The sequence below is a fragment of the Nuphar pumila genome, chromosome 5, assembly GCF_984573655.1.
Source record: "Nuphar pumila chromosome 5, dmNupPumi1.hap1.1, whole genome shotgun sequence".
Lineage (NCBI taxonomy): Eukaryota > Viridiplantae > Streptophyta > Magnoliopsida > Nymphaeales > Nymphaeaceae > Nuphar > Nuphar pumila.
The window spans coordinates 3,926,928-3,986,620 of NC_143253.1; the positions used below are offsets into that span (position 1 = coordinate 3,926,928).

The 59,693-nt window shown below is 36.5% G+C and overlaps 3 protein-coding genes across 5 annotated transcripts in view; 1 reads left to right on the plus strand and 2 right to left on the minus strand.

Annotated features, from left to right (window-relative positions):
* The window catches only part of LOC149836519 (nascent polypeptide-associated complex subunit alpha-like protein 1), a 7,809-nt gene extending 2,013 nt beyond the window's left edge, over positions 1-5,796 (plus strand). Inside the window, exons 2-4 of the mRNA XM_090005407.1 lie at positions 2,136-2,220; positions 4,934-5,067; positions 5,308-5,796. Of these exons, the coding sequence (XP_089861533.1) occupies positions 2,136-2,220; positions 4,934-5,067; positions 5,308-5,640 (552 nt within the window). The 3' untranslated portion in view covers positions 5,641-5,796. The remainder of the gene's footprint in view (positions 1-2,135; positions 2,221-4,933; positions 5,068-5,307) is intronic.
* A 14,596-nt stretch (positions 5,797-20,392) lies between these two features.
* On the minus strand, positions 20,393-24,062 carry LOC149836520 (elongation factor 1-beta 2-like). Its single transcript, XM_090005408.1, has 6 exons — positions 23,935-24,062; positions 23,649-23,765; positions 21,595-21,670; positions 21,324-21,441; positions 20,907-21,020; positions 20,393-20,800 (listed from the first exon to the last, which is right to left on the minus strand). Exons 1-6 carry the CDS (start codon positions 24,018-24,020, stop codon positions 20,637-20,639), a joined length of 675 nt encoding a protein of 224 aa, XP_089861534.1. The 5' UTR covers positions 24,021-24,062; the 3' UTR covers positions 20,393-20,636.
* An 8,452-nt stretch (positions 24,063-32,514) lies between these two features.
* Positions 32,515-40,400, minus strand: LOC149836521 (pheophytinase, chloroplastic-like). 3 transcript variants are annotated; one of them, XM_090005391.1, is made up of 6 exons: positions 39,491-40,399; positions 36,763-36,989; positions 36,446-36,637; positions 36,157-36,313; positions 34,016-34,268; positions 32,515-32,932 (listed from the first exon to the last, which is right to left on the minus strand). In XM_090005391.1, the coding sequence occupies exons 1-5, from the start codon at positions 40,130-40,132 to the stop codon at positions 34,026-34,028; spliced, it is 1,461 nt and encodes a 486-aa protein (XP_089861517.1). In that variant the 5' UTR covers positions 40,133-40,399; the 3' UTR covers positions 32,515-32,932; positions 34,016-34,025. The 3 variants fall into 3 exon arrangements, with proteins under 3 accessions (XP_089861517.1, XP_089861518.1, XP_089861516.1); XM_090005392.1 differs by lacking the exon at positions 32,515-32,932 and adding an exon at positions 33,516-33,797 and having other exon boundaries at positions 39,491-40,400; XM_090005390.1 differs by lacking the exon at positions 32,515-32,932 and having other exon boundaries at positions 33,893-34,268.
* Between the last annotated feature and the right edge of the window lie 19,293 nt (positions 40,401-59,693).

Here is a 59,693-nt window from a genome sequence, read left to right on the forward strand (position 1 = left end):
TTCATCTTTTATTATTTATCTTTTTCTTTTCTTATATGTTGTAGGCTTCTAGTTACCATTTTGTGCAAAAGGATGGCATGTACTGTCTTTTTAGATCCTTGTAGTCTTGTAGATAAACCACTTGCTGATAGCTGTTTGGCTTTTCATGGAATCCCTGAGTGGTTTGAGTATTGCTCATGTAGCTCTTGGTATTGATAGATCTGATGGCGATTCAGGATTATTGGATAGTAGCTTATATAATTCTCGTTAATGTGTAAGCTTTTGGACTAGTAATAATTTGATATTCCTTGTTTTTGCAGTTAGTGACTTTAGGTTTTCAATGTCTTTGGGATTTTTAGTTGTTTTATGTTTCTTATTATGTTAGGTGCTCTGCTATTGATTAATTGTTACATTGCATTTGGTTTCTTTTTAAAAGAGTTATTTTATAATTTATGTGTGTGATATTTTGACTTTGCTGTATTTTAGGGAATTTACTATATTATGATTGTTTCCTGCATTCAATATTTCCTCACAATTTCTGAATTTTTTGTTGTTTTCCCTTTGCTTCTCCAAGTGTTTCAATTGTTCTTGACAACATTGTGCATGTGGATAGAAGTCACAAAGGTAGTCAAGTTTGTTTTAGACTTTTAGACTTGTAGTATCGCCCTAAGCATTAGTTCTTATTCTCGATTCTTCTAGAATTCACAGGCCAAATATGACAGTTGGTTCTTTTGCTACATCCTTTAGATTAGACCATCTATTTCTAACTTCTGGCATGTTCACTGCACTCAGAGCATGTAGTTTGTATTGTTCACAACTATGTAAAATGGCATCGTGCTATCCTGCATACTAGGTTGGGCCTTGTTGATTTTGTGCCACCTGCCATTACTGTAAGATCTGTCATTTTCTTTTTTTTTAGCATTTTTTCTGAACAGGGTGAAAAAAAAAATGATAAAAGCAACAAAAATTGATGCAATGCAACTTGTATCACTCATTGAATTGTCGATGTCCATTTGGATTGTCTGAAAAGGACAATTTTTACCTGGTGTTGGTAGTTTAAATCAGTGTCACCAATATCACTGATATTTTGAAAATATCACGATATTATCGGCCAATCCAAGTCAGCCGATAATATCGGCAAAATATCATGATATTTACAAAATATCTCCAGGAGCAAAAATATTGCTATAATATGGTGATATTAAAGTGATATTTTTGAAAAAAATCTTAATTCATATATTTTAAGTCCATTTTTTGGTTTCTTTTTGTATTTTAAGAGTTTTTTCAAAGTTATTTCCTTATGTTTTTCCAAGAATACCTATTATGTTCTTATACTTTTTTTATTATTTTTCATTTTTTATTTTTAAAACTTCCAAGATTTTGCCAATATTTTCCGACAAATACCCTCGCCGAGAAATACCCTTGCCGAGAAAATACCTTGAATGATATAGGTGGCCATGGTTTAAATCAGTTGGGAATTATCTATGAATGGTAGGAACCCAAAATTCTCTTCATGATATCATAGATAGTCAACCATCAATAGATGCTCTTGATGGATTGTGATCTCAGTGAGATTGAAAAGAAATGTTATGTGCTGAATTTTGACAATTGAGGGAGCAATTAAGGATGTATAGTTTCTATGTGCCAAGTTGTCCTCTGCCATTGTGTTTATTGACAAGTATTCTACTTCTAGTTGACTATATGCATTCTATCATCCCATCAGAATGAAGGGTCCTTATTAAAAGCGATGAGCAGGTTCATAGTTAGTCTGTTCCACGGTAAACTGTTTTCATGAGAAACATTTTTCCACCCTGTTTATTGGTGTTTTAGTCTGTTCAGTGGCTCTGTGCAGATTGCATGGTTTTTTGACTTGGCGCCGTCTGTATTGTGTTTGAACTTTGAAATCTTTGCCCAAGAGGGACACAGGTGGTTTTCTAGCTGTGTGATGTTCTACATTGGCTTGCTACAAGTTGATGAAAACTGATATGCCTTAATCTCAGCTGCCTGATGCTGTGGCTGAGCTGGTCGATTGTCTCTTCCTGTTATTGTGCATGTGTGTTTGTGAGTGTGTGTGCACCTGGTGATGCTGTGCATGTTGAGCTTTGACCAAGTTGTAGTTAGCAATAAGTATAACTGGTTTTGGGAAACTGTTACAGCCAGATGAGCCAGTTCTTGAAGATGAGGATGATGATGATGACGACGATGAAGATGAAGACGATGAAAAGGATGAACATGTTGAAGGTATTACTTTCATTTCATTCATTTGAATGGTCCTTGTATGCTTTTTTGAATTCATTGACACATCTCTTGATGCATGTCTGACAATTCTGAACCATGGACATAAGGACAACATGATTAAGAAATGTTGATCTATGCTAGGGCCACAACATGATTAAGAAATGTTGATCTATGCTAGGGCCGTGTGCTTTCATGCACGCATTGTGCTCAACAACCATATTGGTTCTACCATGTACATAAACAAAGACTGTCATTATATTTAGTTGGAATCAATGTTTTCAGTATCGGAATCAGACCTGTATCATTTGGTCAACACTTCAGGTGAATCAGCCAATACGATTCTCAAGTGAATCGTTCTGAATCGGCCAAAAAATAATTAAAAAATATTACGTGTCAATCACATGTTAAAGCCATTAAAATAGTATTAAAATAATAATAAAAATTATTAAAAATTAATTTTAAGCCTTTTTTACACTTATTAAAAGATAGCCGATTCAGTTCAGTATTGTATCGATTTTCTGCCGATATGATACACATCGGTAGCAAAGAAGGAAGCTAAAAAAGTAGTTCGGAACGCGAGGGATAAGGTATTCAAGGAGGTTTATGACAAGTTGGATACCAAAGAGGGTGAGAAGGATATTTATAGGCTTGCAAAGATGAGAGATAGGAAATCGAGGGATTTGAGTATGGTTAGATGTATCAAAGATGAAACGCAAAGGGTTTTACTCAAAGATGAGGAGATTAAGGAGAGATGGAAAGATTATTTTGATAAGCTATTTAATGAAAGTCATGCTCAGGATCTTGGAGACTTTTCATTTCCTTTTCATGAGATGAATCGTGACTTCATGCGCAAGATTCAAAAGAAAGAAATTGCAGAGGCTTTGAAGAAAATGAAATCAAGAAGGGCAGTTGGCCCAGATGGTATACCTATCGAGGCTTGGAAATGCTTGGGAGAGAAAGGTTTAGAATGGTTGACAAATCTTTTTAACAAGATTTGGCAGACAAATAAGATGCCTAATGAGTGGAGGAAGAGTGCTTTGGTGCCTCTATATAAGAATAATGGTGATATACAAGATTGCACAAACTATCGTGGTATAAAACTCATGAGTCATACTGTGAAACTTTGGGAGAGGGTGATTGAGTCTAGGTTGCGGAAGATTGTCATGATATTGGAGAATCAATTTGGTTTTATGCCTGGAAGATCAACTATGGAAGCTATATATCTTCTTAGACAACTTATTGAGAGAAATAAAGAGAGGAACAAAGATTTGCATATGGTTTTTATTGATTTGGAGAAGGCTTACGATAGAGTACCTAGGGACGTTCTCTGGTGGACAATGATGAAGAAATGTGTTTCTCTCAAGTACATTAGTATAATTAAAGATATGTATAAAGGAGTAGTAACCAATGTCCGCACTTGTGGAGGGGTGACAACCAATTTTCCTATAACGGTTGGGTTACATCAAGGATCTGCTTTAAGCCCTTTCCTATTTGCTATAGTGATGGATGAGCTTACGAGATCAATTCAAGAAAATGTGCCGTGGTGTATGTTGTTTGCTGATGATATTGTTTTGATTGATGAGTCTAGAGCTGGGGTTAATGCTAAGTTATAATTATGGAGACAGACATGGGAAGCAAGAGGTTTTAAGTTGAGTAAGAGTAAGACAGAATACATGGAATGTCGATTTAGTAAGCAACGAAGTAGTGATGGGAGTGTAGTGAAGCTTGGTGAGCACGAAATACCGGTGGATGATTCTTTCAAATATTTGGGATCTATCATTCAAAAGTATGGAGAAATTGATGGAGATGTAAATCATAGGATAAAGGTTGGGTGGATGAAATGGAAGAGTGCAACTGAAGTGTTGTGTGATCGTAGAATGCCATTGCGGTTGAAGGGAAAGTTTTATAGGACGACTATTAGGCCCGCTTTACTATATAGTACGGAATGTTGGGCTACCAAGAGACATCATATTCAAAAAATGAGTGTAGCTGAAATGCGTATGCTGAGATGGATGTGTGGAAATACAATAAAAGATAAGATTCAGAACGAGGAGATACGTAAGAAGGTAGGCGTTGCACCCATTGAAAATAAGATGAGAGAATCGTTTACGGTGGTTTGGACATATTCGACGAAGGCCTAATGATGCTCCAGTTAGAAGGATGGAGAAATGGGAAAATATATTAGTTAAAAGAGGTCGGGGTAGGCCTAGGAAGACATGGATGGAGGTGATAAGAAAGGATATGAATGCTTTGAACCTCACCGAGGACATGGCATTGGATAAAAATGAATGGAGGAGAAGGATTCATGTGGAAGACCCATAATGATTTTCTTTGTTGGTTCATATCGCCGACCCCAATTGTTTTGGGATGAAGGCGTAGTTGTTGTTGTTGTTTGTTGTTGTATGATACACATCGGTAGATTCAGGGCGATACGCACCAATACTGACAACACTGGTTGGAATACATCCTTCGGTGCTATATCCATTGGCTGGTGTCTTAAATGTATGTCAGTCCAAATGTGAGTATTGGCTCATAAATTGTCCGAGATAACTTGCTAACTTCCTTTCTGTTTAGTACTCTCCTGTTTGTCTCCATGTGCATATGGAACATTTTATCTGAGCTATCAAATTTCTACTTTTCTTTCTTGAGTTTGTTGCTGCATCTCTGCAACTCTAATGTGCATGCTTGAGGGTTAACTTCTTTTTTGTGTAAACAGGGCAACATGAAGGGGATGCGAGCAGCAGATCTAAACAAAGCAGAAGTGAAAAAAAGAGCCGCAAAGCTATGCTGAAGCTTGGCATGAGACCCATTCCTGGAGTTAGTCGCGTCACAATCAAGAAGAGCAAAAATGTTGGTTAACTCAATCCTCTAATCCTTTATTTCCGATTTTCTTCAATACTTGGATAAAATTTAGGCCTTTCCAAGTTCACTTGATTTAGTATGTTGTGTCTAGAATTAGTTATGCTTGCACATACTTTGATAGTCTGAGTTTTCTTTCTATGAATTTGGTCAAACCTATTCAACTTTTCACTTATTTCCTGTTTTTTTTTCAATATCCTAATTGCCTTCTTCCTTGGGTGAGCATTACAGATATTATTTGTTATTTCAAAACCTGATGTCTTCAAGAGCCCAGCTTCAGATACCTACGTTATATTTGGAGAGGCCAAAATAGAGGATTTGAGCTCCCAACTGCAAACACAAGCTGCTGAGCAATTCAAGGCTCCTGATCTCAGCCATGTCATCTCCAAGCCGGAAACTTCAGTGACAGCACAGGATGATGAAGATGTCGATGAAACTGGTGTTGAGCCCAAGGACATTGAGCTTGTGATGACACAGGCAGGGGTCTCAAGGGCCAAGGCTGTCAAAGCTCTCAAGGCAGCTGATGGCGACATTGTTACTGCCATTATGGAGTTGACAAACTAAGGAATGTAATGGCAGGTTCTCACTTTTTTCCAAAGAACTAGTTTTGTTTCTTCTCATCTGGTTTTCTCTTTCAGTTATAGATGGGCATTGGTCCATTGTTTTTAATATATTTTTGCAAGCTAAAGTTGATACCTTGTATGAGTGCTTTTTCTTTTTTTTTTTGTCATCTTGTTGGTAATGCTTTCTGGTTCTGTTGGTCAGGGTCATGAAGTTTTTAATGGAAGGCATAATGTTGGTCTTCTTTCACTTTTTCTTTTTCCCCAAGGGTTAGATTATCTATGGTGTCTTTTGTTATCTATTCTGTTTTCTGGTTTATGACTCTTTTATTGTCATGGTCTCTTGGAAGACCTGATTCTTTTTGGACTAAAGTGGTTATGTCCTGATTCACTAGGCTCCCCAATGAACTTGGGCAAATTTTCAATTTTTGTTGTCCATGATTTGCTTCTCCTGATTTGTTAGAGTTAGGTTTAGTTGGTTCATGTGTTCTTCTGATACATGGTTCCACTCTCCCATTTGCAAGTTTGGCTCCCTTTTGTTACTAAGATTACTCCTTTATAGGAATTGGAATGATTGAAATGAGAAGTTACCCAGTGTCTTAGCTAGAGTTTTGAGTGGAGCTGGATTTGTTCTGTTCCTAACAAAATACAGCCCTTTAAGACTCGTGTTCTAAGTCTACCTTACTACCATTTTTTTTCTTGAGAAGTGCAGTCCAAGAGGTGATGCATTTCTGCCCTCTGACTGGCTCTCATTATGAATCGTTCTATATTTGATTTGTATAGTAATAAAGCCCGTTTCATAATCCACATCTCCTAGGGCAGCCTGCTTGATGAGAACCCCAAACACCGTTTTCTTCAATGGCAAGCAAGCCTTAGAATTTTAGTCGTCGTTATGAGAGGTGTGAGTTTATTTTTCGGATTCATGGAGAATTCTTAAGATCTTTAGAATGAGATTCCAACTCAGTATCTTTTGTTTTGATAAGAGTTTTTTTTTTTGGGAGTACATTACTATAATAGTTGTAAGCTGGGTTTGTAGGTTGGTGTAATGGGGATTTTCATGAAATCAAGAATTTAGGTTTGACTTATGTTCTACGGAACATGAGAAAATATCATTCTCAAATAGGACACATTTGATCACCTTGGATCTTAGATCTAATGTGATCTTTGTTCGCAGATCCTTTTATTTTCTGAGTCTCAGGCACGGTTAAAATTCTGTGTTTGATGAGAGAGAGAGAGAGAGAGAGAGAGAGAGAGAGAGAGAGAGAGAGAGGTGAATCTGAGATTCTTGTATCTCTATCCTGATCTTCCTAATCTGAAGTTAATTTTGAACTTCAAATCCATGAACTCTATGTTTACAAAAAAAACCAAATGCGTGATTCGAAACAACGGATCTTAGATCTGTAAACATTCAATGGCTCCCTAATACCTCTACGGTAACCAGACAATTGACCCTTGGATTTTGTCCTGCATAACGGAATAACCTCAAAAATCCTTCGTGTATGAGACTCAGACCGCAAAGGCGGTGTTTGATTACCCGAGAGGATCCCTATGTTGGGCCCTGGCGGAGATCTGAGCAATATGAAATGAGAATCTCAAATCCTCATTTCTGGGATTTGGGATCCATTTTCTACGAGTAAACAGTTGAAAGGTGGGTGAACCTTTAAATCCTCTTGCCATCTTATTATCCAAGGCAATTGAACATGCCACAAGTGACAGCTTTTCAATGGTGGAAAGACTACTGTTCAAAACCCACGGGGAGCGTCTCTTGCTGCAAGGTAGAATGTACTCCCTAGCGGGTGGATTTTACCAAACTGAAGGTCTGCCAATGTGCGATCCACGACCTAGCCCCCAAAAAAAAAGTCTGGTCCGGCAAATTTTCATTTGTGGGGAATTCTTTAGCAGACTAAGGCTTCAGCCAAATATTTGTGTAGGCTGAACAGAAATTGCTCACGGAGAAATTAATAATAACAAAATATTATTAAGGCAATTTGCTTTTTTGGCATTTCATTGCCTGTTGAATTTTACTATGCTCAGTCAATTTAACTATGGTTAATAGTAAAACTGGCAGCGCAAACGGATTACATACAGGCTCTATCATACCAGATCCAAGCCTGAATTCAAAATGTATGCAGTGAATCCGAAGCCAAGTGCAGATCTGAGTGATATTTGATGTGGTAGGATGGAATTCAGATCCAAAATATAAGTGGGAGTACTTGGTCCAGCAAAAAAAAGACTGAAAATGAGTTCTTTTCATGAAGAAAAAGATCAGAATTGGAATTCAAGCATAGATTCAATATAAAAACTGATCCAAAATCCAAAAATAATCTATTTAAGCAGATCCGAATCTGATCTGAATATATACCCTAGTCAATATGAAAATGACGATCGGCATTAAGCTTGCAACTAGGAGGATCCCCATGAAGCCACAGATTTGGGTTATGACCAGCCAGGAATCCATAAACAATTTGATTGGGATTTTTCATTCTTTGATAGGAAAGGTGATTTTATGGTTTAATTTTGTAAACGTTTGATTTTTTTTTAAACTGCTGGATATTGAAATGATTGCTTGTACTAAGGTAAAAGTGGTCCCTCAGAGTGTGTAACAACTCGTTATTCACTCAGTCCTCCAGAATAATATCTGTAATATTTTAGGGCATTAACAATATGTTCCTAAAAAATAAAAAAATTAAACTTGAAAAATACAAATCAAGTTTGTAATGGTACAATCAAAGTGTGATCTCCATCATTTATAAAATGAGGGTAAAAGGAATCCACTCACAACATGTATTTACATTGCATTCATTCATTCTCATGACATTCAATTATACTCAACCATGACATTCATGAGTTCATTTATTAACATCTATGACATTCATTCACATAAATGAATAAGCATCCAAGCAATTCACATATACTTATGTAAAGTAAATAGGTTAAAATCCCATTTGATTGTGTCCATCATGAAACACACACACATATTTTTCAAACAAATTAGGACATCAGAGTCCTTCACAATCATAACATATTCATTTACAAATCGTATATGACAAACATGTCAAAATCTCATTTAACCATTCTTGCATATCTTATACACGCATGTTTTTAAAATAAATAAGACATCAATATATAACAAATGAAAGCATTAACATTCAAATTCACATAAAATATAAACATGTCAAACTCATGACTATAATATGCATTTTTTACTCATGTAAGATATCATAGTCGGTCTATAACAAATGAAAGCATTCATAGTCAAATTCACATAAAACATAAACATATCCACTCATGACTATGATATGCATTTCCATACTCATGTAATATATAGGTCCATCCATATAACCATCAGATGCCCTTTGACAAATATCAAATAGGAACGACTCCTTCATTCAACTCTTCCAGAATGTCACACACACAATGCACCACATGTGCATAGTGATCAAGTCTTCGACTTGACTCAAGTGGTCCATATCATGACCCATAATATGCCTTTTTCATTCACATGTATATGCTCATATGTAGACATTAGCAAACTATACATCTCTCTCTCTCTATATATATATATATATATGTTTATGTTTATGCACATGATATCAGTGATCATAAGAAAATCTCATGCATTGTTTCTCTTAATTATTCAGACCCATCTGATACAAAAAAGGGTATAGCCACTTAGAAACAATCACTAGAGTGTTTATTATTCTATATATATTTTTTATTTTGAAGTCTTAAGTAGCTCCATCCTGTGCAATTCAACCCTAAAATGCAGTGGTTGAGAGAATGACTCATGGTCCAAGTAATGGCCTACACCATACCAAATCGTTGAGCTAAGACACACATGCATCCTTAACTTTGCAGAACTGTGATACTATCACCTAGGACTCGTCGGTAAAACTGTCTCCTAACTTCCATGGGACGGGGACAAAAGGCACATCTAACCCTAAAAATATGCCTCACGAAACTTGTACCGCCTTCCCTCTCTAAGGAAGATAAAAGATAACCTGTGGTCCCAGGGTTATCTTTATTATTAAGTCATAGGTCACATCTCAGTGTCATTATCTCAATGATAACCCTCTCATGCATAACTATAGTTCATGCCCTCATGCATAACTAAACAGTCAATCCAGATGTGCACAACTCAAAAATAATATGCTCTATGCATGACTTATTCATACATGCTCTCATGAATGATTTATAATGACATGCTTTATACATGATCCCTTTATACATGCTTCCATGCATTATCCATTGACAACATGTTTTATGCATGAATTCAACCATACATACTTTTATGCATGACACATGTCACATATAACTCATTTTATCATGCATGATACATGTTACATCACAAATATGCTCATATGCAGAGTACATGTCACAACTCATTCATACTAACATGCATGATTCATTCATTACATACATGACATACTTCACAAAAATATCATTTCATACAAGCATCCATTTAAACCATGATTTCACGTCAATATGCAACATTCAATTCAATCATGCATGCTCAAATATGTACCTATAATAAACACACCTCATTTTCCGCTATCTACAATCATGACAAGCATGATTTTCTAAACCACAACAAAAAGAACACTTCTATTCTCATACATTTCAATCATGCTCAACATGATCTCCAAACTACAATCATAGTAGTCCTAGATATCCACAACTAAGTGATATATGTGCACCTAACATGCTCTCTACAAGTTCTCGTTTATGTGTGATGTTTTTGCATCATATACACTTACCACGAGTGTTTACCCAATTTGCACATTGTTTTGTATTTTATGTGCGTGACTTTTTAGCTGCATGCAATACTTAACATAAAGTATTATTTTTATTCCGAAACCTGCATGACAATTTTCATTTTTGCATGGTATACCTATTTAAGCATTTAATATAATTCTAACCGACTTGACATGTGATTATAAGCAATTTCTATTGCAAACATAAACAATGCATGAGAAAGTGTAAAATCGTAGCTACAATATTCATATTAACATGAGTAACTACACACATTTGCGCACATTCAAATGCATTTTTATTGAGAGCATGATAGAAAAGTGTATAAAACTCACTTCAAAACAAAGTTTTAAACATGCATGGTTAACTTTTGAAACCATCTTTGAAATTTGGTTCAAAACTGTATTTAAATATGAAATTTTATCTCTTTTAAGCATTTTACCGAACACTTAGCATGCAGCATAATTTCTAAGGCATAACTGAATTTTTAGATTTATAAATATGTATTACAGAATTAAATAAACTAATTAAACCATTCAGGTTACATGCTCAATACATTTAGCAACTTGCATTAAAATATAATAATCTAATTAAGCACTTCGAAACCTAATTCGCTAAATATGATATTACATTACATACTTAGGCAAACATAACACGTACAACATGCTGTGCTGGAGACCTACCTTAATAAATTCGATAATAGGTATAGTGAAACTAAAAAATTTAAGGGGTTTCTCGAACTCCACACCGAATTTCCTTTTTTGATAATTTAACGAACACTTGGTGTGCACGTGCCACACCAAGAAGAAAAACAACACTATACATGCTGCTGGGGCATCCTCTCGCTGCACAAATTATGAGAAAAAGTCAAAATGACAATATGCAAAAAAAAGAAAAACATAATACACAAAATCATCAAGTCAAATTCTTAAAAAAATTGAATCACATTGTACCAAAACAATAAACTGGGCTGAACAACTATGCTGGGTGTCTCCTCTGTTTTGCACATCTAAAATATCTTTGATGTGGCCACACGAATCCAGAGACACCTAAATCCAAAGAAAAATCAATTTTCTTAGGAAAATCAATCCGAAATGAGGGAAATCAAAGAATAAGGATCTCGCTTCGATTTGAGAATCGAGGGATTCAAATGCACCCATAGGATTTGGTCATAGGTGGGCTATTTTGATCTACACAGGTACACTATTCACTTACATACTTCAAATAATGGAAGATGGAGCAATTCCTCATGGCTGTAACGTACTCCTGGTTGCAAGTTAAGCTAGAAACCAAAGAGAGAGGATCACGTCAGAGCCAGTGCGGCTTTGATGTCGTTCATCTTAAAAATGAACGACGCTTATCAAAACAGTGAATAGGCTCATTGTGAGCCGTTCATTTTAAACCATTCAGAAGCCATCCATTCAAAAATACGACATAAAAAAAATTAGTGGAGTCCATCCAAGTGACGGGCGTCTAATCCGTACAGGTTTGGATGTCGTTCATCTTGAAATCATCGACATCCATAAGCGCTCACACTCTGACCTGATCCAATCTCGAAAGCAAAGCATAAGTAGGTATTATTCCCTATAATGATATATGTAGGCATTTGTTATGACGTTGACATTATATGTGCTACATGCAATGCATAATGGATATGATACTGACCTGATTCGTCTATTTTTTAATAAATATAAAATATAGCTGAAAATTAATTTTTTAATATTATTTTAATAGTTGTAACCCGTGTCACGTTCTGATTAACATGTAATATTTTTTAATTATTTTTCAGAACGATTCATTTGAGAATCGGTATCTACCGATCCACCTGAATCGTAGGCCAAAAGATACAGACCGGATTCCGATACTGACAACATTGCTTTTCGGTATATATATATATATATATATATATATATATATATATATATATATATATATATATATATATATTAAAAAATAGCATATTCAAGTTAGAATCATATCAATCTTTATCGATCTTTCGATGATACGATACGTATCACGGACAACATTGTTGAAAAGCATTACACGTGGCACTGAACATATTAGGCCCATTTTTCCTGTTTTGCCCCTGCTAGGCTCCATAGTTTGAAGTGCTCTATGATAGATCTGAATAGGATTTTGGATCACCAGAAAACCCTATATACAAGTCAGATTTGGGTGATCCAAAAGCCGGTTCTCACTAAACAAAACCTATAGATCATCTATCATATTAGATGTGAGAAAAAACACAAAACAACTATTATTTTTGAAAAACACGGGGCAGAACGAGAAAAAGGACAGCACCAACGCATTACTATATATATATATATATATATATATATATATATATAGAGAGAGAGAGAGAGAGAGAGAGAGAGAGAGAGAGAGAGAGAGAGATGGTGGGTGATCGACCCAGGTACTACTTTACAAAGTACTCGATTCATGCAAAATGCAAAAAATTGATAAAGCATTTTGTGATTTTTTTTTGTGTAAAACATAAATTTGCATAAAACACAAACAAAAAAATCCGTGCAGTGATTTTTTATGTTTTGTGTGATCCTAGTACTTTGCAAGGTTCTAGGGCACGATCACTGGGTCTGCTCTCATTCTCTCGTATGATTAATCAAAATTTCACTGCAATGCTATTGTTAAGAGGTGACACTTTATTACATAAATCTATCATTTGAGAATAAATTAGAGTATAATTATCTTGTTCACATGGCCACTATGAATGAAAATCGTCTTAAGACCTTGAATCCATAGTCATTAGACAATATTCAATATCTTCCAAAGGGTTTAGATTGGACCCAATTGGTAGTGATACCAATTTATATATTTGACTGGTTTACATATTTTAGTTAATCTGGATTATGGGAAACTGTAACATGTAAACTAACAAAATATGTAAATTTTTATGAACCAAGATTTTCATAGGTGTTTTTATAAATCTAACCCTGCAGATGCATTCGGTGTAGCCCATTTGCTTGGAATCAATTATTGGATCATCATAATCGGATAAAAAAATCAGATAAAAAAATATGATTTTTTATGCATGCATATTTATGAAAATTTTGAGCCATTGATTTTTAACCCTTAAAAGATCTTTCTTATACATCCTGATTGGATGATCTAAGAGTTTGTTTCTATAAAATCATGCATCTAGATCACATTCGTACAGTGAAATTTAAAAATAAAATAAAATAAACCTATTTTATTGCATATCGGTTTACATATTTTAGTTACCCTAGATCAAAGAAAACTGAAATATGTACAACAACAACAACAACAACTACGCCTTCATCCCAAAACAATTGGGGTCGGCGATATGAATCAAAAAAGAAAATCATTCCGGGTCTTCCACATGAAAACTGAAATATGTAAACTAACAAAATATGTAAACTGGTATGAACCGAGTTCATAGTTTTTTTTGCAAATCTAATCCTACAAATGCATTTGACGTAGTCAATTTGCTTGGAATCAACTATTGGATAATTATAATTGTATCAAGAAATATGATTTTTTATGCTTGCAAGTTTATAAAAATCATGTGCCCTTGATTTTCAAGCCTTAAAAAATCCTTCTTATACATCGTAATCGAATGATTCAAAAGTCTATTTCTATAAAATCATGCATCTAGATCTCATCCGTATAGTTAAATTTTAGAAAAAAATAAAAAAAAAACCTATGAAAATCTTGATGCTTACCATCATATTGACGACAATAATTATCAGCGTCAATATATTACAAATAATCAACATATTAAAGATGATAATTATCATCGTCAATAGATTACAAATAATGACATATTGATGATAATTATTGTAATCAATATGTTGATCATTTATAATCTATTGACAACACATTGACGACGATAATTATCGTCTTCTATGTTGATTATATATAATCTATTGATAACATATTGATGACGATAATTATTGTTATCAATAGATTACATACTCAGTATATTGACGATGATAATTATGGTAATTAATATGTTGATCAATAGATTACAAATGATCAATATATTGACGACAATAATTATGATCGTTAATATGTTAATTATTTATAATCTATTAACGACGATAATTAACATAATCAATATGCTAATTATTTGTAATCTATTGATGATGATAATTATCATCGTTAACATATTCAAATAGGAATACATGTGACGATAATTATTGTCGTCAATAGATTGCATACTAAGCATATTGACGACAATAATTATTGTCATCAATATGTTGATCATTTGTAATCTATTGACAACATACTGGTGAGGATAATTATCGTCGTTAATAGATTACAAATAATCGACATATTGACGGTGATAATATCATCATTAATATGCCAATTATTTATAATCTTTTAACAACGATAATTATTGTCACTAACATATTCAAATAAGAATATATATGATGATAATTATCATCGTCTATATTACAAAAAGTATAAAAGATAATAGGCAACAATTACTTATCGTCATATTTAAAAGGTGACGATAATATTGTCAGCAATATATAGTCTCGACCATCTTTTGCATGTTCCTATAATCCTATTCATATTATCAATGAGATAGGAGCGACGATATTATATTGTCGACTATAACAATTTTTACTGTGACATTGTTTATCATCGCGATTAATTTATTATTGACAATGATAATTTATTATTGCCATTTTTATGGTCGATAATGATGTGTTTTCTTGTTGTGTTAGTTTTGCAAAGCAAATTTAATCAAGTTGACGATGACCATAAACTATGAAAGAAGCAACTTTGATGTACTAGTTATCATGCTCATAGTAAATGCTGGTAGCCAAAATATGGAGCCACAAGATGCTTTGACCTGACTTGAACTTAATTTCCCGAGCATGGGCAAGGAAAGTGTTGACCTGAATAATATTCATAAGAAAACTAAGATTTTGGTGAATGGGGAGACAATCAAAAGGAAAATAGGATCTGGGTATCTCTGAGAGCCCCAAATTCAAGGATTTTCATAACCAAAGTGCCATGTTGTAAAATGACACAATGAAACCTTAAGAGAGAGAGAGAGAGAGAGAGAGAGAGAGAGAGAGAGAGAGAGAGAGAGAGAGAGAGAGAGAGAGAGAGAGAGAGACCAAGTTGTAAGCTGCGACCATGCAGCCTAATGGCTCAAGCTTGAGAGAGAGAGAGAGAGAGAGAGGCCACTCATCAGTTAGAACAGATGTGCATGAACTATCGCAAATGCCAAACCAGGGCCGTCAGAATCCAGGTCATCGACGCCAGAGGAGAGACTAGAGGGGCCGTTCGCAATTACTGTAGGAGAAGCTTAGGGTTTAAAAAATGAAAATTGAAACTGCAAAAGTGAGATCACAGAGGGAGAGAAAAAGAAATAGATTTAGGGCATGATATTGGACCCTAATTATAAACCCTATAACGACAACACCAGAATGTTGTCATTATAGAGTAAAACCTATAACAATGACATTTAGTGGCCATTGTGGCAATTCAAGTACAACAATAGCGGCGACTTTTTTGTGTCATCATTAATGAGCTGCTGCTATCGATCCCCATCCTTGTAGTGACTCTCTCACTTAGCGAAGATTTTGAAGATGAACGTATGTGAATCACTTTAAGATAAGAAAAGCATAAACCTACGGAAAAGCGAAAGATCATATTATTAAAAAAATTTGCACAACAACCATTGTAGGAGATCTGGAATGCTCCAACTTCTATGCATTCTTCTGCACGATCCAGAACACTTTCTGCTCTAGTCGGTGGGAATGATGCTTAGAGGCATGCAACAATGCTCCCTCTTAAAAGTGATAGTTGCCCGACTGGGAATGAATCCGAGTGTAGCAGGGTTGCGTACAACTTCGCTTTTGAGATACAACCAAGCTTACACCTTCTCATGCTATACTAACCACCCATGGCACTTGGTAGGTTAGCCTCCATGACACAACCACCCTAAACAGTTTCATAGCCAGGGAGGAGAGGAAGAAGAAGAACCATAGGAAAACCAGAAAATAGAGAGTTCATTTTCGCACTCTTTTTTTGTCTATCATCACAACATATAAAATTCGGCTTCCATGGTTAATAAATACATGTAACCGTACATCAATCTCAAATGAATCTTAAACATGAAACAGATATAGATCCAAAATCAGGAAAAACATGCTTCATTTAGAAAAGACCCAAAACACAACCTTGAGTTTATACTAAAAAGACAGATAATAAGAATCAAACAACTTAATGGATCCCACAAGAATAAAAAATCTAAAATAGATTAGCATAAGAAAATGTATCAGAATATTGATCCAAAAGCCCAATTTTGGATCCAATAACATGGCCCAAAATAGAATAATTCATGCATCAAAATGTACATTCTAATGATGGAAAACATCAATAAAAAATCATCAACGTGAAAGATGTTTCAAAATATTAGGAAATACCCATTAAAAATCTCATAGATCCGCTATAGATCGGCTCAAGTATGCATCAGCATACAAGCCTTCGGTCCAAAAGGCGTAAGCTATAGCTTATTGCCAAGCCGATGGACCAAGAAAAAAAATTAACAACACACCTTACTCCATTCAATTTTTTACGATGAATCAAACATCTTAATATACGGTCACTATGGAGCATGATGTCACTTTTAAATTATTGAAAATTTCTACACTTTCTTCAGCACATCGATCATTGTAGGAGATTTGAAACACTTTTAAATTGTTGGAAACTTCTTTGCATTCTTCTGCACGATCTGAATGGCAACTGTTATAGGAGATCTGAAACACTTTTTGCTCTTATTGGTGGGAATGATGCATTCTCTTAAAAGCGACAATTGCCTCACAGGAAATGAACCCGAGTGCAGCAGTGTTGTGCACAACTTCGCTTTTGAGATACAACCATGCTCACACCTTCTCGTGCTGTACTAACCACTCATGTCACTTGGTAGGTTAGCCTCAATGACATGAACAACTTCATGGTGAGGGAAAACCAACCTTTTTTTTTACCTTAAAGCATATGATGCACTCAGACGAACAAGTGCAACATAACTGGCCCATCAAAAATGGCCACCACCCAAAACCGGGTGACCATCCCAACGTGTAGACACATTGAGGTTAACCCAAAGGTCGCAAGGCAAAAAAGAATATTGCAAACCAGAAAGGAAATTCATAAGTCTCAAAGGAATTTCGCAAGGCACAAAGGAGTTTCACAAGTCAAAGCCGAAGCCAATAATAATTAATAATTAATATTTTAATTTTTTTTGGCAAGTCCAAGATCTAATGCCCCTTGAAGGCCTTGCCCTCTAAAACAACTTTCCTCATTTTAAACTCATGAAGTTTTTAAAGATAATAAATATGGGACTAAACTTGTTTTTCATAAAGTAAGTTTTTCCCTTCAAAAAGCTTTCTCAAAAACTAGACAAAATAATTGAGTTATTTTGCCAAAAACCTTGGTTACAAAGAGGTATATTTTGAACAAAATAATAACACATATTGTGTTTTCTAAGTTGTTTGTGATGCTTGATTGCAGGAATCTGATATGAAGTCTTTCTGTGGTCTATGTGGGCTTGAGACCACCACTGATGAATCAGGGGACAAGTTTTTGCCTACTAAGCAAAATAGCTTCAATTTGCCCAAAGGAGTGCTCCCAATGTACATACAGTTTCCAAAGATTGTAAAGGTATTTTGTATGAAACTTTAATTATGTGGTAATTTTGAATGTGTCAGCTTCTCTTCTCATAAATAGATAGTTCCTAACCAACGGGGGGCTCCTCTAGTATGGTAGGAGCAGCTAGTACACGTCACCTTTTGTTGGGACGTTTGAGGTTCAAAACCCAATGGTATAGTTGTATCACTGGTAGGGGTCTGCCTAACCCCAGCTTGCCTTTCAAAAAAAAAAAGATGGTCCCCAAGTCTTGTAATGCTTGTTGTAAATTGGCTAAATGGGCAGTGATTGGTTCTAGGGATGTCAACGCATTGGTTTTGGTTCAGACCCAGGTGAAATCAGACTTGGACCAGATTTTTGGGTATAGTATCGGGTCTGGACCCAGGTCTAATCGGGTCTAATATAAGAGAAACCATACCAGGACCCGATAAGAACTACATGAACCAGACCCAGACCATACCCAGTAAAATAATATTTTTTTTCATTTTTACATTAAAAAATTGTGGGTCTTAATTAGAACTCGTGTCGAGCCCGGGTCTGGAATAAAATTTCACAAACTATACCCAGATCCATGTATTAATCAAATCTTCGGGTCCCAACCTAGGTCTTAATTGGATCTTCTTGTTTGTCATCATACCTGGACCCTATAGGGTTTGATCCGGATAAACCCGACCCATTGACACCCCTAATTGGTTCTAGTCATATAACGATGGATAAACCCCCAGACTGGGCGCCTAACATCCATGGTTTGTATTGATTTAGGTCATCCGATCAATGAACTGGTCAGGATCTGCCCAACCGCAGCTTGATTATAACTAAAAAAATACCATCTAATATTTCAATTATTACATTTAACCATCTGCTTTTATAATCTAATTCCGATTATTACATTTGGGCTTCTGCTTTTATAATTTATGTTTCAAAGACACGCTTAATCCTAAATTCCTTCAATTGGTTTTTGTTTGGTCAAGAAAGTAACTAAAGTACCCTCATTGTTGATTTATTTAGCAAAAAAGCCAATCCATGAAATGAGGAAAAAAACGTCATTTCACAGACAAAGCAAGCGATTGTATGTAACCCACATGTTGGGTTGCCTTTTGTAAATAGATGTTAAATTAGGCATACTTTTGTAGATTGTTCATGAATATATTAAACAAAGAGAACATAGGAAGTGAAGAAAGAAGAGGCAGCTACCAATGGTATAATGGCCAGCTCCAACATAGTAACAACAGGGTATACGATCGCATATCAGAATCACAAAACTGCTATTTTTCCATTTCCGTTTTATGGGTTTATATATATATATATATAGTGCATACACCCATCTGTCTACCGTTGCCCTATGGGGGCTTTTGACTGGTTATTTTTCATGTTTGTAGCCAATCTGACCGTACACGTGTTCTAAGTGATTGATTTTATAAGAATTGACTCTTGCATCATTCGAGCAGGTATGTTTTTATAAGGTTTGAAAATCAACAGTGTAATTTTTTTATAAATATCATAAATATTCAAGGCTTAAAAATCCTGTTTTTTTATAAAAGAAACACTAAGTATCATTTTTTTGCCATACCGAACACATCTTGGTAGTCAGATTTGAGAAAAGCAACTCAGAAACCCCCCTTATCTCGGAGTAGGCAGCTACTCCTCTCTCTCTCCATATATATATATATATATATATATATATATATATATATATATATATATATATATATATATATATATATAAGAAAACTAGTGTGAACTAAGCCTTTTATGGATTTGATTTTTGTTTTCATCAATTAGAATTGTCTATGAATTTATTCAACGAAATTCACCATCCATTTGCTCCGAACTTAGCTTCCAGTTTCATGAAAACCAAACAAGCTCAAACTTCAAGAGACGCCCATCATGAACTAACAGATTCCAAATCTTGGTAACACTAACTTGTTCGCCATCAGAAAGATAGCACACTTTATACTTCCCTTTTGGAAGGCAAGATGAATAAATGTCACATCATCTACCAATGATCACATTTGGGATTTCTTTTCTTTTTGGATAACTGCGGGAAAACCACCTCACTCACAAGCTCATTGGTGTAAAAACCCCAGGGCTCCCCCATCGCCCACCACAGATTACACCCAGTTTCGGCCTTGTAGCAAGGGACACACACCCATGGGTTTTGAACTCATGACATCCCTTCAGCTTAGTGACATTCACTGGTCGCCCCTACCAGACGAGGAAGCCCTCGTGGGCAAAAATTTGGGAAATTGATATCCTGTAACATAACATTTTTCAACTGCAAATTATTGTTTAGGATCACTTTAGAACTCACATACAACAATAACTGAATCAAGGATAACCCTAAAAGCTAGAAATAGCTAATAAATACTACATAATAAGGTTATAACAATATTAACTGATCCCCAAAATTTGTTAAGAGAATAGTCATACAGCACTCAAAATATTGTAAACTAAGAAAACAAGATTCTCTGCTAAAAAAGGATGTCTTGATGCCACATCTTGCAACTATTGCAACAATACTTGAAATAGGAGATTAAGAATTATAACATGATCTAAAGTGGAACTGACACAACACTATCTACCAAATAGTTGATTTCACCAAGTCTAGATTTTGTTGAAAGCAACAATGTCACAGCTCTGAATGTATTCATTTGCTGGCTCGGTAGTGAGGTGATCCTCTATAAGGCAGTCAACAGACACAAGGTCATCCTCAATGGTCATCATGATCTGCAGCTTCTTTATGCCGTAACCAACTGGTGCGAGTTTTGCTGTAAAAGAAAACAGATTCAACATCCACATCTTTGTTGATATACAAAGAGAAACAGTGCAATTGAAAAGAGGCGGCCATGGGGAAAAAAGTAGAGGAAGTAGTACATGCTCCCCATAGAAGGCCCGGCATTTGGATGCTGCGAACAGCCTCTTCTAGCTTTTTCATGTCTGTTTCATCATCCCACGGCTTCACATCCAAAAGGACGGAGGATTTCCCACCTAAAGTTGAACAGAGAAAAAACAACCTAAGTCTGTGAAACAACAAGGATATTCATGACACATTTGATATTCAGAATGACTAAAGGGCTTAACTGTTATGCAGGGACAGTATTCCCTAGGAGGAGTAGAGCACTAAATATTAAAAGGTTGTTCTGATATAGGAACCAAATCACAATCCATTCCTCCCATTAAACTTAGAAAATATGGAAGGCAAAATTATTGATGAAAGCAATTGAAAAGAAAGCAAAAACTGACGTCTATGTTAACAGTAAAACACCAACAGAACTAAAAGAAAATTCGCACTCTCTTTTTTCTTGGAAGATGATTTTACAGCTGCCTCACGCTCTTCTGCTGCTTTCTTATCCTCCTCGGTCTCATCTCCAAAGAGATCCAAGTCATCATCATCTGCCTCAGGTGCGGCCTGAAAAGGCAAGGGAATTTTAATGCATGCCTATCACTGTGTGTGTGTGTGTGTGTGCCTGCGTGCATGTGTCTCAATATGTGCATATACAGTTGTGTGCATGCCAATATGAACGACAATTCACAAAACAAAACCAATGGATCATGTGCAGACCTTGATAACTTCCTCAACCGTTGCACCTGCAGATGCTTGACCAGATATTCTAACTCCAACACTTTTGCCAGGAAACCTGCATAGATTATGCATCAGCCACCATGATGTGAAATAGAAACAGGAAAAAAACACTCAATATATTAGCCCAACGTTTGTAGCATAGGAAAGGTGATCAAAATGCATGATGAAATCAGACTATGTAACTTCAGAGGAAAAATCAAATTTCAATATTCAACAGGAATACAGAAAGTTCAAGATAAAGTTGGACAAGAAGGCAACAATCAAAGGGAGGAAAAGATTAAATTAGAGGAAAATAAAAATAAAAAGATAAAGCTAACAGCGACAACCATAGTCTCCTGAATTTACAAAAGAATCAGCTGATACCTAAACATAAACAGACATGCTAACTGTTCCAATTCAGTGATCTCAAGAAATGCCCTAAAACGGATTATCAATGACCCAGAGAGAGTATAGTACAAACACCAATCATTCTAGCCTTAAACAAGCTTAAAACCTTCTAATAAGAAAATGACATGTGGATCTTGGACAATGAAGACAACTATTTACTCTACATCTGCAATGAGGAGCATCTAGTCTTTTTTTTCCTTCCATGGTCCTTTGCATTATTTTCTTCATGCTTTTTCCAACTCTCCATAATTCCATTTACACTTCTTCACTTTTCCCCTTCCAACAATAAATCACAATTCTAGAATGGGTACCATGAATCAACATGTTGCTAGTTAAAGCATTTTGAGATGTAGTTGGTTTGATTTTCATAGTAGTAAAGACCATACTCTGAAAGATAAAAAAGAACCTCCTAGTATTGGCAGTAGCTGTACCTCAACTAGATATTGATTAAAAATATATACAAGAAATCCACAACCCTTTAGAAGCAAGATGCAGCAAATAAATTCATTAACTAGATAGAAACGAACAACTACTTATTCAAAGAAAAATGGCATCTTGAAAAAATCAGGTACAAAACTCTCAAAATTGACAAGCTGCTAGACACAAGAACTCCAAGGATTGTTGCAGTAACAATCAAAATAATGCAGATAAGCAGCTTATCATATGAATATACATTGTGTATCCATATGTTGTATGTATATATGAAAATTTTCTTACCCTTAACTCCTTGATTTCATTCAATCAAAAGCTGAATGTATTTAACTTCCTCCAAATTAATTAAAATAATTTAAAACAGATGCTTGCACAAGAACCAGAAATTGAAATAGTCAAACGCTAAGAACCCAGACACTCTAGTCTATGTTTTCCAGACCAGAAGCATGCACCCGTCATGCTCAAGTGTCCAGAACAAAGCCTGAGAATGTAAAATACATAGAGAGAAGAGAGAAACAAACACCTCCAAAAAGCTGGCTAATCACATTAGCCAAACTACAGAGGACTTTAGACTGTGTTAACAGGATCGAGAACATCATAAACTACGTCTCTGACCATACCAACAACCATGAAAAAAGGATAATCGTCCGTCTATGACGGATGCAATTATGGTGATCCCAAGCCTCTAGGAGGTCTTCACCAGCCTAAACGACTCGAGTTATAGTTATTTGCACTCATTGTCCCTCCACGTTCTCTCGAATACTAAGATCCGTTGAGCAACCTACACTCTGGGGTAACAGACTTATGCTTGATTCTCCCTTCATCCCTCCTGTGTCTCACCTCCTCAATTTCAAAGCTCACCATGCTCGTTTTTTATGGGAAAACATAAGTTACTCCTATAACATCAAGCTATCGAAATTCCAAAGCACACAACATTCCAATCCTTACACACACCTTTTCCGGAGGAAAAATCGCCCGAGCTATCAATGTAGCATCACCAAACCCAAAATCCTACTTGCATCACGAAATCTATAAATACACAACCAATTACCCAAAAAAATCCTTAGTCACCTCACTAAATTTCATCACATCAGGTATCAGAAACGAGAGAAAAAAACAAAACCCAAAAATGAAAACTAGAGAAGCCACAAGATTGAAGAATCCTACAGAAACCAGAGAAAATAAAGAACCGCAGATCACGAAATGGCTCAAACCTTGCCGAGAGGCTGGAAGAGACGTGCTCGTACCACCGAGCCACGTTCGGGAATTCCCCACCGGGCGCCTTCACAATGGCTGCAAACACCCTGATGTCGTCCTTGCTCAGCTGTTCTCTGCAATAAACCAAAAAGGATACATCAACCCAAGTACCCAAAACAAAAAAAGATACAAAAAAAGAAGAAGAAACGACAGAGATAAGCAGAGAGAAAGGATACAGATAAGCAAAAAACCCAAAACCCTACAAACCAAAGAGAGGGAAAAAACAAGGATTTGGGCACATACCCAGAAATATAGGTCTTGTTGGAGAGGAATTCATTGAGGTGTTTAAGGCCGGCTTCTGTGTGGAGATCAGAGAAGGTGACTGCCATTGGAGAGAGAGAGAGAGGAAACCCTAAAGAGGAAGCGAGTGTGATCCAAGAAGAGTATATATATATATATGAAAGAGGATATTTGTTTTCCTGCCTTTTTCTTTTTCCTTTTGCTTTTTCTGTCGACAAATGGACGGGGGTGGTAGCATATGAAACAGATCAAACCTTTCATGCATTTGATTTAAAAATTTTCAATTTTGCCATGTACATTTAAGGGTTATTTGCTTCTTATTTTATTAAATATTGGCAACTCACCTATTAATGTTAATTCGTGTTTCCCTTTTATTTTCTTTCCATCACATTTGCAGTGTTTGTTCTCTTCCTATTCTATGGGTTCACTTATGCACATGGGTTGAATCGAGGATGGAAGTTTTGCAATTTTGGGTTGTTTCTAATTCGATCCAGATCCAATTTTCCATGTGTTTAGTTGTTCCAAATCCAAACAGTTTGCATTCATATGGTTCAGATTCCTGGGTATGCCATAATTGTGTCACTATGGATGCCAATGGTGCCATTTGGGTTTTAGTCTTATTTAGTAAACCCTTCTAATCTTCGATCTTAATTTTATTTGGGGTTTTCAAATCCACATGAAATAAATTATACTAGAATATCTGATTATAGCAATGTTTTGAACCCCTTAAAATAACCCAAGAAGGTCCAAGTAAATTCAAAGCTTCTCTGGTTGCATCATTAAACCCACAAACCTTACGGACCAAGCTGGCCCAATTAAGGGCCCATCATTAGCTGGGCTTGATTACGTTGGATCTAGGTATCAGATTTAGTGTGGCTATAGGGTCTTACAAATGGAACCTCAAGTGCCACAAAAATGCTAAACTCATTAAGATTATTTATAACATTTCATTTAAGGGATACCTATAACCTAATGTGCATGGGTTATGGATGGAGTTACAGAACTAATAGGGTATTATCTCTAAGATTAATTCTAGAATTAATTCAGCCTGTGAAAGTCCATGCTTGGAGAGGGTTGAAATAACTCAATTGATAGAACATGTGGTCGTCACAATATTGGAGGTTCAATCTTTCTTTTTAGTGTAAATGCCCATTTGATTCAGTGATCCAATCTATACCAAGTTTAAGAACCCTTACAGTTTCAACAGTGGTATCAGAGTCTTGGTTTGGATGTTGATCCACCAAGTTGAGCTGTGGTTAAGGGTATGTTGGTGTGCTTGCTTTGTTGTTGCATCGAGTCTATTTCCCAAAGAACCTGCAAATACAAGGGAAAGCACCCATAAATAAGTAAAACCACAATCCTTAATGCTATTTTCAGAACCGCGTGCATCGTCGGCCGAGTACCATGGTCAACAACCTCTCTCGTGGCTGTCCCTTCTTCCTCTTTGTGTTTTCCCAATGGCGATGCAACCCAAGTCTCTCTCGTGTATTTCTTTGGTTTAAGATTTGCAAATGGAACCACATAAAATTAATATTTTACAAATCAAGGGTTAAATAAAGTGTGTTTCATATTGGTGACTAAAATGTTGAATTTTTTTTACAGTAGCAGTTAGATTTTTAAGATTCTCACAAGCATGTCATAATTTCATATTTTTCAAAAAGGCTACCTCACTTTTTGACTTTTTGGTAATTCCAATAAGAGGTTTTGAGTTTCAGAGTTTACTGGGCAGTGCATAATACTCGTAATATTTACTGTTTAATTGTTGTGGCATATTAAATTATGAGAATAGTGGTCAAATTATTCTCTCTTTACTGTTTAGTGCTTGTTTTTGAATCTTGCAGAAAGGTTGTTACTGCATGAATATTGCTGTAAAATTATAATTAAAATGCAGAAAAATGAAGCCCTAACCTCAATCTTCGTTGCAAGGTTTTAGTATTCAGTATTTTCAAATTTGTGAAAGCTAGGTTAAAAAGAATATGAGTGGTTAACCTTAGAAAACTCAAGGGGGTGGCTTTGCGCATGATATGTACAAGTGAATGGCTAGCACTTCTTCGTATTTGCAAACCGTGGTTATATTTTCTCCAAAATTTACAAAGGCCAGAACTATTAATTTTTCAGAAAAGCTTCTATAAAACTTTAATAGGTTTACATGTTGGGTTTGATAACCCATGTCGGATCTCAATAGTGAGATTTGATTTTAACATTATTTTTTACTATGCACTTATTGACTTTTATGGACCTAATTATGGTTTGAGTTAAACCTCTATATAAACTAACATGATGGGATATGAGATTATTTAAATTAATTATGTAGGACGGCAGACATCTTGATGCATGTGTCCTGTGGACAGTCCTTTATTGGATGCCTTTATTGTATGGATCTAGTTTTGATATAGTTTTATAATGGATCCAGATAGTAGCATGCTAGATATATTTTGGATCTAATTATGGGTAGCCATTGTTTGATGTTATTATATATGTATCTATTGTGGTTTTAAATTAGTATAATGACATCCACGTTTATTTAACTCGGTTATGTAAGATCATGTATGTTTCGATGCATGTATAATTTGAGTAGTTTTTTATTGAGTCATCTTATGTAATAATCTAGTTATGAATCCAAAAAGTATAATACCAGATATACTCTATGAATCTATTTAAATTTAAAATCTAAGAATATGGATTTGAACTACAGTCAAATCTCAATAACCCATGATTAAACATATGAATAAACTTAATATATAATCAGTTCAAACCCATAAAATTGCATAGCTTTATACTTAAAATTAGGCATATTTTTTAATGTCTTAATTTTGTTATTTTAATAATAATATAATAAGATCCAAAAATATCTTGTTGGGGTATGCTTTATGAATAGTTCATGTTTTAGATCCAACTTATTTATAGTTGATCCAAAGTTAAGTGAGGGGTCTAAATAGTTGTATATTAAATATATTTTATCCACGTATATAATGGATTTGAATTACAATCAAATTGTTTTTAACTCATGGTTTTGCTTGACGTATCTAAACTTGCATGAAGATTCATTTTTTTACTATGAGTCATGTTGTACTTGATCATAACATCTTAAGTCAATTTTGGATATAAACTCATATAAATCCAATAGATTTGGATATAAATTTTTCATGGATTCATAAGTGGATATGAGCTTATACTTTGGCATGTTGATTGTTCATTATCATATTTGATAAGATTAAAGTATAAATGCTTAGCATACCCAAATGGTAATAGGACACAAAAGAATAATCCTCATTGAATATGGATCCGATGAATATTCAAATTGAATCTGCATGTGAGGACTTAAGTTTTATTACTAATGCATATTGCTTCTAGTTTGTAATATCTTAATGCAATATTGTTTAAATGTAATATGTTAGAAAAGTGAGCTAAATTATAATTAGCTCATATATGTGGATATTTATTTGCATAAATAGTCATCATAAAATCATGTTACTTATGGTTTGCTTGTATGAATGAGTGAAGAGATGTTTTCATATTTTAAAAGTTTTATACATGGTATGCAACATGATTGTATTCATGTTTTTAGTGACTTTGAATTTGGATACATCGATGCAAAATGATAAGGTGATGGTTAACATGATGAGAGTTAAAGTATGTTGTATGTGATGATGATGCACATAAATAATGAGAGTATTATCTATGGTGAAATTTGAATAGTGAGAGTATTTGTTATGTTTGTCGAATTATAATTTATTATGAATTCATGAATTGATGAAAGTTTATAATACTCCACTAATGTGCATGTGGATTTTGTGTAAAGTTATTAGCACATGATAATGTCCTATAATATGGTCATAGAAGAGCCATAAGAAACCCCATGACTATTAAGAAAATGAGACTTACATTACGATGTATTTGAATGAATATGACAACCTCATGATATATATATGTGCAAAATAATTCATCATGGTTTGTTCTAGAGTTATAGACTGCATAATTAAGAATGCAGTGGATGATGAAAACTGAAAATAATTTTTTTGGCATATGGTATTGCACATTATAGGTTATCATTGAAATTTTGATATAATAAAAAACCCATATAATGATGTGAAATGAGTGCGTAAGATGATCATGATAAGAAAAAACAATTTAGTTTGTGAATATCCTCATTATATGGATATATTATGAATAAAAAATTCAGCTAGTGTATGTCAAACCTCATGATGTCATGACTAAAAATATACTATATGTGAAAAGAATCATGGTTTATATAATGATAGAAAGACCACGTGACTATGTGAGAAATAACTCGTAGCATGGGTGAAAACCTCATACTTGAAAATAAATGATTGAAAAAATTGCATAACTATATAAGAACCTATAGGATGAGAGAAAAGTTTCATACTTATGAAGTGTTTAATATGCTTGTTTGCCTCGTATAGCCAAGTGAGAGATGTTGGATCCAGGTATTAGATCTAGTGTGATCATAGGGTCTCACAAATGAAACTCAAAGAATCACAAAAATGATGAGCTCATTAAAATTATGTCATTTAATTATTTAATTTAATATTATTTAAGAGCTACTTGTAATATAATGTGCATGAGTTATAGATGGGGTTACAAAACTAACAGAGCATTATCTCCAAGATTAATGGTAAAATTAATCCAACCTTTCATGGTTGCCTATAATAACTAAACTTTGATGGAGTTTTAAAAGAGGAGTGTAAAAGCTTATACTTGGAGAGAGTTGAAATAACTCAATTGATAAAGCATGTAGTCTTCCAATGTTGGAACCCCTCCTTATAGCGCACATGTCCATTTGATTCCGTGATCCCATCCATACCAAGTTTAAGAACCTTAAAGTTCCACCAGATTATTGTCAAGTTTAAGCCAAGCTGGACTTGGGCCCATTGTCTTGTCAATTGGACTGGCCCAAATCAGTCCTGATTACATATAGTAATACCAGACCAGGCCTGACTTGAATCAAGCAGGTTCTACAAAATGCAGCCAAGGCTGGTACTTGGAAGCCCATTGGGTATGCAGCCTGATGTCCACACCTAAGTGGGGACTATTCCAACTCGAGTTTGTTCCACGCTATAACCAGCTATACCCGATTCTGATTGAACCTATCTTGAACAATTTACAAAAGGGCACCTAACCAATCAACTATTTATAAATATTGCTTAACATTTCAATTATTGCATTTAACAGCATGCATTTAAAGATTATATCTTCAAAAACATGCCTGGTCTTAAATTCAGTGAGTTGACCGACTTAATAACGAAAAAGACCAAATTTTCTTCTTTTTTTAAAACCACTTGGGAGAGAGAGCTCATTCCACCATTATCGCCATTGCCACATTATGGCTACCCATTTAGAGAGAGAGTTTATCACCGTTGCCACTGCATTGTGGCTACCCATTTTGATATATATATATATATATATATATATATATATATATATATATATATATATATATATAGAGAGAGAGAGAGAGAGAGAGAGAGAGAGAGAGATATGGGTCACTCCACCGTTTTCTGTGAATTATTCGACTATCTATTATAACTATATCCACAATTGACACTAGTTAGGTATTATTCACTCTTTTTTCATTATTTTTTTTATTGCATACTGTGTTTAATTATACTTTGTTTTTTGCTTTTACTAATTTGTCTCATTACATAGTGCTAGGAGTTTGGTACTTTGGTATTTCAAAATTGTCACAAAGGTCTCATAGGTTGTGCGCGCGAGGGACCTATCTGACACATCGAAATCTCCTAATACGTTTTTCCTCTGCTAAACTAACAACCCCCAGCGGGGTATGGCGTGGTGGGATGGGACCTAGGCTGCTAAGCAGGTGGTCTAGGTTCAAATCTCATGGGCATCACCCTTTGCGCAAGCTGAAACGTTCAACTCTCTTGGGGCAAGTGGTAAGCTAATAGAATTTTAAGTTGTGTTTGGGAACACGAGGATTTGAGATGTAATCGGAGACGTACGGTTATCTGATGTGGTACTCAACATAAGGATTTGGCTGCCATTTGGGAGGAGTTGGAGGAAGGCGAGATTTTCAGCTGAGTTTCCTCGACTCCCAAACTCCTCCAAAATGCACATTTGAACTCCTCTTAAAAAGAAGAGGTATTTGCTATTACGGGATTCACCAGGACTCTGGTGAGTCCCCTAAAAATCCGATATGTCAAATGTGACTTCCTGTTTTTGTTGTCAAGTTTCTCAAATCACCTCATCCACTGGTTGCTCACTTCAGAGCGGCACTTCTGCAAAAAAGTTGCATTCAGTGTTTGGTCCCTGCTTCTATCCTTTTTGTCTGCCATGCCAAGCTTTTTACTTTGTGCAAGTCCATCAATCCAAAAGCTGAAGTAGAGACAATCTGGTTCTCTATGTACCTCAGGGATAAACTCTGGGTATCAAGACAAACGCCTTACCCTGCAGGGGTCATGCAGTCGTTCATCGAAAAGCATTCAGAATCCATAGAAAACCTTCAAACAAATGCTATTTATATACCTTGTCCTATGGAAAAACATGTTGCACTTAAACTCGAACTTTCTTCTAATGCATATTTTATGGATGTTCTTGCCCAAAAACTTGGTGTCAGTGATTCTTCTTAATTTCAAGGTAAATAGCAGGTTGACATTCCATAACTGAATTATCATTTCATGTTTCTAAATGAAATACTAAGCTATTAAAAATTATGACTATATGTCTCGGAGTTACCGGAAGCTTTTTAGATAGGTGGGAAGCTCATTTCGGAAGTGCGATACTTCTCGCTTTCGAGACTTGATGAGAACCTCGATTCCCCGACGCTTCTCATATGCTTTCCTCACACTTCGTCTATTCTTCTTACATGTTCTCTTACTTAACTTTTCTTGTTTTTTATATATTTTCTTCATAGTCACAAATATCGATATCGGTCAACAAGCTATTTCTCATGATAATATAGGTTTGGTGATAAATCTTGAGAAAATATAGGAGCTTAAAAAATATAAAAATAACAAAAAAGTAAAAAAAATATCATGTTTAGAAAAAAATACATAAATAATAAAAGAAATAAGTAAAAAATGTAAAAGAAAGAAGAAAACATATTTAAAATGTAAAAAAAATTATTTGATATTATCCCAATATTATCCTGATATTATCGCAATATATATATATATATATATATATATATATATATATATATATATATATATATATATATATATATATATATATATATATATATATATATATAAATTCTTCATATTTTGAAAATATCATGATATTTTACCTTTAATATTGTTTTGCCATTGTATCACGTTAATATCACAATATTTTCAAAATATCGGCGATATCTTTGAGTGTGGTTTTTTCTCTCTTCTCACTCACTTCCACGTGTTTTCTCTAAATTGATAGTCATCATTTTTAAATTTTGTTAAAAATTTAATTCTTACACTAACATGAAATTTAATATTTATCACATTTAGTTTAGTTTTTATTTGTGTTTCATTTTGATTCTCATTCAATTCTTATATATATATATATATATATATATATATATATATATATATATATTAATTTTTCGCTTTCCACTTCCTATACATTTTAAAATGTATCGCTTCTCACTTCCGCTTTCCGTACGTTTCCCTCTTCCGCTTCCTAGTTGGGCAACCTTGATATATCCACTTTGCTATTAGAAGGCCATTGGCAAAGGTTCTTCTGAGATTAGATTATATTTTTCTGTTCCAGATACTCCACTTTTGGATTATGATTCCTCTGGAGGATCTCTCTACTGTTAAAGAAATTGTTGATTGGGAGCCACTTCTAAATGTCAGGGCTTCCTATTTCTCTGGACAAAATGTATATGGAAATGCAGTTTTGGCGACCATTGGTTACACATGGAGGTCTGTAGGAAGCCTTTTCCATGAAAGTATCTCCCTTGATTCCTATTACAGGTCTGTATTTCATGCATAGATGGGTTTTATTCTTAGCCTCTCTGCACTGTTGGATCTCTTGTTTTCCAGACTTCTTTCTCCTGGATTGATTTACGTCATTAAGGTGTATTCATTGTTTAATATAATGTACTGGACGGCTGCTGTTTCTTTCACTCATTATTCACATTCTGCACTACATGTGAATAACGAGTGACAAGTAAAATTTGTTGACATGCAATCATGCATGTTATGAAGTTATAACCTTATGTCTCATGTTAGCAGTAAACTGTAATGCAGGTTTTCCCACAATAATAATTTTGCTGCTCAGGTATTAGTGATCATTGTATTTACACTTACCAAAATCACCCAATTGGACTCGTTGTGAGGCCATTTATAGTCGATGCACTCATCTATGTATCTGGTTTCTTTGTCAAGTAATTCTCTTCTAGCGATGTGGTTTAAAATGAACCAACATTCACTTAACCCCGTGGTTTAGCATGATCTTGTTCTGTTAGTGAATGTCCATTATCCTGTTCTCGATGCATTTAATTGTATCCCTTTTTAGGTTTGCATGATCTTGTTCTGTTACAGAATGTTCATCTGTTCTTGATGCATTTAATTGTGTCCCTTTTAAACTTGTGTTTTCTTTTTATGCTTAAGAAATACAGGCAGTGACTTTCATTGCAAATAGTTATTTTTCCTCTTATTCACTTTTCTATTGGTTTCTTTTGTTTAAATTACATGACATATTTATAGCTGTCTTCAGGATGGTTATTAGTAGACTTCCTGATGGCAATTACAAGATATCGAGAGATGCAATGCTTAGCAGAGTTGCCTGTAAATTTTACAACGCGTTCAACCTGGAGGGGCTCATTGCCAAGAGACCTGCTCTGCATGTTCTGTCATCAGCATCATTTGTCTGAACCTGTGTTCTCGATAAGTTCTTCGGAACCACCATCAGAGACATTAGGAATACTATGGTTTTGTATGTTGTCCCTTCATTTTACTGAAGTTTCTGAATTATATCACGATGTCTACTTTAAGGCTTATGGCTCTCTCCTTCCTGCTCTAGCAATCAGCAGCTATTTCCAGTTCTGTTGGACAATGAATTATGTATGAGTAAATCTGTATAAAAGGTATTTAATATTACATTGTAATCTTAATAGAAGTTCTCACATCTCTGTACTCAATATCTGGCAAAGCGTGGGCCATTGGGTTTAATTAATATTTATGTTTAATTTAAGTATTGTTTGTCAAAAAAATTTAAATGTCAATAATGCAATTCAATATAACTTTTTTCTACATTCTTCGCTACTCAAATACCATGCTACGGGTTCCCAAACATGTTGAAGAATCAAGAGTAGTTGAAAGCTGAATTTTATGCTCAGACAAAGAGCCTTTAACTCTTTTGAAATCCAGTAATTGTACTTCCTCCGACTCCTTGCAACTCCCTTTAACACGGGTTCCCAAACAGAGCCTTAGGCGGACAGAACATCAACTGTAAGTCTGGCAGGCAAAGCCAGCACGACTAGGCCTCTGATCCTGGGGGTGGTTTCTCCGCATAAATATAAAAAAAAACGAACTGCAAAACTTTTTTATCATAAGGATCATATTCATAACATTCCGATCCACAAAACATTCAATGCAATATTAAAAAATCAACGAAACTAGTAAATAGTTGTTGCTCATAACGGCAATGAACCAGGATGTTTTAAATTTGTTAAAGCTATAAATTAATGGTGAATTAACATCCTTTCACGGACCATAAGGACCCTGGTCATCTGGCTAAGGAGCAATTCCTAACGTCACCAAGTTGAAGGGATGTCATGAATTTGAAACCTGCAGTTTGCATCCTCGCTGCAAGGCTGAAGCGGGGTGTACTCTGGTGGACAAAGGAGATTTAGGGTTTTTATGCCGACAGGCAATGCAAACAATGTGCAAGTCAACCAAGTATACATCCTGTGGATAAAAAATCAATGATTTTTTCCCGGCTATCAAAAATAAACAAAACAAAGAAAACCTCTGTAAATGCAATACACAAAAAAAAAAACATATTTTGAAAATTTGAACATATTATTACCTGACCTTATCATTAGGGAGAAAAGCATATCGAACTCTATTTACATTTTACAAAAGAATGCTTTCTATCACATATGAAGAGATACCACTGACACGACCTGCTCTATGCTAACGAGATTTGTTTCGCAAGCTGGATATCCGAGACCCGAAGAAAGAGTTCAAGCTGTTCCAAATGGAAACATTAGATCCAAAAAATTGCACTCGCACCAACTTCCTTGATCCTTCCTTGATGAACTCCACATCCCTAGAAATGCCATCTTCAACAGACTCAGCATTATCAACAAGAGGCAATGAAACAGCACCTTTAGATTCCAGGTTTCCAATCCATCCACGCAGTAAATAGTTTATCACCTGTTGGGCACAGGCTGAGATTTCAGTGAATAGCTAAAGCAGAGGGACAGTTACCAGTCATGATAAATGAGAGCAACACACAAAAACGCCTAATGATAACTCCCCGCTTCAGTCTTCCCCCTCCAACTAAATGGCCAAAATTTAAACAAATCACTGGCTTGTTTTCACATGCTCATTATCATACTTGGAAATGAACTGTTTTGAACAGTTTTCAATTGCACGTTCATCACTGGAAGTTATTGTATGAAATTATTCCAGAAGTTGGCAGCATTGATTTGTTTACCTAACACAATTATGATGCACAAGGTTACATTCTTAAATAATAAATACCATGTATCTTTACGGCTGATTAAGTCTTTAGTTACCTTCTAACCCTTGAGCATAATGCTGAACTTGACCAACATTCATAGAGACTACTGATATTTTCCTTGGCCAGGAAGCTTGAGGATACACACAATTGGAATCACACCAACTAGGACATATATATATATATATATATATATATATATATATATATATATATATATATATATATATATATATATATATATATATATATATATACACACACACAAACACACTAGATAACCCCAAATGGCCGGGCCTTATAAAATCAAATGGTAAAAAGGGTCTGTCTCAAATAGATTTATCAAGATTAAAAGTAGAAGTAATTATAATAGTAAACATATTGAAACCGGACCAAAATCAAGATGGGTTGGGTTTTGGTCTAATTCTTAGACCCAATTAAAAAATGTATATTGAAGACCCAACCTGATACATACCCTAACCTGTTAACCTATGTGAGTTCGCAATTTCCAGCTGAACTCGGACCCGAACTTGAACTAAATTGAGACGGGTTTTGGTCTAACTTTTAGACCCGGTTTGGAATTGGGTCTGATAAGATCTAACCCAAACCCAACCTGGTTACACTCTTAAATTGCTAATAATCAAAGCCTCGACAGTTATGCATGAAAATGACCAACCCCATGAATAAAAATTTTTGTTTTCATGGTCAATGTGTGTGTGTGTCTGAGAGAGAGAGAGAGAGAGAGAGAGAGAGAGAGAGAGTCCTCATTTTATGCCTATTAAGGAGGGATAGAGAGACATTTTAGAGAGAGAAAGAAAGGAAGTTTCTTCATGTTATGGTAATTTAAGGAATGGAGAGAAAGTCGCGGGGAGAGAAAAATCAGTTACAAATTGTATTTTTTTAAATTACAATGTGTCATGTAAGACTCCATTTTTCATGAAAACTTTATGAAAATGCCCCTAAATTTTTTAATTACATTCTTAATTCACATGACAAGAAAGTCATTTAAAACAAAGTTATAAAGCATCCGATTTTTTGCACCTAATACTCATGCTTCTACTTTTATAATATTTAAGATATAATTATATTTATAATATATAATAAATAGATTTTTTATATATATTCATGGGATAGCCCAGACTGGCCTGGCCCAAAATAGGCCCATGGACCTAATGGGCAGGCTGCGGGCCAGACAGTCGGCAATGGGCCAGCCCATCAATTGACGAACTGGGCTTCCCGGTTCATTAGTGGGCCAGGCTGGCCCGTTGTCCATCCCTAACACCAAAAAAACCTTTTCCAAAGATACTGCCACCGTCTCAGGCCAGCTACTACATTCAGCCGATTAACAATCTTTATTACATGTGGAAAGGTTGAAGTTCATGAACTAGGTCAGGTTTCATCTGATGCCAAATGTCCCAAATGTACCCCACAAGTGTAGTTTTGTTCAAGTCATAACACATTGACAAGAAAATGAAGAATTCTAAAATGATCCCCCAAAGAGGCCATAGCATAGTTAATGACAAAAGGAACAATGGTGCAAGTAGAATTCTTCCATATTGTAAACATTGAACTGAAGCATACCTCAGGCACCTCATCATGAGGACAATGACCAGCTGGACTAATTTCATAATATGGAGATTCAGGTAATTGCCGTTTCACGTTACGGCCCCAGATAGGCTTCACCCAGGGGTCTTCTCTACCATACATGAGGCATATAGGTATGTGGTTCATTTCACACCTGAAAGAGGCTATAAATTTTAGACACAGATAAGAGAACAAATTATCAAGTACAAATTCTCCAACAAGTTAAGAAACAAACATTGCAAGACAATCTACAACTAGAAATGTATCTGAATCAGTACTAATATACCTAGATAAAGATTCCTGGAACGAAAGCTGTCCCTTAGGTGCAAACATTATTGAAGCAAATGATGCAGCTGCAGCAGGGTGTTGGGTTATCTCGAGAATACGGGAAAGTAATTTGTCAGTCTTTATTGAGCCATCAGCATAAACTTGCTTAAGTACCTTGCCTATGCTACTAGGGTTGCTTATCCTTTGCCACCTAAAGATTCCCAAAAATAACCCATCTCAGTCCATAACGTCACGTTAGGGAGGAGAAAGCTATGTGTTTCTTTTGAGAATGACTATAATGAGAAATGCAATTTCATAGTGAAGTAGAGCACTTACACAAATTCTAAAAACTTCCTCAGATTGTGAGGCAGAGGGAATGTTCCAGCCCATGGGAATAACCTGGCTAATGCTGGAGAGGTTACTGGATTAGGGAGAAAGCCCCAGAATGGTGTGGCATTGAGAAGTGTAACACCTTTTACCAACTCAGGGTTGGATGCTGCAAAATAGACTGCAACAAATCCTCCCAGCGAATTTCCAACAACATATACTGGCTCGCCAATAACCTGTCACAGAAGAATATCAATTCAGTTTCCTTTCTTTTAATAAGTTCAGTAATTATTTACAACTCTTTTCCCCTGAATCCCTAAATTCAGGATATGCTTCTAAGTTACCCCAAAAAAGAAAAGAAAAGAAGGAAAACACAGGCATAGGCTGCTAAGGCAGATATCATCTACTACTACAAGAAGTAATTAGTCCCAAATTCATAAACCATAGAAACTGAAAGAGCAACAAAGGAAAACTGAAGTATTGTATAATAACACATTCTTGATAATGCACACTTCACTAAGGTTCAGCCCTGAAAGCATGAGCATGCAGTACTTACATATGTGACACATTCAGAACCATATTTAAGTGATGGAACTTGAGAAAAGCATGATTGTAGGCATATTTATCTGATGCAGGTATATAAGAACCATACATGAGCATCTGCATCACAAACACACGCATACACAGAAAGACTCCCAATTGGCTTTATCAGGCAATCATATAATCATAACATTCAATAAATATGTGGAGGAGAAAAGAAGAAGACTCTTGGCGTCTTAGAGGAACAATCATCACCCTGCAATAGTCACAAAATACTCTTTTTCAGCCTGGGATAAACTTCCCTTCCTAGAAACTGTTATAAACACCAGAACTTCCAGAGAAGAATGTTCAAATGCTTAACGTAACCTTTGCAGGTTATAAGTGAAGCTCCCTAAAGAGGTTACAACTAGAACTTACATACACTAGAAGCACATTAGGATTAAACAATCAAACTATAGCCAACAAAGTGCTTTAAACCTGGCTCACGCCCATTCAGAATATTATTAAACATATAAAAAAAAGAAAGTGAAAAAGAAGGCCAAAGTTAGAGTTTGCAATAACTAAACTCACCGATATTTATTAGGATACATTCCACTTGCATGCAGATTGAAGTAAGAAGTAATCAAATGACAGATACATCCTATGGATTTATCCCCTATTACTAAATTCTGTTGGCAAGAGAGGAATAAAATACATAAAGCTAACAATGTAGTAGAATGAGATAATGCCCTTAAAAGAAAAGCATATCCAATAACTCCTTATACTTGAAAGGTCATGATATATCGATGTTTAATCTGGAATCATCTGTAACAAACTTCCCCTAAAAGCTCAAGTTTCTTGCTTTGGTTCTCCCTATGTGTGGGATACTGGCTCATAAAGCCAAATGGCGTGTAACTAAAACAGAAGAATTGCCCACAACGGCTCCACACACCTGGCTAGGAAGGTGAGATTAAGGCATTCAAGTTGAAGGCCGTTGTGAGTTCAATATGTAGTTGTGCATCCCTTGCAGCAATGCCAAAGTCTACGGAAAACTATTCCCAGTGGGCAGGAAGATGGAGTTTCACACCACAGACACCATATAAGACCACAGTCAACACGGTATCTCTCAGTCCACAATGGGACATCTGAAACACAGTGGTGGTTTCTCCTCGTTATCCCAAAAAAAAAAAACAGAAGCATTAAGCTGGAAAACACTTATATGTACATGTTGTATAGCATAACCATCCTAGGATTTTTTTAATAATATAATTGGATGTCAAAACTTAATAACAAAATAAAATAAAAAACCATGACATGTTTGCATTCATCAAAAAATAGATGGGGAAATCTCGCAACTCACAAGATGTTGTGATTATGGACTTTTCTTTTTCAGATTTTGCTGACTGGATCATTTTGTGCTAACATAAATAAGATGTTCAATTTCTCATGATATTCATCACCATATTGAATGCTCAATCTTCTAAAGCCTCTGGATCACTGATGCCAAAACACCGGGAGGGGGAGGATCGAGGGCTGGGTCTGATCTGGTGCAATCCAGATCTCAAACTGCAGTTTTTCGATCCTCATTACAACCTAAAATACACTGATCTCCGGCCCAAGAGGGAGGGATCGGGCCAGAGATCCGTGTGTCTGAGATACACAGGTCTCTGATCGGGGTATCTGAGATTGAGGCAATCAAACTCACCTCAGGGACTTTGAATATCCCATACTCAACCAGATCCAGAGGACCGATCTGAGATCCCCTCAGGGCCAGAGATCCTCGATCTGAGATCCCCTGTTCTCAGATCTCTCAGACCCTGTGTTTTAAAGAATAAGCCGGTTCTGTGAACCGAGGTATTTCTAACAATCATTTTGCTTCCAAGTTCCAACGAGAAGAAAACACAAAAAGGTCCAAACTAGCATGGCAACTACAAACGCATTGGTGGATGTCCTTTCATGCATATTAATTTGGAAATCCAACATAATCAAATCTCTAAAAGATAATTTCATGGATCAAATCAACAGATAATATACAGTAACTATAAAAATACACATACCAAGATGGGAAAAACTATGGTATGAGAAACTGACAGATTGGTAGTGCTAAGTGCCAAAAGGAGCCATGACTTAGACGGTCATGGCTCATTTTGGCAATGAAAACGGATTCCACAATTTCATAAAATCTCTAAAACCAATGAAAAAAGATCCAAAAGTTTACCTGCTCAACGAACTCACGAATCTGATCCCTCCATAGATCCACCGAATACACCAACTCCTCTGCCCATGGCTCGGTTTCTTTCCCGAAACCCCAAAAAGCATCCTGGCCCTCCGAACCATGTACACGGCCAGAAGGTGCAGGGTCTTCAGCCGGCAAAGACATCCCTTGCCCGAGGAAATCGACCGCCCAAACTCTGAATTCCCCGCCCAAGTCCCTCAATTGCTTCTCAAAATGGAACGCCCCCACCCCAAACCCCGGCAGGAAGAGCACGGCCGGGGAATTCAGGTTCTCGGAACCCGATTTCTCGTAGTAAACCCTCAACCGAGGCTTCCACTCCCAGAAACACCTAGAGATCGACGATTCAGCCTCTCCGTCCCCGCAATCCTCCAGCAGGCCGGGGATCTGAACCCGATGTACATCATCTACCAAATCCTCGACCAAATTACCCGGCCTGGAGTCTCTAAGGAAGTCGATGAGCCTCGATCGATCGATCCTACCGACGTTCAAGCTCCTGCGATCAGAAGGCTTCGATCTAACCCTAAACCTCGCGGAAACGCACGGTTTTTCGCTCTTCTTCAGCTTCGGAAAAGAGAATTGCAGGTGTAGATGAGACGAAGACCTCGAGATCGCCAATAATTCCATGGACTATCGCGTGAAGGGGAGTCCTCAACGGAGCGGAAGAAGAAGAATGTGAGAAAACTGTTTCCGAGCGAAATCCCTAGGGTTTCAGCGAGAGCGACGAGAAAGCCCTAGGGTTTTGGTGAGGGGTTTCCGCACGGAAGCGAAGGTGGAAGCGAAAATCTTAGGGTTTTCTGAGAGGGGTTTCTTCTCTGAGAAGGCTGGAAAAGAATCGAGGGACGAGGAGGCGAGGAGATCGGCGATCTTCTTTCCCGCCACTTCGCTCCGCGGAGAAGGTAGAAGAAGGGAGACGTTACCAAAAGACAATGACGTTAATACCCCTTAAAATGACAATAATACCGTTCAGCCCAGTGCAGCGAACGGGGGGAAGAAGAGATTGACCTTAGCGCCCCTCAACATGACGATAATTCCAGTTCCAGCTCCACTCAAGGGATGAAATGGTGTTCTAATATATCCAACCCGATTTAATTGGATCGAAAAAAGAACCTCACCAGATCCAGATATTTTTTTCTCCCTCCTTACTATTATGGGAACTGATTTACATCTCTAACTAATTGGATTCGCATTGTAAGATTCAGATGCTCATTGGATTTTTTTAGGAACACAGAGTTGAGGACCCAATATCAAAATGTGTTATCTAATAGGATGCAGAAGTAGTTGAGGGACGACATTGGACTAAGTTTGGATCTGATATCCGATGGACCCATCACCGATCACCTTTGTTGGGCAAGCTCTTATTGGATCTGATTCACTAAACAATCGGATCCAGCTTAGGGTCTCATCATTGAAACCTTTTACATGTAGAACAAGCAGCCTGCATAAAATACGCCAACTGGATCTGGATCTCACGAAGACCATACCTTGCCAATTCTAAAAACGTGTTGTTTTTCAATAATTCTTTGAAAAAACAAAAAATAAAGGCTTTAAAAAAAGTTCATCCTTTTAGGAGAAATGTTTAGAATACAACGATTTATTCAAATGTAATTTTTGAAAAACTTTGATGTTGATCCAATTTTATTGGATTATCAAAGTCTTGGACTTAAACATTTGCGGAGACTATTAGTATTTAATTCATGGTAAATAGCAAATGTCACATGCATTTGTAGGTCTATCTTAAAGAGATTCACATAGTAGCTCGTGAATGTTTTACTATATATATAAATGTAAATTTACACATTTGTAGATTTCTTTGACGAACCTAAAGGAGATTCACATGGTAGCTCGCAAATGTCATATATTATATATATGTAAATATACACATTTGTGAATTTCTTTGACGATTAGAAGATTCATATGATAGTTCACGAATGTCTATATATATATATATATATATATATATCACCGTATATTTGAAGACATCCATTGATGATGAGTTACTTAAAAGAGATTCACTTAATATCTCACAAATGTCGTTATATATATATATATATGTGAATGTTACCATATATTTGCAGACCTCCTTGATGATTAGTTAAATAAAGGAGATTTACATACGAGATTGAATAGCTCTAAGATAGAAATGTCTTAAAAAAATAGGGCTTCAGTGATTGTGGACATGAGGGATAATGCAAAAATGTGGGGAATTTCGAGAAACATGTTATTTTTCAAGGACCATTGAGTTTTTTTTTTTATAGTTTTTATACCTTTAGTTTATCCCTTTTTTTGCTTCACCGTAATTAAAGCCAAATTAAGCCCTACACATTATTTGCTGAATTATTATGGCTTATTTTTATGTGTATTGTATCCATATTTTTAATGGAAAACATTTTTCATAATTATTTATTTTTAACCAATTTTTAGCTTTTTCACGTATTTTGCTAACTATGAATCTGATCATGTCTCGTCCAGATTTGTAGGGTTCAGTAACAGCCACGCTTGAGCTGGATCTGAACCAGACCCGTTTAGCAAATCCAACTGAATGGATTTGGTTAGTTGGATATCAAGTCACGTTTTGGCAAGGAGCCGGGAATATGGGTGAAAACGCATTGGATCTGGTCAGACCTCTCATACAAACCGAGTAAATCATTCGATATGAAGCTTAAAATAAGATCGAGATGTATATTTGCATTGAACTTTAGGCTTATAAGGTTGATTATCCATCCATTTGCAGATCCAGATTCAGAACAACGGTTTCTATAAGATCTATACTTGGATCCTGATCCAATTGATCTATTCACATGTAAAAACTCCCTGTTTCTAACCTTCTGGTTACTATATCCAGTATTACCAAATGAAATTTGGATTCATATTCAGCTCAATTACGTCCGTGGGTCTGATTGGGTTCCATTATCAGATCCACAATTTTTCTCAAAATTCGGATTCGGATACGGGTAAAGGCAACCTGTATCCGGACCTCTTGGTCGTTTTGGTAGAATTTTGGGGGTACTTTGGACTATAAAATGTGCAGAATTATTGCCACGTCACTGAGTGTAGCGTGTAGGGCTCAGTCGGCTACCAAATGGTGGCTCTTGGACGATGACGAGGCTTCTACGCCACGCCAACGTTCAAATCCAAACCAAACCTGTCCGTTGCCGTACACGTGTACCACGTGAATGAAAAACTTCCACCGACGCCAGCTTGACTAGGATGTGAATGGGTCTGGTTTAACCTGGTTCATATAGTCCTTATAGGATTGGGTACGGTTTCTCGTGGCTGGTCTGGACTCCTAAGTCTGGTTCTACCTGGGTGCAAACCAAAACCAACCCATTGACACCCCTAATCTGGAGACCTGCAAAGTGGATCGGATACCATCCAGTTCACATTAGATCCATATATCCGAATTTGATTCTGATCTGAATAAGAACGGACACGGTAGGGTTGAATCGAGATCTTAAAGACTGAAACAAATTTGGTAATACTGGACATGGTAAGAAACAGTAAAAGCTAAACTTTTTACATGTAAACAAAAAAAAATCAGATCACTTACAAGGGCTTTGCTCATTGGTAGGAGTTAGGGATGCAAACAGACCGGATCCAGTGTGCCACTTTTATGATTTGTTTTTTTTTGCTGTGCCGACTCAATCTGGATCTAACTTTCTTATGTATTAAGCTTATCCTGATCCAACCCGTTTGCATCCTCAGTAAGAGCAATTTTTGAACATCACCAAGTTCATGGGACATCATGAGTTAGAAACCCACGAGAGGCATCCTTTGCCACATCCATAGTGACAAAATTTTTTATCGTCAATTTCTTGTTTTTCAAAAACTCGCAAGAAATTGAAAAAAAATCCATAAAATCTCACATTTTTTTCAGGAAAATCTCGGCAATAAAAAATTAATTAAAAAATATAAACACTATTTTTTATAAGAAAATATTGATAAAAATTATTTAAAAATAAAATACATGATTTTTTTCACGATAAATAGCCGTTTAAAACATAAATATCACGTTTAAATCACGGTATTTATGTTTTTTCATAAATCTCGCAATATTTTGTAAATCTCACGAGAAATTGCCGTTTTAAACTTTCAGGCAATTTCACTCGATATTATCGCAAGATTTTCATAAATCCTGCGATATTCGTCACACAGGCCACATCAAAGCTGGATGAAATCTCCCACATGCAGATGGATCTCAAGGGTTTTACCAACCAAAGGCCAGACAATATGCAGCCAGTAATAGAAGGTTTCGCTATGCCAAGGAAAAAGAAATAAAAAAAAGGAATTGGATTTTATATCAGATCCAAATTAAATGTGACCTAAAATACTGATGGAAATCCTATTTGAATCCAGGTGTTCCGTTCTTATTGTAAAGATCCAAACAGGGAATTAACTTGGTTAGGACATCCTACAATATCCAATCCGTTTGCAGCCCTACTCGAGGGCTTCTCATCCACTTTATAATTTTCATCGTGCCACTAACTCAACCTGGATCTGAATACAATACCTGCAAGTAGGATCATATTTGAACCAATCTGGATCCGCCCTACTTGGAGCACTGCTGCCCTTGAGTCATGGCTAACCAACTTCTTCAAGGGGAGGGTCCTAGACTCGGAGTTTTACGCCACCAAGATGGTGACTATGTCTCTGTGCCCTGGTGTGGTTTCTCTGGGTTATAAATTCCAAAAAAAAAAAAAAAAACTTCTACACTTTCATAAATAGAATGGGATACCCTTAGATTTGATAAACACCGGTTCAGAACTTTGGGTATTTGGACCAGGATCCTACCAATATAAACTCCTTCACAACAACGGTTAACTTCCCCATTCAAAAATTATTTCATTTTGAAAATAAAGATTAATCGAACGAATGACAGATTGATTATGATCAATAACTCTTAACAAAGATAAACTCTTTTTTCATTTTGTAGTTATGTTAAATAGTAAATCTGATAGATCTGAATCTGCATCTAAATTTTTAAGCAGCAAGTCTGAGCCCGAATCTGAAACAGATCCATTGAATTTTACAGCTTACAACCGGGTACTGTAAAAATTGGTTTGAAAGCATGTATTTAACATTCACGTAAAAGTTCAAATGATTAGATTCAATTTGGACCCAAACACAGATCCAACAAAAATGTCAACTCGATCTGAAAACAGTCTATCATATAAGCCTGAATCTGATCCAAAGCACATTCAAATCCTATTGACAAGATCCACATTTGAAAATAGTATATCTGGGTATAGGTCTAATTGAATTCAATCCAGTTGCATCAATATTAAGGAGGAATATGTGTTGCTCCCGAGACATGCAAAATTTTGAGACCTTATACTTGAGAAAAGCATTGATAAGATCCCCAAGAAAACAAAGAAGGGTTGTGTATGTTCGCCCCCGATGATTCACTGAATCCGACGTCCGTGTTCGGGGGATCGAATGAGCGCCACGTATTCATGCACATGGGGCTCGTATTCCCGTGTATGTTGACATAACTTTGCATCGGACTCTGGTGCTGTTGCAAAGACTTAATCACCCTTACTTGCTTTTCTTGCCCTGAAATGACAGTTCGAGGAAATGACAAAAATATCCTCCATTCAAAAGTTGTGAAACGACGGGTGGGGAAAAGGACAAAAAAGTCCTCCTTCCAGAAAGTTTGATGTTAACCATTTAAAGTGGAGACGTTCGCCTGCGCCATCTGCTGTAACAGTGCTCCCATTATCAACGTTCCAGTGTTACAAAACATTCCAGTGTCTTCTCTTCATTACTGTTGTCGTTAGGCATCATGGAAGAAAGCAATGATTCACAAACATTCCAACCAGTGCCATCAAGGCACAGTGAGTAGCTTTTCATCTCATCATGCTATCGATGAAGAAGGCATGTCGTCTTGTGTGCCATTAAGGCATTGTTTGGTTATTGCAGGTAGATCTTGTTATTACGAAGGTTGAAAACTTATCGATATTTGTAAGACGCTGGGACCTGTTGACAAGAACGTTTGTTTGCAGATGCTAGGAAGGGCCTCTACCCCATCAGGTATCCTACAGTCACTCATCATATGCATTGTATCTCAAACCGCTGTATTAGTAACAGACTCTCGTTTTTGTGAGATACATTTTTGTTAGTTAATATCGATTTGTTTGCTATTATGTTCAAGTTCTTCCTTATCGATTTGTAATTTATTGTGCGATATATTTATCGACCTTTTAGATAGTATGTTTTTGTATCGTCGAGTTATAAGTTATAAAAACTGAACTGCCGTATCGATTTTCAATATCTGACAAATCGCTATACATATCGTTTTGTAAGATATTATATGTTTTGTAATATGTATTTATAAGATATTTGTACACAGACTTTGAAAACGTTTGGGTGCAGAAACACATCTTGACATGCATGACGGGGCGATTTTCGCATGCATATCGTTGCTCTCTCAGCGACTTCTATTGAACTCGCTTTAGAGCCTCGTGGATATTATGAGAGCGTTATCGTCAACACACATGTACGACATGTTTATTTTATTGGCATGGTAAGCGACACGTCGATGCTCAGCACAAGCAAACATCAAACCGCACTTGCTTTGATACTTTCATTCATTAAATCATTGCTTTGACTTGCGTAACCCTAGTGGTATCCGTTCTTATATGCATCCTGATTAAATCGTAGTAAACCTATGCCGCTTGCTAACAGAAATTGATATATTGCTTACAAAACATTCCACTGTCTTCTTTTATTTGTCGTTGTTGTTAGGCATTAAGGAAGAAAGCAATGATGCACAAACATTCCAACCAGTTCCATCAAGGCCGCGTGAGTAGCTTCCCAGCATCATGCTATCGATGAAGAAGGCATGTCGTCTTGTGTGTCATTAAGGCTTTGTTTGGTTATTGCAGGTAGATCTTGTTCTTACGAAGGTTGGAAACTTATCGATATTTATAAGACGCTGGGACCTGTTGACAGGAATGCTTGTTTGCAGATGCTAGGAAGGGCCTCTACCCCATCAGGTATCCTACATTCACTCATCATATGCATTGTATCTCAAACCGCTGCATTAGTAACAGACTCTCATTTTTGTGAGATAATATCGACTTGTTTGCCATGTTACTGCAAACACAAATTGATATATTGCTTAAAACATTATTGAGCTTATCATCAGGTTGTAATAAAGACGATGTAGCTCAATCAATAGAAAGATCTGGAGAATTGAATATCTATACTTATGACCCAACTGAAGAATTGAACATCTGCACTAACGATGCACATGAAAAGAAGGGTGCAGGCATTAGACCCACTATTGACTTGAATGTTCCAGTGGAAGAAATGCAATTCAATGATGAGATAGACTACCATGACAGCGCACATAATAAAAGTGTATGCACCGGGAATGTACACGGAAGTACACCTGACTTCAATGTTCCAGGAGAAGAAATGCAATTCAGTAATGATCTTGATTTTGATGTCAGTACACTTAATAAAACCGTAGAAACTGGGAATGTACATGGAATTGCACTTGACTATGTTCCTGTAGAAGGAATGCATTTTAATAACGAAGAAGATGCATATAAATTTTACAATGATTATGCCTTAAAAGTTGGCTTCAGTGTGAGAAGGTTTTCTTGGTCAAAAAATGCACAGGGTGTCTTGGTTAGAAAGACATATGTCTGTTCCAAGCAAGGTTGGAAGAAATCAATGGGAAATCCAACTAGGAGCACGCCAGAATCAAGATGTGGATGTCAGGCGAGATTGGTTTTGAGAAGACATCCGAATGGAAAATTTGTCGTGCGTACTTTAATCAGTGATCATAATCATGATTTATCTGCATCATTTATGACTCCTATACTAAGGTCACATCGTAAAGTAACTGCAGCTCATGCTGCAATGGCTGAAATAGTCGATAGCGTCGGCATTGCACCAAGGAAAACATACAATTTGTTTACCCGCATAGATGGTGGTCGCGAAAATGTGCCATTCACACCTTTGGATCTTAGAAACCACTTGAGCAGGAAGAGGACAGATAACATGAAGAACGGAGAAATATGTTGTTTGGTTCGTTACTTACAGAATAAATCAAGCAATGAACATGGTTTCTTTACTGCAATGCAAGTGGACGCAGATGGATATGCCGTGAATATGTTTTGGTCAGATTCAAGGTCTAGATTAGATTATGAATGCTTCAAAGATGTGCTTGTGTTTGATACTACAGTAAAGATTAACACTGAACAGTGGTCATTTGCGCAGTTTGTGGGAGTGAACCATCACGCACAGAGTTGTATATTAGGCGGTGCTTTTGTGTATGACCAGACCAAGGAAACCTTTGAGTGGTTGTTCAGAGTATTTACACAGGCAATGAACGGGAAGCATCCTGAAACTGTACTCACAGATGGTGATCACGCAATTGCAGCTGCAGTACTTCATGTGTGGCCAGATGCACATCATCGCCTGTGTTTGTGGCATATCTTTCAAAATGCAGCAAAGAACATAGGACACATATTTAATCAGAATACAGGGTTTGACAAACATTTTAGAAGGTGTGTACTTCATAGCGTAGACGAGGTCACCTTTAAGTCAGATTGGGACAAAATGATTAAGACATACGACCTTGCTGACTGTCTGTGGTTACAAAATTTATATACAGAAAAAGAGAAGTGGGCATTGGCATATGGAAGACAATACTTTTGTGCAAGTATGATAAGCACACAAAGAGCCGAATCTATGCATGCCACGCTGAAGAAAACCCTGTATTCATGTTTAACAATGTTTCGTTTCATGGAACAATATGAATTATTTGTAGACGGTCTAAGACAGAATGAGCTTGAACAAGACGTGAAATGCTTCAATACACGACCTCTAACTTTTGGCATGAAAATATTGATGCGACCTGCAACTCTGTATACACTAACTGTATTTGAATGAATCAAGAAAGAGGTGTTGCATGTCATGAATTGCAGAATAGAAGAACTGGTGCAAACTGAGAATATGCACAAATACCATATTTTTTGTCAGGGCGAAAAGCATCAACAAAGGCAAGAAGCGCATGTCACGTACAATGTCGACAACGAAAGGGTAGAATGTTCGTGCAAAATGTATGAATTCAAAGGTATCCTATGCTGTCATGCATTAAAGGCACTCAATCAAGAGAAGATACAAGAAATACCTGAGTCTTACGTAATGCGAAGATGGACGAGACGCGCTAAGATTGAAATGCTCGTTATGGACAATGCGAGTAAATCTGGTATTGACGAGAAGTGCCACATAGCCTCCCGTTACCAACAACTGTGTAGGTCATTCATGCATGTTGCTGATTTGGCATCGAGAAGCGAAGAAGGCTATGCATGTGCGAGAAAAGCTGCAACGGAGTTACTTGAAAACGTGGACTTAATTCACATTAAGTCTTTTGCAGCGAATGAATACCAGCCGAAGATAATGGGATCGAACAACGTAGGTCAAAATCATGTCTCGCTTGACACTCCCGAGAAGTTGCGCTGAAGCGTAAACATTATCTTCAACAAGTCAGTAGTGAACGCTGTTGATTATGATGGACATATTCATGAAGCAAAGGATATCAAAAGAAAACCTGCCTCTGATCGCAGTCGTCAGAGGGCAAAGGGTGCACTAGAATTGGTTGGCAAGAAAAGGACAAAGAAACAACCAACCTGTAATAAAAAACAACAAACCCCTTCGAATGAACAGGTATGTAAAACATTATATTGCTCCTCATTGCGTGAAGCTTGTCAAATAGCTAACTCGTGTAATGTCCATCATGCAGCAATACCCTGCATAAGTACCGGCAAACGTTCAAACCTACATTCCTCCCGACCAGATTTCCGGCAACGATCGCTACAGTTTTACAAGGCTTTTGGTATGTTATCGATGTTGCGAGGAGGTAGGCATTTCTTGTGAAACTTAATTCAGTGTCTAATATTTTCTCTTTCATGACAGGCTACGATGCAGTCGACAGATAGGTTTGGGACACAAGAATCTCGTGTGGGCTATTAACTTAGTTGGCAAGCCTCTTTGCATGACCCGATCTCCACAATGCCGGATTTTTGGAGAGTTTATAGTCGTTTGTCATTGACGACTTGCGGTTCGTGGTTGAATTTGTTCAAATCGATAGATAGCGGGTTTTTGCTTCTAGTTGTTCTAGTTGTTTCAATAATATACCTATGTTTTCTTTCAGCTAGACTGTTTTGTTGTGGTGTTTTTGGACAAGATCTATGATGAACTATTCTATGGTTTTCAAGATAGTTTTTAAAATCATTTGAAAGATACTCTCCTCCGGAATCAACTCTAAAGATTTTTAAATTATCATTAAATTATTTTTAATCATCATATGATATGTCTTAAACGATGCAAAGACTTCATGCTTATGTTTAAGGTAGTATATCCAACAAAATCTTGAATAATCATAAAAAAAATAACATAGTAAGCAAATCCTCCCTTAGATACTACGAGTGTCTTCGCCTCGAAAGAATAGCGCGCAAAGTATTGGCAAAGACAAATACAGCGATTGTTTGCCATCGCTGATTACAGCGATGCAAATAATCAATAGATAAGGAAATGATTTGTTGCCATCGCTGGATACTTCGTGCTTTGAGTCGGAGAGCGATCTGTGGCATCGCAGCATAAATCCGAGTGCACAAGTTCAAAAGATTTGTTTGTAAACGTAGATCTTTGTTCAAAAGTCAAGCTTCTCATTTTTCCAAAAATGCAATGATTACAATTGAAATTACTATTACAAAGATCGTTGTCTTCGCAATCGCTGTATTTGTCTTCGCCTCGAAAGAATAGCGCGCAAAGTATTGGCGAAGACAAATACAGCGATTGTTTGCCATCGCTGATTACAGCGATGCAAATTATCAATAGATAAGGAAAGGATTTGTTGTCATCGCTGGATACTTCGTGCTTTAAGTCGAAGAGCGATCTGTGACATCACAGCATAAATCCGAGTGCACAAGTTCAAAAGATTTGTTTGTAAACGTAGATCTTTGTTTAAAAGTCAAGCTTCTCATTTTTTCAAAAATGCAATGATTACAATTGAAATTACTATTAAAGAGATCTTTGTCTTCGCAATCGCTGTATTTATCTTCGCCTCGAAAGAATAGCGAGCAAAGTATTGGCGAAGACAAATACAGCGATTGTTTGCCATCGCTGATTACAGCGATGCAAATTATCAATAGATAAGGAAAAGATTTGTTGCCATCGCTGGATACTTCGTGCTTTGAGTCGGAGAGCGATCTGTGGCATCGCAGCATAAATCCGAGTACACAAGTTCAAAAGATTTGTTTGTAAACGTAGATCTTTGTTCAAAAGTCAAGCTTCTCATTTTTCCAAAAATGCAATGATTACAATTGAAATTACTATTACAGAGATCTTTGTCTTCGCAATCGCTGTATTTGTCTTCGCCTCGAAAGAATAGCGCGCAAAGTATTGGCGAAGACAAATACAACGATTGTTTGCCATCGCTGATTACAGCGATGCAAATTATCAATAGATAAGGAAAGGATTTGTTGTCATCGCTGGATACTCCGTGCTTTGAGTCGGAGAGCGATCTGTGGCATTGCAGCATAAATCCGAGTGCACAAGTTCAAAAGATTTGTTTGTAAACGTAGATCTTTGTTCAAAAGTCAAGCTTCTCATTTTTCCAAAAATGCAATGATTACAATTGAAATTACTATTACAGAGATCTTTGTCTTCGCAATCGCTGTATTTATCTTCGCCTCGAAAGAATAGCGCGCAAAGTATTGGCGAAGACAAATACAGCAATTGTTTGCCATCGCTGATTACAGCGATGCAAATTATCAATAGATAAGGAAAGGATTTGTTGCCATCGCTGGATACTTCGTGCTTTGAGTCGAAGAGCGATCTGTGGCATCGCAGCATAAATCCGAGTGCACAAGTTCAAAAGATTTGTTTATAAACGTAGATCTTTGTTCAAAAGTCAAGCTTCTCATTTTTCCAAAAATGCAATGATTACAATTGAAATTACTATTAAAGAGATCTTTGTCTTCGCAATCGTTGTATTTTTCTTCGCCTCGAAAGAATAGCGCGCAAAGTATTGGCGAAGACAAATACAGCGATTGTTTGCCATCGCTGATTACAGCGATGCAAATTATCAATAGATAAGGAAAGGATTTGTTGTCATCGCTGGATACTTCGTGCTTTGAGTCAGAGAGCGATCTGTGGTATCGCAGCATAAATCCGAGTGCACAAGTTCAAAAGATTTGTTTGTAAACGTATATCTTTGTTCAAAAGTCAAGCTTCTCATTTTTCCAAAAATGCAATGATTATATTTGAAATTACTATTACAGAGATCTTTGTCTTCGCAATCGCTGTATTTATCTTCGCCTCGAAAGAATAGCGCGCAAAGTATTGGCGAAGACAAATACAGCGATTGTTTGCCATCGCTGATTACAGCGATGCAAATTATCAATAGATAAGGAAAGGATTTGTTGTCATCGCTGGATACTTCGTGCTTTGAGTCGGAGAGCGATCTGTGGCATCGCAGCATAAATCCGAGTGCACAAGTTCAAAAGATTTGTTTGTAAACGTAGATCTTTGTTCAAAAGTCAAGCTTCTCATTTTTCCAAAAATGCAATGATTACAATTGAAATTACTATTACAGAAATCTTTGTCTTCGCAATCGCTGTATTTATCTTCGCCTCGAAAGAATAGCGCGCAAAGTATTGGCGAAGACAAATACAGCGATTGTTTGCCATCGCTGATTACTGCGATACAAATTATCAATAGATAAGGAAAGGATTTGTTGCCATCGCTGGATACTTCGTGCTTTGAGTCGGAGAGCGATCTGTGGCATCGCAGCATAAATCCGAGTGCACAAGTTCAAAAGATTTGTTTGTAAACGTAGATCTTTGTTCAAAGTGTGCTGCGATGAGAAGGATTGTTCAAGTGTGCTGCGATGTGTGGCATCGCAGCGTAGGACTGTCAATCACTGTGCTGCGATGCCACAGATCGCTATTCAACGATAATCACAAATCGCCATACACCTCCAGTGAACTTCTTCTCCAGCAAATCTTTCGCGTTCCCGACACCTCCACTTGCCTTTTGAAATCATTATTGTCAGTTCTCTTGTGAAAAGTTGTATCCATATATTATAAAAAAAAGGCTACTCAATGTGTATTTTCCAACGGATACCCATAAATGTTTGAGTTGTCGTACAGTATTCATTGATCATGTTGGTTGAGCAGTACATCTTTTAGGTCATAAATAGTCGCACAAGCACTGGAATGTGTGTTTGTCTTCTACTTCGTGAACCAGCAACAACCAAACCGACGGTTCCTTCATAAACCTGGAGATCCGCCCTCGAACATAGAAAATTATAGTCGGTGAGGCAGACGAAGACAGCTACACGACCAACAATGGCGAATCATGGGTATATTGTCTACACATAGTCTACATGTTCAACAAAATCCGTCTCTTTCATGCGTTTTTTGCGATTTGTTTTTGTGTACTATATAATGTAATTTAAATATCGGTCGTTGCAATGTCCGCATTCATTTCAGTCGAACATCCACCGACGAAGTTGGGCGAAAACTTAGTCAATCACTCCTGGAGGACATCAACCGAATGCGCAGTGAATTCGCACAATGCAACATGATCAGTAATTTTGTTAGTATTAAACTAGCAGTAGTTGTCTATAAACGTAAGCCATATGTACGTATGATCAATACAACACCATATTTGATGCAAACAGACTATATCCGATTTCGTAAATTATATTAAAAGCAACGCACCAAGCCAGACTGTGAGCGTCGTCAACCCATATTTCATGGTATATCGGTTGTATTGTATGTTGCTTTTCATTATTGATTTAGTCCAATTGATTCATATGTTAACGTTGGTGTTAGCAATGTTTCTTTCGGTTTGCAGACTATATTACGTCGTTTGCCATACTCCAGTGGATTTCAAGACGGCAAACCTTATTGGGTTAACGGTAATCACTGCAGAGACCTTATGACAAGTGAAAAGGTAAGCAAACAAACCTACAGTGCAATATTACAGCTTGACAGTGATAACAACATTTTTTCGATCTATTTGCAGATACTGATTCCTACACTCTGGCAGTCTGAAAAGCATTGGGTCTTATACGTGATGGATTTACGCGAAAAACAACTATGGTGTTATAATTCGTTGGAAGTTGACAGTGGTTTACGGCTAGACATTTCCCATCTAGTAAGATTTCATCTATATGAGTATCGTGTAGTGTACTGGGGTCATGAATTTACTTTCGGTCGCATTATTCTTAGATCGGTTTCCTCATAGCCATTTTGGGAGTCGATGTCAGCGAGTGGATCTATCGCACGGCATACCATGCTCCTTTACAAGATAATGGCGTTGATTGCGGCGTATTTGTAATGAAGTACATTGAAGCGATATACAATGGTGCAGAACCCTGTTTCAATGCTGTATGCCATTCCTTGGCCTCTGTTATTGGCAATTAAGGGCATGTCTATTGCTTCTAGTTTACAATCTGTTTTTGCAGGTTGATATACCCGGATTCCGCGAAGAACTCTGCAAAAAGTTGACGTCCTTTCTAATTTCGGAGGAGAAACTGACGGAGGCGAGGTCTAAAAGGCTTGTAATTGATAAAAGATGTGCGCTCAACCCGCGTGATTGACAATCACAGGGTGAGACTGCGATGTGTGGAATGAACAAAGACTTCTAATGTTCGAAATGATAATATTCAACAAAGCACCCTTTCATTTTCAATAGAGCTCTGATACCATATTGAAATCGGGAAACCAGCAAGAACAAAAAGAGAAGAGAGGAGAATAGAGAGGGAAGACAACTTAAGCTTCATTAGCGCAAAACCCTGAAAAGGTTACAACATATAGGGGTCCACCCTCTTTTACACTACATGACAAAAATTTAGATACCCACTAACACCTTGAAACATTACAGTTATACACTACATGACTTGGCGGAGCTCCTGCTGACCACCCTCAGCGCGACTGCACCACTGAGTTACTGTCGAGGAGGACGGCGAGAACGGTGATGGAGGGCCTCATTAGGTTGTACAGACAGAGCAATCGATAGGTTTCACTTTATACTATTCTGTCTGCCGTTCATTTTAAACTCAATCAATTTTCCGCATATTTCGTCGCGTATTACCGGAATATATTCCTGCAACAAAACAGGTAATGTGAAATCCAATATATAACAGGAATACCCAATAACATCGGATACGAAGCTCATACAGCGTGGAAACAAGGTTGTTCTCTATTGTATATTGCTTCAATATGCTTCATTACGAATATGACACAATCGACCCCATTACTTTGTAACGGAGCATCGTCAGCACAGAGCAACATCCACTCACCAATGTCGACACCCATTTGCCCGTTAAGGAATCCCGCATGTGAAAAAGGGATAATATATTACAGTCCGGTCCACCTCGAATAGCTACTTCACCTTTGGGTACAAGCTTACCAAATGCATAGCATCGCGTTCTACGTCACTGTGGCAGTCCAATGAGTTGTAGCACCATAGTTGTTTTAGCTGAAAATTCATCTCGTATAGGACCCAATGGTCTGGATGTTGCCAGAGTGTAGGAAGTAAAATCTGCAAATCGATAAAATCATTTTTCGTTCCAGAGACTTATCGTGATGGGGATGTTACGAATAAACCTTGGATAAGAGGTTTGTTCACTTACCTTTCCAAATTTTGAAATGTCTATGCACTCATCATCGTTGTTCCAACAAGGTAGTGCATCGTCGAATCCTATGCCGTATGCCTTTCGCCGGACGTACATCTGTTGCACGAAATAGCAAGGTTTAACCACCAAGAAACGTGAGTACGTCATGAAAGCAAACAGAACAACAACGGCACAGACATACCATGAAATATGGGCTGATGATGCATACTGTATTGCTCGTTGGGTTGCTCTGAATGTAATTGACAAAATCATACATTGTCTGGTTGCACAAAGTTACGAACTTCAGAACATGCAAACCGATGACCTAGAAATTGATAGTGGACAAATACTTACAAAATTACTGATAGTGTTCCCATCTGCAAATTCATCTTGCATCTGCTCGATGTCATCTACGAACTCGTCAGGGCGTTGCCGCCCACCCGAGACTGTGGATGTTGCACTGAGTGCACCATGAGCGTGGTATTCAGGATTGGACATTGAAATTATTGTCTACAGTAAACAACACTAGTCCAAATACGACATGAAAAGCCAAATGTTTACTAAACTGCTCAGGCGTTTCAAAGAATATACCTCTTAAGCCCTAGTCCTGATACTGTGGATGTGGTTGTCTTCTTGTTCAGAGCCGTGCGTGGCCGTTTTGCTGCCATCGTCCACTCCATTGGCAACGTGCCTGGTCGTTTAGCTCCCATCCTCCTATCCGTTTGCTCCGTGCCTGGTCGTTTTTCTCCCCTCGTCCACTCCTCTGGCGTCGTGCCTGGTCGTTTTGCTACCATCGTCCTCTCCGTTGCCGTCGTGCCCGGTCGTAGGGCTCCCATCGTCTTTGGCGTCGTGCCGGGTCGTATTGCTCCACTAGTCCTCTTCTTGTCCGCCATGGCTGGTCGTACTGCTCCGATTGTCCCCTTCTTCGGCGCCATGCCTGGACGGAGATATCGATGGCACCTTTGCAACGGAGATACTGAAACGCTGTCCAAAGGTAAAGTCCTTTAACGTGCAGCCATTTTTTGAAAACAGCCCGCTAATTAATTGATTGTGTTTAAAAAAAATATAAATACGGCTTTTCGCATGCCGCCTTTTTTTGATAACCGCAATACCCATAAATCACTATGCTGCGATGCCACAGATCGCTCTCCGACTCAAAGCACGAAGCTAATTAATTGATTGCGTTTAAAAAAAATATAAATACGGCTTTTTGTAAAAAAAAATATAGTTATTCAATCATACATATATATGTTCTAAGGCTGTCAAAAAAAAATTATAGTGACACAATCATGCATATTTGTGTTCTAAGATTGTGATTTTTTTTTTATAGTGATTCAATCATGCATATATGTGTTCTAAGGTTGCCAAAAAAAATTATAGTGATTCAATCATGCATATATGTGTTATAATGCTATAAAAAAAATTCATGGTGATTCAATCATGCATATATGTGTTCTAAGGTTGTCAAAAAAAAAATCATAGTGATTCAATCATGCATATATGTGTTCTAAGGCTGTCAAAAAAATTTCAATCTGCCATATATATGTTCTAAGGCTGTCAACAAAACTTCATAGTGATTCAATCACTCATATATGTGTTGTAAGGTTGTCCAAAAAATTATAGTGATTCAATCATGCATATATGTTTTCTAAGGTTGTCAAAAAAAATTCATAGTGATCCAATCATGCATATATTTTTTCAAAGGCTATCAAAAAAATTTCAATCATGCATATATATGTTCTAAGGCTGCCAAAAAAAAATCACAGTGATGCAATGAAGCATATATGTGTTATAAGGCTCTCAAAAAAAATTCACTATGATTCAATCATGCATATGTGTTCTGAGGTTATAAAAAAAAGTTCATTAAGAATCAAACATGCATATATGTGTTCTAAGTTTGACAAAAAATTCATAGTGATTCAATCATGCATATGTGTTCTAAGTTTGACAAAAAATTCATAGTGATTCAATCATGCATATGTGTTCTAAGGCTGTAAAAAAAAGTTCATTTAGAATCAATCATGCATATATGTGTTCTAAGTTTGACAAAAAAATTCCATAGTGATTTAATCATGCATATATGTGTTCTAAGGCTGTTAAAATTTCATAGTGATTCAATCTTGCATATATATGTTCGTAGGTTGTAAAAAAAAACTCATAGTGATTCAATCATGCATATATGTGTTGTAAGTCGGTCAAAAAAAAAATTATGTTGATTCAATCATGCATATATGGGTTGTAATGTTGCCAAATAATTTTATAGTGACTCAATCATGCATATATGTGTTCTAACGCTGTCAATATTTTTTTATATTGATTCAATCATGAATATATGTGTTCTAAGCTTGTCAAAAAACATTATAGTGATTCACTCATGCATATATGTGTTCTATTGCTGTCAAAAAAAAAATCTTAGACATTGAATCATGCATATATTTGTGATTAAATATATGTGTTCTAAGGTTGTCAAAAAAAATCATAGTGATTCAATCATGCATATATGTGTTCTAAGGCTACCAAAAAAATTTCATAGTGACTCAATCTTGCATATATGTATTCTAAGGCTCTCATAAAAAAAAATCATAGTGATTCAATCATGCAAAAAAGTGTTATAAGGCTGTCAAAAAAATATCATAGTGGTTCAATATTGAATATATGTGTTCTGAGGTTGTAAAAAAAAAAAATAATAGTGATTCAATCATGCATAAATATGTTCTAAGCTTTTGAAAAAAAAAATTATAGAGATTCAATCATGCATATATGTGTTTTACCGCTGTAGAAAAATGTTATAGTGATTTAATTATGCATATATGTGTTCTAAGTTTGTAAAAAAAAATTATAGTGATTGAATCATGCATATATGTGTTCTACGGTTGTCAAAAAAATTCTAGTGATTCAATCTTGCATATATTTGTTCTAATGTTGTCAAAAAAAAATCATAGTGATTCAATCAAGCATATATGTCTTCTAAGGTTGTCAAAAAAAATTCATAGTGATTTAATCAAGCATATATATGTTCTAAGTTTGTCAAAAAAACTTCATAGTGATTCAATCATGCATATATGTGAGCTAATGCTTTCAAATAGAGAACTGACAATAATGATTTCAAAAGGCAAGTGGAGGTGTCGGGAACGCGAAAGATTTGCTGGAGAAGAAGTTCACTTGAGGTGTATGGCGATTTGTGGTTATCGTTGAATAGCGATCTGTGACATCGCAGCACAGTGATTGACAGTCCTACGCTGCGATGCCACACATCGCAGCACACTTGAACAATCTTTCTCATCACGCTAAGATTGACAGTCCAACAATAATCAACAACGTTCTACGCTGCGATGCCACATATCGCTATCCACGTGTGATTAGACATTTGAACAATACCAAAAAATCACCATGCTGCGATGCCACAGATCGCTCTCCGACTCAAAGCACGAAGCTAATTAATTGATTGCGTTTAAAAAAAATATAAATACGGCTTTTCGCATGCCGCCTTTTTTTGATAACCGCCGCCAAATTAAATGATTGCGTTCGAAGCATTCAAAAATACGTCTTTCCATGCCGCTCATTAAGTTTTAAATATTCAAAAATACGTTTTCCATGTGTGATTTGACATTCGAACAATACCCACAAATCACTATGCTGCGATGCCACAGACCGCTCTCCGACTCAAAGCACGAAGTATCCAGCGATGGCAACAAATCCTTTCCTTATCTATTGATTATTTGCATCGCTGTAATCAGCGATGGCAAACAATCGCTGTATTTGTCTTCGCCAATACTTTGCGCGCTATTCTTTCGAGGCGAAGACAAATACAGCGATTGCGAAGACGAAGATCTCTGTAATAGTAATTTCAATTGTAATCATTGCATTTTTGGAAAAATGAGAAGCTTGACTTTTGAACAAAGATCTACGTTTCCAAACAAATCTTTTGAACTTGTGCACTCAGATTTATGCTGCGATGCCACAGATCGCTCTCCGACTCAAAGCACGAAGTATCCAGCGATGGCAAAAAATCCTTTCCTTATCTATTGATTATTTGCATCGCTGTAATCAGCGATGTCAAACAATCGTTGTATTTGTCTTCGCCAATACTTTGCGCACTATTCTTTCGAGGCGAAGATAAATACAGCGATTGCGAAGACAAAGATCTCTGTAATAGTAATTTCAATTGTAATCATTGCATTTTTGGAAAAATGAGAAGCTTGACTTTTGAACAAAGATCTGCGTTTACAAACAAATCTTTTGAACTTGTGCACTCGGATTTATGCTGCGATGCCACAGATCGCTCTCCGACTCAAAGCACGAAGTATCCAGCGATGTCAACAAATCCTTTCCTTATCTATTGATAATTTGTATCGTTGTAATCAGCGATGGCAAACAATCGCTGTATTTGTCTTCGCCAATACTTTGCGCGCTATTCTTTCGAGGCGAAGACAAATACAGCGATTGCGAAGACAAAGATCTCTGTAATAGTAATTTCAATTGTAATCAATGCATTTTTGGAAAAATGAGAAGCTTGACTTTTGAACAAAGATCTACGTTTACAAA

Excerpts from the sequence above, each read along its gene's own strand:
- LOC149836520 (XM_090005408.1), bottom strand. The coding sequence starts at position 24,020 with ATGGCAGTCACCTTCTCTGATCTCCACACAGAAGCCGGCCTTAAACAC. Across the intron at positions 21,021-21,323 it reads ATCTTCCAAGAAAAAAGAGA|GTGGGAAATCCTCCGTCCTT; the intron begins GTGCGAATTTTC and ends GTTCAACTTTAG. Across the intron at positions 20,801-20,906 it reads GGGCCTTCTATGGGGAGCAT|CAAAACTCGCACCAGTTGGT; the intron begins GTACTACTTCCT and ends TTTCTTTTACAG.
- LOC149836521 (XM_090005391.1), bottom strand. The coding sequence starts at position 40,132 with ATGGAATTATTGGCGATCTCGAGGTCTTCGTCTCATCTACACCTGCAA. Across the intron at positions 36,638-36,762 it reads AGGAAGTTTTTAGAATTTGT|GTGGCAAAGGATAAGCAACC; the intron begins GTAAGTGCTCTA and ends GGGAATCTTTAG. Across the intron at positions 34,269-36,156 it reads CTCATGATGAGGTGCCTGAG|GTGATAAACTATTTACTGCG; the intron begins GTATGCTTCAGT and ends TGTGCCCAACAG.